General features: G+C 47.5%; 3 protein-coding genes and 1 non-coding gene across 6 annotated transcripts in view; 1 reads left to right on the top strand and 3 right to left on the bottom strand.

Moving 5' to 3' along the window:
- The window catches only part of FAM178B (family with sequence similarity 178 member B), a 106,891-nt gene extending 93,662 nt beyond the window's left edge, over positions 1-13,229 (bottom strand). Inside the window, exons 1-4 of the mRNA XM_068967376.1 lie at positions 13,136-13,229; positions 12,589-12,666; positions 2,159-2,580; positions 1,122-1,183 (exon numbers count right to left, since the gene is read on the bottom strand). Of these exons, the coding sequence (XP_068823477.1) occupies positions 1,122-1,183; positions 2,159-2,580; positions 12,589-12,666; positions 13,136-13,229 (656 nt within the window). The remainder of the gene's footprint in view (positions 1-1,121; positions 1,184-2,158; positions 2,581-12,588; positions 12,667-13,135) is intronic.
- Positions 3,229-3,335, top strand: LOC138093289 (U6 spliceosomal RNA). Its single transcript, XR_011146034.1, has one exon. It is a non-coding gene; the product is annotated as a U6 spliceosomal RNA (small nuclear RNA).
- Positions 13,230-23,898: 10,669 nt separating the features above from the next.
- Positions 23,899-26,910, bottom strand: COX5B (cytochrome c oxidase subunit 5B). Its single transcript, XM_068977580.1, has 4 exons — positions 26,766-26,910; positions 26,152-26,225; positions 25,876-25,975; positions 23,899-24,993 (listed from the first exon to the last, which is right to left on the bottom strand). Exons 1-4 carry the CDS (start codon positions 26,866-26,868, stop codon positions 24,881-24,883), a joined length of 390 nt encoding a protein of 129 aa, XP_068833681.1. The 5' UTR covers positions 26,869-26,910; the 3' UTR covers positions 23,899-24,880.
- A 14,493-nt stretch (positions 26,911-41,403) lies between these two features.
- On the bottom strand, positions 41,404-51,148 carry ACTR1B (actin related protein 1B). 3 transcript variants are annotated; one of them, XM_068989720.1, is made up of 11 exons: positions 50,897-51,148; positions 48,349-48,413; positions 47,165-47,240; positions 46,036-46,161; positions 45,265-45,389; positions 44,823-45,039; positions 44,614-44,706; positions 44,361-44,535; positions 42,878-42,939; positions 42,606-42,646; positions 41,404-42,411 (listed from the first exon to the last, which is right to left on the bottom strand). In XM_068989720.1, exons 1-11 carry the CDS (start codon positions 50,942-50,944, stop codon positions 42,309-42,311), a joined length of 1,131 nt encoding a protein of 376 aa, XP_068845821.1. In that variant the 5' UTR covers positions 50,945-51,148; the 3' UTR covers positions 41,404-42,308. The 3 variants fall into 3 exon arrangements, with proteins under 3 accessions (XP_068845821.1, XP_068845983.1, XP_068845900.1); XM_068989882.1 differs by having other exon boundaries at positions 44,650-44,706; XM_068989799.1 differs by having other exon boundaries at positions 44,614-44,676.
- Between the last annotated feature and the right edge of the window lie 19,404 nt (positions 51,149-70,552).

Here is a 70,552-nt window from a genome sequence, read left to right as displayed (position 1 = left end):
AGTGCAAGCCAACCTCGTCATCTGCTTCCCAGGGGAGAAACAGCACTTGTACTGGTTTCCATCCCCCCACTGTGCCTCCCTAAGGGACTTCCGGTTCTGATCCCCTGTGACTTTCGCTTTAAGAAGCCAACTTCAGGCTTCCCTGGCGGATCAGTGATAAAGAATCCACCTGCCATGCAGGGCACAGGGGTTCGATCCCTGGCCCAGGAAGATCCCACAGGTTGCAAGACAACTAAGCCCAGCCACAACTCCTGAGCCTGTGCTCGAGAGCCTGGGAACCGCGACTACGGATGCCTGAGTGCCCTAGAGCCCTTACTCTGCAACAGAAGCCACCGCAACTAGAGGCCAGCTCGCGGAGACTCTCACCTCAACGGGAGAAAGCCCGTGAGCAGCAGCGGAGACTCTCACCTCAACGGGAGAAAGCCCGTGAGCAGCAGCGGAGACTCTCACCTCAACGGGAGAAAGCCCGTGAGCAGCAGCGGAGACTCTCACCTCAATGGGAGAAAGCCCGCGAGCAGCAGTGAAGACCCAGCACAGCCATAGCTAAACAAATCTTTTGTAAAAGGAAGGGAAAAAGAAACCGACTTCTACGTGAGGACAGGCTCACTGTAATCCCAGGGGGAGGGCAGGTGACCTAGACCAAGCGCTACAGGAAAACTGCTCAGGGGCTGGCCTGGGCCAGGGCGCAGGGAAGGCCAGCTCCTTATGCTTGTCCCCGACCCCCCAGGACTGTCAGAGCCATTGTCAGGCTGCACGCCTCAGTGTCAAAGCCGCCTGTTTGCTCCACTTCCCTCGAGCCCTTGGATGGGAGCTGAGTGAGCCCTAGACTGGCAGGAACTGGGCAGAAGGGGGCTCAGGTGAGGAGAGAACCGGGAGCGAGGTCTCTGGACGAGGTCTGGAGCGGCGCTGTCCACCTTGCAGATGCTGTCCTCTGACCCCCTGCCACTCCAAGCGCTGGTTATTCACCAGGGCACACGGGGCACTCACTCGGGAGGCCCGCTGAGGCGGGGAGGGGAGTAGGCTGCTTTATCCTGGGAGGAATTTGCCCTGAGTCTTTGAGTACAAACGAACGCTGTAAAATTACCGCTAACCTCAAAGAAATGAAGACCCTTTCCGCTTACCTCTTCTCTTGCAATAAGTAATCCAAGCTGTTGACATAGCACCCTGAGCTCCCAGAGGCGAGCTGGCGAAACCATACAGGAATGGGCACCAAAGACAAAGACAGAGGGAGAAAAAAAACTGATCAATGTTAAGCCCTCTGTTTAGTTTACTTTCCTGAACAGGCAGTACATTCACTCAATTAAAACAATAGGAAGGCATAACGGCACACAGCCCAAGGACTTCACCGCCACCCCTGGCCCCTTGGGCCCCTCCCCACAGGTGGCCTCAGTGTCCACTGCTGGAGACCCTGTTCACACAGAGAAGCAATCAGGAATACATCAGACTCTCCTTCAACACAAACGGTAGTGTAGTACACCCGCTATTCTGTACTGAGCTCTGATTTTCAATTAACAATACGTAATCAGGGTCATTCCATATCAATACTAAAGAGATGATTTTTAAAAAACCACCACTTCCATGATATTCTGAAGTATGATAATGACGTAATTTACTAGTTCCCTAGTGACAGGCATTTTGGTTACTGGCAATCTTGGGCTATTACAAATAAATAGGTCCTGTTCTTAGAATACATTTCCTGGCTCTATGGGCGCTCAAATGTCCCCATAGTCTTCCCAGCAACCACAGTTTATTCCCAGTAATGAAGTTCATCACTGAAGTTTCCACTTTGGAATTCCCAAGTCGCTGGACCACAGTTAGCCTGAGCCTTTGTGCCTGACCTAGCCCAGATCCATGACCTCAACCTGGGCTGCGAAAGCCTTGAGGGGCCCCGCACCACCCTAAGCATTTCTTTTAGGAGTTAGGGGCAGAAATAAAGGGGGAGACAGCCCAGCCTCGGGGGCCCAAGCTCCCAGTCATGAGGGCCCAGGGCCTGGGGTGAGGCCAGAGGGTGTGGAGAAAAAGCTATGCTCAGGGGGAGGGGGCCGAAGGAGGGCAGTTGGGGTGTGGCTGAAGACGACTGGCCACAAAGAGATGGCCTGGCGATGACTCTGGAGAAGCGGCCAGAGAGGGGTGGTAAGGAGGGGAGGCCCCGGCTTACCGAGGTGTGGGCACCCATCCCAGCAGTTGCAGCCTCTGGGCTGGTCCCTGCCACGTTCCAGAACGGCTGCCCCAGTGAGACCAGGCCTCTTCGTTGATCCAGGTCCTGGGGCTCCTGCTCTGACACCTCAGGGCGCTGGTAAGCTAGCCTCCTCAGGGCCCGAGGACCTGGGGCTGGGTCCCCCCTGTTGGCCTGTGGGATGCTCAGGTTCAGGAACTCCACAGGTGGCGGGCTCCAGTCATTGGAGAACGTGTTCCCGGCGGCCTGCATCTTGGGCTTTTTTGACGACTTGGAGGCTGGAGCAGAGGTGGGACTGCAGAGGCGCCGGGTGGGGTGCGGGAGCCCCTGGTACAGGCAATGGTCGAAGCAGCTGCCCTTCAGGGTGGGCAGGAGGATGGGCCTGGTGGTGGCGGCCTGGTCATCTGTGGATGGGACACAGAGCTGCGGTGTCCCCAGTGGCTCACCACCATCCCAGCCCCTGGGCCACTCTGATGGAGGAAGGGGCAGCAAGCAAGGGGAGACTATCAACTGGGTTTTCCACTCCCTCGTGGCCCCAAACCTGTACAGGTGGGAAACACCTACCTTCTCTCCAAGGAGGGTCTAGTGCCGCCTCCCCGGGCCTGGCCTTCGTCAAGCCCCTCGGAGTTTTCTCCTGGAAGGAACCACCTGTCAGGCGAGGCTAGCCTTTGAAAGGGCGGAGCGCTTGAGAGGAGGGCCCTGGGCCCCTGGGTGCCTGGGAAGGAACTGCCCTCCTCCAGCTCCACGCCAAGGACCCAGCACGTGCTCCGTGAACAGCAAGCTGCTAAGGTCAAGCAGGCGCCATCTGACCTCTCATTTCAAGGATGTGATGTGCAAGTGCACAGACATCAGCATTTAAAAACCTGTATGAAATGAAAACAAGCACAGCCCAGACGAAAGGCCACATTCTGAAACAATACCCTGGGACTTCCCTGATGCTCCACTGGTTAAGACTGTGCTTCCAATGCAGGGGGTGTGGGTTCGATCCCTGGCTGGGGAACTAAGATCCCATATGCCACGCAGCACGGCCAAAAAATAAAAAATAAAAATGAGTGCTCGCTTCGGCAGCACGTATACTAAAATTGGAACGATACAGAGAAGATTAGCATGGCCCCTGCGCAAGGATTACACGCAAATTCATGAAGCGTTCCATATTTTTTTGTCATGGAACATGTTCTAATAAATCATTCTCCTGTTGTGTGGCAGCAAAAAAAAAAAAAAATTAATTAATAAATAAAAATGAAACGACATCCTGCGCATCTTGCTTGCTTGGTGTCGCCCCCGTGAGGCTGTTTGTTAATAAGGGGCTGGACAGGGCTGTCTGGTCCCTGTCATCTCCCCAGCATCAGCACAGACCTGGCACACGATAGGCTGGGTGCATTTCTGTTCAATGAATGAATGATTTCAAGAGACCCTGGGGCTCCAGTAAGCCTCCTCCTGTGTCAGCAGCTGCCTGTCCTCAGCTAAGGTGGACCCAGCCACATACACAGACATCTCTCATCACAGCAGGCCTGGGCTCAGACAGCCTGAAACGCAGATGAAAGGCTAATGTCTGAATGACTACTGATCAAAGGAAATGACAGTTTACAAAAAAAGCTCAAATACTCACTCAACAAGGGTTCAAACTCAACAATAATAACAGAAACCCAAATCAATATGACTATGAAGTATTAAATAAGAAAACAATAATAAGCTCAAAAATGTGTAACAACGAATGCTGGCATGGCTATGAAGACCTGCATGACCTGCATGACTGTCTAACTGGCATATTTTTTCCAGAGAGTAATTGAACAACACAAAAATCACTGCGAGATGTCCAAATCAGAGAGTCAGGAACCCCGGAAATTTATCCCTCCACAAATGCAATAATTAAGCTGGAAAAACCCGTCAGGACCAACACTTACGGAACTCTGAAATCTAATAAAAAACTAACAACAGTGAGGGGAGTGTTCAAAGAAGAAGGACCTGCTAGATGTCAGTAAGCCTGTGCTCTGCCTTTCGATCTGACCTTCGCAACACCCTCAGCTCCCAGCTCAAGGGCAGTGGTGGGGGCAGCATCAGTGGTGTGGCTTGCTGGTGCCAGCAAGGCAACAGAAACTTTGTTCTTGAAGAACTGTGGTTGTATGTGTTGACCTGTTTTGCAGCTCCCAAAAGAATCCACTCAGGGTCTTGCTTTGGTTTTACACCCACTCCCCGACTGGAACTTTCTTAGGGCTGGAGTGTCCTGGTGGCATTTGTTGAAATCATTTAAAGATAAACCTACCAGTCATAGCCACCTGGGGCAAGGAATTGACAGGTGGCACAAGCAGCCAGAGAGACCAAGTGGCCCAAAAAGGAAGGGGCTGAGGAAGCAGATGATGGAGAGAAAAAAAAGTTTTAAAAAGGTCCCATGGGACTTCCTAGGTGGTCCAGTGGTTAAGATGTCTCACTTCCGATGCAGGGGGGCATGGATTTGATCTCTGGTGTTGGAACTAAGATCCCACATGCCAGTGTGATATGGCCAAAAAAAACGGATTAATAACTAAACTATAAATAACAAAAAAAAAAAAGAGAGAGAGAAAATGAGAAAATTCTGGACTGAAAAATATTCCAAATTTCTAAAATAAATAAAGTGAGTGAAGTCGCTCAGTCGTGTCCGACTCTTTGCGACCCCATGGGCTATAGCCTATCAGGCTCCTCCGTCCATGGGATTTTCCAGGCAAGAGTGCTGGAGTGGGGTGCCATTTTCTCCTCCAGGGGAGCTTCCCGACCCAAGAATCGAACCCCGGTCTCACACAGTGCAGGCAGACGCTTTACTGTCTGAGCCACCAGGGAAGCCCCAAAATAAATAAATAGTTCCCATGTAGAGCAGAGTGTCTAGAAAGCCACACGCACACCCAGGACTAAGGCATGCCAATGAAAGACTTGGGAAACCCATAAGCTTTCTCCTCTGTTCATTGTTGTTATTGTTGCTTGGTCAACAACAACAACAAAAAAGTTGTGTCCGACTGTTTTGCAGCCCACGCGACTGTAGCCCACCAGGCTCCTCTAACCGTGGGATTTTCTAGGCAAGAATACTGGAGTGGGTTGCTATTTCCTTCAGGAGATCTTCCCGACCCAGGGATCGAACCTGTGTCTCCTACATCGGCAGGCGGATTCTTTACCACTGAGACTACTCATTAGGCTCCACATAATTTGGGAGTGAAGGGTAAGGCAGAGTTGCCACAGGCCTGGCTAAGTGTGGAAGGGAGACTCCAACTCAGAACCAACCTGCAGACCCTGGAAGAGTTTCGTCATTGTTTGGGCTCTAGGCATTTCAGGAAATCTATAAAATCGCCAGCTGGCCATAAAGCTAAAGGAACAGTGACTTTGTTGACCACATACAACAAAATAATTGTCTTTTGGGCTTCCCTGATGGCTCAGATGGTAAAGAACCTGCCTGCAATGCAGGAGACCTGGGTTCAATCACTGGCTTGGGAAGAGCCCCTAGAGAAGGGAAAGGCTACCCACTCCAGTATTCTTGTCTGGAGAATTCCATGGACTATATAGTGCATGGGGCCACAAAGAATCGGACGTGACTGGGCAACTTTCACTTACAAAAATAGTTTTGAAAAGTCATTACATGAACACTATCACTCACAGCCAGTGGCAACAGTGAACTCTTATTTCCAGAGTTACTGCATTATAATATCTAAAGACAAGAAAACTGCCCCAAACCAAGCAAATGCTTTGGTGCTCAGAAGTCCATGGAGATGATAAGATAAAATATAGAAAGAATCAGAAACTGCTGATACAAGGAGACCAATTCCATGTAAAAAGCTGTGTGCAATGAGGGGATGGGGGATGAGGGGGTGGGAGGGGGAGGCTATGTTCTCTCTTTCAAATCAGTTTCTTTTCTGAGCACAAGTGCTTTCTGTGTCTTCCTAACAATGCGGAGCTCACTAAGTTTAGGAGACACAGCAAAGCCTTTGTTCCAGTCCAGAGTTGCTGGCTTTTGCCATTCCACTTTCAAGATCATGACAAGCAGCTCACTCTGGTCCCTGAGAGCTCAGCAGATGGGAGGATGATGGGGTTGCCAAGGGGTGGGCCATCCTGATGAGTGAGGAAGCTGCACTTTCATCCCCACACTGAGCCGGGGTGGGGTGGGGGTGTTTGCTCTTCCTGCATCACTCAAGTGCACAGTATCTCCATGCTCCAGTGTCAAACCCAGAAGGAAGCTCAGAAAACCAGGCGGACTTCCCTGGTGGTCCTGTGGTTCAGCATCTCCCTTCCAATGCAGGGGATGTGGGTTCGATCCCTGGTCAGGGAGCTAAGATTCCCACGTGCCTTGGGGCAACTAAGCCTATATGTTGCAACTAGAGTCCACACATCACAATTAGAGAATGAGTGCCACAACTGCTGAGCCCGCGTGCAACAAGAGAAGCCAGGCACCACAACAAAGACGCAGTGCAGCCAAAAGAAAAAAAAACTAGGTTGTCGACGCTATCGTACATTTATGTGTCAGCTTGGGCGGCCTTAACAAAATACCATAGGCTGGGGCCTTGCTTAAACCACAGATTTATTTCTCACAGCTCTGGAGGCTGGAAGTGGCAGATCCAGGTGCTGGCAAGGCAGCTTGCATTCTGAGGGCTTTTGTGCTTTGTGGCGGGACTGCCCTCTCTCTTGACCTCTCTTTTATGGACTCATGGGACAGGGAGTGGGACGGGGCAGGGAGAGGGAGAGAAAGGGAACCTAAGTGTGGGTGCTGGTCTCTTCCTTTGCTAAGGTCACTAATTGCAGTATGGGGTCCCACCCTCATGACCTAATCTAACCCTAATTTCCTCCCAAAAGCCGCATTTCCAAATAATATCACATTGGGGGTGAAGGCTTCAGTGCAAGCATTTGGGGGGAGATGGACACAGTTCAGTCCATCGTGATATGCAATATATCAAACATTACTAGGCTAGGTACCAATCAAATGAATCAACTTGAATGGACAATACACACGCAGAAAAGGGAACCACAGTGAAACACAGCTCGATGAACTTTCACCAAGTCAACACGCCCAGGTAACCACGCTGTTGTCGCTGTTGTTTAGTTGCTAAGTCATGTCCAGCTCTTTCGAGACCTCATGGACTACGGCCCACCAGGCTCCTCTGTCCGTGGGATTTCCCAGGTGAGAATACCAGAGAATTCCTTCTCCAGGGGATCTTGCCGACCCAGGGATCAAACCTATGTCTCCTGCATTGGCAGGCGGATTCTTTACCAATGAGCCACCAGATAAGCCCAGGTAACCATGAAGCAGGTCCAACAAATAGCATCCAGCAGCACCCAGAGTCCTCCTCACACTCCCTCCCAGTCAGGCCTCCAGCCTCCGCTCGAAAGGCAGGGCTTAACCCCGCAGGCCTGCCTGCCCGTTTCTGAGTAACGCGTGAACGAGCCACGCAGTGTGGACTCCTCTGTGTCCGGCTTCTTTCGCTCAGGCCCATGTCTTCACGGCTCTGCAGGGTTTCATTGTGTGGATACAGGCTCAACTCTTCTACTCCAGATGGACGTAGCCATTGATTTCGGGTTTTGACTACTATGAATAATGCTTCCATGAACACTGTTACACCTGCATTTTGTATACACATAGCCACATACCCACACACCCAGCCACATGCACTTCTGTTGAGAATGCACCTAGGTGTCAAATTGATGGGTCACAGGAACAGTTATGTTCATGTGTGGTAGAAAAGGTCACAGGATTACAAAGAGGTAGAAGGGGTGGGACCTCCCTGATGGTCCAGTGGTTAAGAATCCACCTGCCAATGCCAGGGACACATGTTTGACCCCTAGGCTGGGAAGATTCCGCAGGCCTCAGGGCAACTAAGCCCGCGCACCGCAGCCACTGAAGCCCACATGCCTGAAGCCCCTGCTCTGCGACCCGAGAAGCCACCGTAAGGAGACGCCTGTGCACCACAACTCGAGAGCAGCCCCTGCTCATCGCAACTGAAGAAAGCCCGAGCGCAGCAGCGAAGACCCAGCGCAGCCAAAACTTAAATAAATAAGACAAGGCACTCCACAGGACCCGCACCCAAATCCCTCCAAGGTTAATATTTCACTATGTTTCCTTTATCGCTGCCTCTAACATTCGTGTGCGCACGTGTGTGTGTACATGCACAATCTCGACACTGCTGAAGAGTACTGGCTACTTTGTAGATTCTATACATTTGGGTTTATGTGATGCTTCCTCATGACTGGGTTCAGGTTATATGTCTGAGGCAGGAACATACAGATGCAGAGGTATGTCCTTTTCAGAGCCTCCTATCAGAACGCACAGATGTCAATTTGTTCCATTAATTATGTCACTATTAATAACTTTCATCTCCTGGCAAAGCTGATATCTGCCAGGTATCTCCACCAGCATATCACTATTTTCTTTTTGCTGTAATCAGTCAACACCTTATGAGAAGATCCTTTGAGACTATATAAACACCCTCTTTCTCATCATACTTTCATTTCCTAGTTTCAGCATCAATTGATGATTCTCATCTCAACTTTTACAGGAACGGTTGAAAACTCGTGTTTGTTTTTAATGACTTCACATTTTGCAAAGATCTTACAGTAATAACCTGTGCATGTGTGCTCAGGCCCTTCAGTCATGTCTGACTCTTTCTGACCCTATGGACTATAGCCTACCAGGATCCTCTGTCCATGGGATTCTCCAGGCAGAAATACTGGAGTGGGTTGCCATGCCCTCCTCCAGGGGATCTCCCCAACCCAGGGACTGAACCCAAGTCTCCTGTGTCTCCTGCATTGCAGGCAGATTCTTTTACCATTGAACCACCAGGGAAGCCCACAGTAATAACCAGTACTTCTCACAAATCAAATGGGAACTGGAAGATCATTAGACAGTTCAGTCATTCAGTCATGTCCAACTCTTTGCGACCCCATGGACTGTAGCACACCAGGCTTTCCTGTCCATCACCAACTCTGGGAGCTTACTCAAACTCATGTCCATAGAGTCGGTGATGCCATCCAACCATCTCATCCTCTGTCGTCCCCTTCTCCTCCTGCCTTCAATCTTTCCCAGCATCAGGGTCTTTTCCAAAGAGTCAGTTCTTCCATCATCAGACGTTTACCATTAAAACATTCTCAGAGTCCCCTTCAAAGATTAAAAACAAACAAACATACAAACAAAACACAGCAAACTGGTGGTGGCACTGGAGATGGCTGCATCCTCAGGCAAAGTATAACCCTCCCCTGAAGGCCCGAAAGGCGTCCAAAGAAGACAGAGGCCACCTCTCCTCAAAGTCTCCACTTCTGTACAAGCACCTGCAGACAGTCCTGGTGCAAGCTGAGGAAAGACGTCTGGCATGCTCAAAGCATCTCATTCTAGAAGCAGCACACAAGATCACCCAGGGCAGGGGTGGGGGCAGGATCAAGGGTGGCAGATCTGGAGGGCTCTGGGGTCAGCTCGTGTCTCCTCTGAAGACAAAGAAGAAAATGAACTTTGGTCCATGTCTCCAGGACAGTCTCATTCCTGTCTTTAGTTCTCCCCAGGCTGGGACCTGCTCATCTGCTCAAACACCAAACCCAGCACAGACAACCTGCTACACCAGCTGCAGTCCTGCTCTCCTACGGCTTAACTAGCCAGGCTCTCTGGGGGCAAAGTCACCAAGCGAACTGACATAGAAGCAGGTTCTAAAATTTGTAAGCAGGCTTTCATTGTGTTGTTTAGTCGCTAAGTCTTGTCTGACACTTTTTGCGACCCACGGACTGTAGCCCACCAGGCCCCTCTGTCCGTGCGGTTCTCCAGGCAAGAATACAGGAGTGGGTTGCCATTTCCTTCTCCAGGGATCTTGCTGACCCAGGGATCCAGCCCGAGTCTTCTGTATTGGCAGGCAGGGGTGTTTTTCTTTTTCTTTTCTTTTACTGCTGCGTCACTAGGGAAGCCCGTAAGTGGACTAAGAAGTCCCAAAAGCTCATTCTGAAAGCTGAGGATTAGAAATAACAAAGATGAGGGCCGGAGAGAAAGACAGCCTCCAGGTTAGCTCACAAACTCAGCAACCCAGCAAGCAGCTGCACAGAGGACTGAGGACCGTGAACGGAGTCACTATGGGATGCAGACTGACCTGGGCACTGGAAGACAACTCGCCCCAACGTGCCCAGTACAGTCCCACTCAGCAAACCCAATTTAGCAGGTCTGATGCATCAGGCCTTGCGTTGAGCCCTCAGACACCAAGGAAGGGGAAGAGCAGGTCTCTGCCCTTGAACTTGCAGCAGTGGGAGGTGTCTGCCAAGAGACAGACCCAGGGTCACCAAGACTCCAGCAGATGATGGAGTCTGGGCCCCACTGCCCCCAAGAGGTGTATTCAGATTGGCTGGCTGTGAGCAGCTCGTGGGCTAGGGCCACCTGCCCAGGGGCCAGCTAAGCCTGGTTGCCGCAAAACACCTGTCCCGCAAAGCTACTGCACTGCCAGTGGTTGTACAGCAGCCCAACTTTCCCTATAAAGGAACACAGCCACCAGCTGTTTCTTTCCTCTCCAACCCACAAAGGAATACGTTTTCATGCTTGTACCTGTCGCTCCTGGCTTTTACCAGCCCCCTCCCTCCAGTTCCTTAAAAACATTAGCATCTTCAATGAAAAAATGAGCCATGATGCTGTTAAGTCTTTTCAGTCGTGTCCGACTCTGTGCAACCCCATAGACGGCAGCCCACCAGGCTCCCCCGTCCCTGGGATTCTCCAGGCAAGAACACTGGAGTGGGTTGCCATTTCCTTCTCCAATGCATGAAAGTGAAAAGTGAAAGTGAAGGCGCTCAGTCGTGTCCAACTGTTAACAACCCCATGGACTGCAGCCTACCAGGCTCCTCCGTCCATGGGGTTTTCCAGGCAAAAGTACTGGAGTGGGCTCCCATTGCCTTCTCCAGAAATGAGCCATGGTACAGTCTAATAAGGGGTCATCTTTCCTGCCTGAATCGCCAACTCTGAAAACTGCAACTCATCGGAGCTAAGATAATTCTGATTTTAAAAGTACTGTGGGGACTTCCCTGGTGGTCTGGTGGTTAAGACAAACCAGGGGCACTGGTTTGATCCCTGGTCTCCCTGATCAGGGAACTAAGATCTCACGTGTTGCTCCGTGTGCAAACAAACAAACAAACAGAAAAGCACCGTGACTTTCTGTTCAACGAAGAAACATAAAAAGCTGCCAAGTGAACGACAGCACAAAGGAAGTCACCATCCAGCATGGGACCCAGCTCAACATCGAGCTGTGAAAATGTGAGCAAAGATGCATTCCAGAATCAATGAAAGCGATAATTACGGTTAGTCAACAGGGTCCAAGCACTGCATACAAGGTGTCAAGACAGGAACGCACCGGGGAACAAAAGCGATGCTGCCAGGGCCCTGCGCCAGCCACACAGGGAGACACACTCATCGTCCAAACTTTACTTCTGTGGCCTCCTTCCCCAGCTCCCACCACCCGACATCCAGGGCCTGTTCCTCCTCGTTCTCACACATATTCTTTCCAGGTTAAGAAAACCATCTTAGGGACTTCCCTGGTAGTCCAGTGGCTAAGACTCCAGGTTCCCAAGGCAGGGGGCTTGGGTTCAATCCCTGGTAAGGTAACAAGCTCCCACGTGCCGCAACTAAAGACAGTGCATGCTACAACGAATATCGAAGACCCTGCACGCCGCAACTAAGACCTGACACGGCCAAATACATAAATATTTTTTAAAGGAAACCATCTCTGAGCATGGGCCTCTGGTCCAGCCATGCTCCCTCCTCCCCAGTCCAGCTCAGGAACTGGGTTCCATCTTCCAAACACACCCCACTGCAGGATTAGTGCTTCCCCAAGTCCCTCAAACCCCAGCCCAAAGCTGTTAATGCTTGGCCTCTGTTCCCAGCCTCTCCCACTCTTCAGCACGCTCTCACATGTGATTTCAGCACATCACCTCACTTTTTTTGTTCTTTTACCTTCCAGGCTACAAGAAAAATAAAACAATCTGTCTTAAAACGTGACTACCAGGCCAAATAATTATAGGTACCAAAGTGTTTTGAGCCTTTGGTATATAAAGAGATCCAAGATTAACTCAGAATATAACTGTGCTTCTTATGAAGATCACTTCTTCAAGATGCCATATTCCTAACACCATGCTTTGTATCTGTCCTTTTAAACAAATATTTAATAGCTCAGGAATGTTAGGGCAGAGGCCGCCATCAGCAAGGACTCAGCTCACAATGTGAAAGATGAAGCGAGATGAGTTTTACCCACAAAGAAAAGCCAAACAGTCTCCAGCATCATAAACCACACATCCATCAAACTGGGAACAGGCTGGGAAGTTCTAGCCTTTCTGGGAAGAAAAACAGCAGTGACCCTTTGTGCCCTGGGAAACATGAACAACAAGCAAACAACAACAAACCATCAAATCAAAACATAAACTGATTCCAAATCAGTCTAAAGAAATTTCACCCAGCAAAGCAAACCGTGGCTTGGCGACTGCGCCACCGGGGGAGACGCGGGCCTGGCCCATCTTGGTCGAGGCAATCCCTATAACCAGATCAGAGTCAAACGCAAACACGCAAACACACCCGTGGAACAAAGGAATCCATGAAAATACAAGACAGGAGGAGAGCTGACCAGCGCTGGGCTTGGGACCTACTACGGTTGGGCAGGGGCGGGGGGGGGGGGGGGCGGCGAAGTGGGGGGGCGGGGGGGCGGGGGGAAGGAGAGGAGGGAGGAGAGGGGGGAGGAGAGGGGGGAGGGGCGGGGGTTGGGTACTGTGGCTGCCATGCCGCTTGAGGATCTTTAGCCTCAGTCTCCTCACCTGTAAAATGGAGCTGACCAGCCTACCCCCCGAGTCACAGGACCGAAGGCCACACAGGGAGCCCACACCACGGAGGCCTGGTAAGCGGGCCTCGGGAGGGCCTGGTTGGTGGCAGGGGCCCCGGCCAGCTACTGGGGAAAGGGAGTGGGTAGAGGCCTCTAGGGTGCTGGGGGTGGAGGGCGGGGGACCGGCGGGCCGGGTGGGGACAGGCGCGGGCCTCCAGGGCCTCCCCGCGCCCAACGCTGACCTGGACACAGCAACAGTCCCTCGGCACACGCTCCGCCATGGCTGCTCTCGGCGACCCCTCACCCCGCCACTGGCAACGCACATGCGCAGTCCCGCCACGTGTGCGCCACATGCACGCCCTCTAGGGTGCGCGCCTGCCCTGGTGGCTCCTCGCAACAGCCTGCTTCGCTCCCGCTACTACTCAGACCCCACCCCCTCGGGCAAATCCCGGAGGAAGTCGCCAAATCCTAGGCTCGATGGCTTCCATTTTACGGTTGAGAACACCAAGGCCCAGGGGGAGAGGGCCACTTTGCCAAAGGCACACAAACAGAAGGAGGTGGCTTCAAGATTTCATTCCAGAACAGACCTGCCCTTCCCACCTCCTTGGTCCTTTTTAAACTGTGAGACCCTACAGGCCTGGTGTGTTGAGAACATTCTGCTCATAACCAACAACCACATTATGATTCCTCACATGTATCTGAGTGTGTATGAATATCCGTGTGCACTTTGGAGAATGCTGGCCCTCAGATTTACACTCAACAATGGATTGAGCCCCAACCCAGTGCCTGGCACTGAGCTGGGCCATTTACACATTATTCCTCTTTATCCTCTGCCAGTTCTGTCATCAGTTAAAACCCGCATCCTGCTCTTCTGCGGGACTCAGTCAGGCATCACAAATAACTTATTAAAATGATCCTCTGGCATGGTTTTTAAAACAGGTTAGTGGTAGAGCTGCTGCTGGAACTCTGGGGAAGCCCATACTCTGCGGGAGCCCCTGTTCTGGGGCCAGGGTGTGATGGGTGGGGAGACAGCAGCCCCACTGTGCTGAGAGGCCCTCCCAGCAACATTGCTTCTTGATTTTCTTTGATTAATACCTCTAGGAGTTTGGACCCTTTAAGTCACCTTACTTCCAGTTGTCAAAAGGGATAATGTGGAGCTTCAAAGGATCCTATCTGAATTCCTTACTGTTTTTTTTTTTTCAGAATTCCTGCTATTTTAAATGTTTTAAACATATATAGTTTAGACCCATTTTAATGAACATCATTTCTAAGTTTAAGATAGACAGGCAAAATTGAAAATAACTTACACAAGAATAATGCTTTTCAGTATATAAATGCTTCCTCCAATTTTACCTCTTCACAGCAGGCTGGAGGGCATTATTATTACTTTCATTATTCAAATGGAGAAACTGAGGCTTGGAGGCCACCAACTTGGCTCAGGGCCGTAAGTGGGGTCATAAGAGGCAGCACTGAAGCCCAGGACGCTCCGTGCTTCTGGTCGATCTTCCTCCACATTTCCTAGGGTTTTGCCTTTGTTTTAGGGGCCTGTTGGCCTTCTTCTTTGTTTGCACTCAGGCTCCGTGTCCTTGAGGCCATCTGCAATCTTCCCAGAGGATCCTGAGAGAGAAAAGGAGGTTTGACCAACAAGGATGCTTCAATGGCTCAGGGACTACAGGAGAGGACCTCTGCAGAACCCGGCCATGTGCCAGCTGAGGACCTGCCCAGTGGCCCCCTCCCTGTCTACCTCCTCCTCCTCCTCCATCTCCTCTCCCTGAAATCTCTGTTCCCTTAGGTCCTACCCCATGGGACCACCTGCTGTGCATGCCTCCTTCTAGTGGTTTGATCTCTTAACCCAGTTAAAAAACCGTGTTCCTAAGAGTCCTTTGAATAGTGACCCTAGTAAAGGGACTGACTCAGGGAAGCTGGCCTTGCTTCTTTCCAAGTTATGCCATGTGAGTAGCTGCTTAGTCTTTCAAAGGCCAGCCTGGAGTGACACTTTCAATTATTTTATTCCTCCACGGCTTCTACTTCATGTAATTATCATTTATTGATCCTCTAGGAGGTGCTGCATATATGATATGGATTGTAATTTAATCCTTTTTAAAGATCCTGCAAAAGGGGATTTGGAAGTTTCAAAAGGTTAAGTGAGTTGCCCAAGTTTTATACAGCTGCTAGTTACTATGTGTGTCCGTCGTGTCCAACTCTTTGTGACCGCATGGATTGTAGCCAGCCAGGCTCCTCTCTGTCCATGGGATTCTCCAGGCAAGAATATTGGAGTGAGTTGCCATTTCCTTCTCCAGGGGATCTTCCCTACCTAGGGATCGAACCTGGGTCTCCTGCATTGCAGGTGGATGCTTTACTGTCTGACCTACTAGGGAAGCCCTAGTAGATCAGACTCCATCGCCTGTACCTCTTCCTCCACACGACACTGGCTGATTTCAAAATTATTACAGAAGAGATTAAAAATCAAAACCACAAAGAGGAGGAAGACCCAAATGTGGCCAAGGGGACTAATGAGATTATGTGAATGACTATTAAATCTGTCTTTCAGCTCCTTGGAAGCAAGAAGAAAAGTGTGGGGACATGAAGGGCTACATGCTTCTCTATATAATACAGAGTCTCTGTGGTCACAGGAAATAAATCTTTTCTCTTATTTTCCATCCCAGGAGTAATTTCTCATGTGGGGTTTTATACAGGGACATGGCATAACAAATTGAATAAAGTTTTCAAAAACCAGCTGCAGCAAAAGATAGATAAATAATTGTCCTGTGTAATGTGTTAGTCCATTCAGCAATCATTCAATAAACCCTGAGCACCCACCATGCCTTGGCTGCCGAGATGCAAAACACATGCAAAAAAGATAATTATCCTGCAGTGTGATCAACTGTAATGGAGGTATCCTCGATGCTTCGGGAGTACAACCGAATGGGATGATACCCTGCCTTGGGGCAAGGTTCACAGGCAAGGTAGCATTTGCCCATAGTCTTGAAGTCTGTGTTAGATTAGCAACTTATTTCCAAAAGGAGGATAAGGCATTCAAGGAAAAGGGAACTGAATGTGCAAAGACATGAAGGCTAGTATTGCATCTGAATACTGAATTGTCACCTCTCAGCAGGGCAGGACAGGACTCTTGACAGGAACCTGGGGGGCCAGCAGGATTCGATTCAGTACTGAAGGAACAGAGGCCAAACAGAGATGGCAGGAGCTGGGAACAGGGTAGTTACAAGAGCACACACGGGAGTCAGTGGGCAGGCTCCAGTAGGGGCCATCCTGGGGCTATTGCTGAGGAAGAGCCACAGCCTGATGGGGGAGGGGGCAGAGGGAGAGACGAGAGGGGAACCCCAGTGAGTCAGCCCAGAGGACAGATCCCACTACCTGGATGAATGGACTCAAAACGAGTCCAGTTGGCAACCAGGTGAATTTTAAGGATCCACAGAGTATTCAGGGGGTGAAGTCTAATACAAAGTTATTCCTGTAGATGAACTGTATAATATCAAAACAAAAACTGGTGAGGGTGGCACTGTGCAGAATCTACTGATGGACCCATTTGGGGAACTCAAACACTCCCCAGACAGAACTGAGATTGGAGGACGAGGACTGAATAAATGGTGTATACCATGGGCTACCCTTGGTATGTCACTTTTCCACTTTATTTTTTAAATTCTTTAGACCTGTAAGTGTTTGTTGTTGGCTGTATGGCACGTAGGATCCTAGCTCCTGGACAAGCGACTGAATTGGAATCCCCTGCATTAGAAGCATGGAGTCCTAATCACTGGATGCCAGGGACTTCCCTTTAGACCTGTATTTAGAATATGATTTGGGCTCAGGCTCTCTGATGTCATTCTGGGAGGAGAAATTTTTTGAAGCTTCTTCACTGAATCTTCTGCTTACTCTGAGTGTTAGTCACTCAGTCATGTCTAACTCTGTGACCCCATGGACGTTAGCCTCCCAGGCTCCTCTGTCTGTGGGATTGTCCAGGCAAGAATACTGGAGTGGGTTGCCATTCCTTTCTCCAGGGGATCTTCCTGACCCAGGGATTGAACCCAGGTCTCCAGCATTGCAGGAAGATTACTGTGTGAGCCGCCAGGGAAGCCCTACTCTGAGCTGAACAAGTGTCCAGTTGAGTTGTCCCAGTTACCCTGAGGATTCATGAGCTTATTTTCTGACTGTGTTCACATACAGCTGTGCCTATATATGATGAAGTATTCCTTTGGCTTACAGAAACAGAGTAATTGTCTTTCATGGCAACAACTGGAATTTGTTGAATACTTACTACATGCTGGAATCTGGCACTTGGACAAAGAGAGGAACAAGTTGGATGTAGTCCAGGGGGCTTACCCTGGAGGAGTTCGTACTCCTGGGCTGAACTCCTGGGTTCAGTTTAATTTTCTTTACAATGGGACTTCCCTGACAGTCAGGCGGTTAAGACTTCGCCTTCCAGTGCAAGGGGTACAGGTTTGATCCCTGGTCTTGGAGCTAAGATCGCACATACTTTGCAGCCAAAAAACCGAAACATAAAACAGAAGTAATATTGTAACAAATTCAATGAAGACTTTAAAAATGGTCCACATCAAAAAGGAAATCTTAAAAAAATGGACACAGCACCTACCTCTGGAGCTGTTTTGAGAACAAAGTGCTCAGAACCATGCCTAATACACTGTAAGTGCTAGCATTAAAAAAAAAATGTCTATTCAGACCCACCCTATGACCCAGAAATTCCACTCCTGGGCATATATCAGAAAAAAGCACACTAATTCAAAAAGATACACCCCAGTGTTCGAAACAGCATGATTATTTACAATTGCCAAAACATGGAAGCAGCCTAAGCGCTCGTCAACAAATGAATGTGAAGTTGGAGGTAGATGCCCGCTCCTCCCAGGATGAGCAGTGGGAGTTCATTCCCTGTGGACAGAAACTCCAAAATATCAGCAGGACAATCCAGAGAGGAGGCTGAGCCCTGCCTAGGTCAGAGAGAAGAGATCACATATTTGTCTAAGTCAAGAAGAACTTCCTGACTAGAAAGCTTCTTGGAGGTCAAAGGGAAGTGATGCCAAACAACCCACAGGCCGCTTTGCTGGACTCTATCTTGGCTGAGAGTTGCACGCGCACGCGTGGAAGGATTCTGTGCTGTCCTTAGTCGCTCAGTTGTGTCCGACTCTTTGTGACCCCATGGACTGTTGCCGGCTCCTAGAGGATCCTGAGATACACCAAATACAGACTCAGAACGAGGCAAATTGAAATGACTGGCCCAAGGAAACCTGGAAGAAATGCCCCATAAAAGCTATTTAAACTGCTGCAAGAGAGTGACTCTCTCTGAGGCTGGCCATGTCTATCCACACACACCGTACTCGTTTTCCTCCTAATAAACACTTTGCATGTTTCACTACTTTCCATCTTTGTGGGAATTCTTTTCTGCAAAGCTGAAGGGCCAGGGCCTTGTCACTGACTACTGGTCTAGTAGCTAGTGCTCAGGATTAGATCCCAATCTAGTGGCTAGGATTTGGTGCTCTCACTGTCACGGCCCCACCTCAACCTCTGGCCAGGAACTGAACCCCACTTCAAGCCCCTGCAGGCTGAGGCCACCCGAGATCATATTGATTAAGAAAATGAGGTCCATTGTAATAGATGTAAATACCCACAATGGAATATGACTCAGCCATAAAAAAAGAACAAAAATTTGCCATTTAAAGCAATAAGGATGGACAAATACTGTATGATACCACTTACATGTTGGAATCTAAAAAATAGAACAAACTAGTGAATATAACAAAAAAGAAGCAGACACAGATATACAGAAAAAACTAGTGATTACCAGTGGTGGGGGGAGAGGGAGGGGCAAGATGGGGGAGGAGATTATACATAATAACATATAAGGATATACTGTACAACAATATAGCCAGTATTTTATAATAACTGTAAATGGTGCATGTGCACTAAATAGTTTCAGTCATGTCTGACTTTTTATGACCCTATGGTCTGTAGCCCACCAGGCTCCTCTGTCCATGGGATTCTTCTGGAGTGGGTTGCCATGCCCTCCTCCAGGGGATCTTCCCGACCAGGGATCAAACCAGCCGCTCTTTATGTCTCCTGCATTGGCAGGCGGGTTCTTTACCACTGGCGCCACCTGGGAAGCCCAAGTAAATGGAATATAACCTTTAAAAATTGTGAATCACTATATTGTATACATCTATAGCTTGTATAATATTGTACAGCAACTATATTTCAATTAAAATTTTCATCATTAATCAGTATTTTAAATTAGTATTCATAGTTGTTTATATTTACCTAAAGGAACTTTTTTTTTTTTTTTGGGTGTTAGAATGCAAAAGTAGGAAGTCAAGAAACACCTGGAGTAACAGGAAAATTTGGCCTTGGAATGCAGAATGAAGCAGGGCAAAGACTAATAGAGTTTTGCCAAGAAAATGCACTGGTCATAGCAAACACCCTCTTCCAGCAACACAAGAGAAGACTCTACACATGGACATCACCAGATGGTCAACACCAAAATCAGATTGATTATATTCTTTGCAGCCAAAGATGGAGAAGCTCTATACAGTCAGCAAAAACAAGACCAGGAGCTGACTGTGGCTCAGATCATGAACTCCTTATTGCCAAATTCAGACTTAAATTGAAGAAAGTAGGGAAAATCGCTAGACCATTCAGGTATGACCTAAATCAAATCCCTTATGATTATACAGTGCAAGTGAGAAATTTAAGTGTCTAGATCTGATAGATAGAGTGCCTGATGAACTATGGAATGAGGTTTGTGACATTGTACAGGAGACAGGGATCAAGACCATCCCCATGGAAAAGAAATGCAAAAAAGCAAAATGGCTGTCTGGGGAGGCCTTACAAATAGGTGTGAAAAGAAGAGAAGTGAAAAGCAAAGGAGAAAAGGAAAGATATAAGCATCTGAATGCAGAGTTCCAAAGAATAGCAAGAAGAGATAAGAAAGCCTTCTTCAGCGATCAATGCAAAGAAATAGAGGAAAAGACAGAATGAGAAAGACTAGAGATCTCTTCAAGAAGATTAGAGATACCAAGGGAACATTTCATGTAAAGATGGGCTCGATAAAGGACAGAAATGGTATGGACCTAACAGAAGCAGAAGATATTAAGAGGTGGCAAGAATACATGAAAGAACTGTACAAAAAAGATCTGTGATCACTAATCTAGAGCCAGACATCTTGGAATGTGAAGTCAAGTGGGCCTTAGAAAGCATCACTGTGAACAAAGCTAGTGGAGGTGATGGAATTCCAGTTGAGCTGTTTCAAATCCTGAAAGATGATGCTGTGAGAGTGCCGCACTCAATATGCCAGCAAATCTGGAAAACTCAGCAGTGGCCACAGACTGGAAAAGATCAGTTTTCATTCCAATCCCAAAGAAAGGCAATGCCAAAGAATGCTCAAACTACCACACAATTGCACTCATCTCACATGCTAGTAAAGTAATCCTCAAAATTCTCCAGGCCAGGCTTCAGTAATACGTGAACTGTGAACTTCCTGATGTTCAAGCTGGTTTGAGAAAAGGCAGAGGAACCAGAGATCAAATTGCCAACATCCGCTGGATCATAGAAAAAGCAAGAGAGTTCCAGAAAAACATCTATTTCTGCTTTATTGACTATGCCAAAGCCTTTGACTGTGTGGATCACAATAAACTGTGGAAAATTCTAAAAGAGATGGGAATACCAGACCACCTGACCTGCCTCTTGAGAAATCTGTATGCAGGTCAGGAAGCAACAGTTAGAACTGGACATGGAACAACAAACTGGTTCCAAATAGGAAAAGGAGTATGTCAAGGCTGTATATTGTCACCCTGCTTATTTAACTTATATGCAGAGTACATCATGAGAAACGCTGGACTGGAAGAAACACAAGCTGGAATCAAGACTGCTGGGAGAAATATGAATAACCTCAGATATGCAGATGACACCACCCTTATGGCAGAAAGTGAAGAGGAATTAAAAAGCCTCTTGATGAAAGTGAAAGAGGAGAGTGAAAAAGTTGGCTTAAAGCTCAACATTCAGAAAATGAAGATCATGGCATCTGGTCCCATCACTTCATGGGAAATAGATGGGGAAACAGTGGAAACAGTGTCAGACTTTATTTTGGGGGGCTCCAAAATCACTGCAGATGGTGACTGCAGCCATGAAATTAAAAGACGCTTACTCCTTGGAAGAAAAGTTATGACAAACCTAGATAATATATTCAAAAGCAGAGACATTACTTTGCCGACTAAGGTCCATCTAGTCAAGGCTATGGTTCTTCCTGTGGTCATGTATGGATGTGAGAGTTGGACTGTGAAGAAGGCTGAGTGCCGAAGAATTGATGCTCCTGAACTGTGGTGTTGGAGAAGACTCTTGAGGGTTCCTTGGACTGCAAGGAGATCCAACCAGTCCATTCTGAAGGTGATCAACCCTGGGATTTGTTTGGAAGGAATAATGCTAAAGCTGAAACTCCAGTACTTTGGCCACCTCATGCGGAGTTGACTCATTGGAAAAGACTCTGATGCTGGGAGGGATTGGGGGCAGGAGGAGAAGGGGACGACAGAGAATGAGATGGCTGGATGGCATCACGGACTGGATGGACGTGAGTCTGAGTGAACTCCGGGAGATGGTGATGGACAGGGAGGCCTGGAGTGCTGCGATTCATGGGGTCGCAAAGAGTCGGACACGACTGAGCGACTGAACTGAACTGAACTGAACTGAAAGGAACTTTGGACGGATACACAGGAAACCAATACAAGCAGTTGCCTCTGGGTACGTGTTGGGGGAGGGGGAAGTGGAATGTGGCCTCTGCCTTGAATCCATCTCAAGAAAGTAGAAGAGAGGGGGTTGTTCTTCACTTGGACCAAGTTCACACAAGCTTGAAGGAATGGGGTCATAAAGGACTTAATCTGCCTTTCTATCACCAGAAAGAGCAGCTCTGACTGGACCACAGGGGCCCTGACCTCTTACAAAAGCAGAGGCAGGGCTAGTTTTTAATTATCCCAGGAGTGGGAGAGACAGTTGCTGTTGAGGGCTCGCCCCATCCTGCACCAGACAGCTCAGAGCCCTGGAGCCCTCAGGGGGCCTGAGGACCATGTGACAAAGTGGCTGGACCTCTGGTAGGCTGTGGGGGCCAGGGCCCTTCTGGAGGAAGAGCCAGGTCTGACAAATGTTTTTGTGTAGATGCTGCAAACCCAAAAGGGGGTCGCCTGGAACCGCTGTCAGCATGAGCCCTGGCTGCGACTGCCGCTCAGAGGGATCAGAGGAGGCTTCTTATTTAGTGTGTGTGTAAGAGACAAAAGCAGGAGGCATAGGACAGCTCGCACAGGAGAAAAGTGAATTACTGCCCTTCCTTTTCCCAGGACCCTTCTCTCACCCACTGATTCCCCTGCCAACTCCATGGAGCTCTGTTTATTCAGGAACCTGACCCCGGCAGGGAAGTCCTAGTATTCCTCTCTTCTCCACCCATCTCTTCCTTCCCTCTCCATCTCCCACCCTCCTGCCAGGCCTGCCCACAGGATCTGCCAGTGTGTAGACGGAGCTCAGGGTTTAGGGAGCCCCAGGGGATGGTGAGCACCAGGGCTGGCTTCGGTGGGATGTTCTGACCAGCTGGGCTGGGTGGTACTGGCACCTGTGAGGCTGTAGCAGCAGGGGGCGCTGTGCCACTGACCAGAACCAGGCAGAAGGGGTGGGGTGGAGGAGTTTTCTTGCCCAATCTCTCTCCCCTTCCATCCTCCTCCCTGCCCCGCTGGCAACCAGAGGGTAAGAGCTATGAAGGTCAGTTCCCCAGGCAGAGAGAGGGGTGGAGGGTGGATCTGGAGGATCACGTAGAGAGCGACCAGCCTGTTTCTCCGGCTGGGACAGCTTGGTCAGATGGTTCCGCCACAGTCACTGACATCCTGTTTCTTTCTCCCTTGCCCAACGTCTTCTATTTTCCTGCTTCCAAGGTGGCTGGAGAATGTCATACACTTGGACAGGCTTGTGGCAGTTGCCCTTGGCTGAGCCGCTGGTGTTGGGAGCTTGGCAGTTCTTTCGCTCATTACCCTGAAGCCCCAGCCCTGCCTACTTGTATTTCTCTCAGGCTCCCTTCCCTCCTCTTTGACCCTCCCTTCTCCCCTTCCCTCTGGTCTTGGAGAAACTGGGTCTCTCCTCTCCAGGGCTGTTCCTCCACTCTGCATCAGGCACCCTCGGCTGGCCCTCAAGGATGCTGAGACAGGAGTCTGCTTCTCACACGGTGCCTCTGTGCCCTCAATCTGTCTTCTCGGTCCAGACTGCTTGGGCAAGCTGCCTCTTCCCTTTGTCTGCATCATCAACCACTTGCACCGTGCCCTGAAACTGTCATCCTGTAGGCCTCCTATGTGCCAAGCCCCAGCCTCTCTTTACAACCTTGTTTTGATAAGACACCTTCCTGTTGTTAACCCTTCTCCTTGCCTCCCCAAATTAAGCTTCCTCGACCTTGCCTTTCAGCCTCTTCTTGGCTTTTCTCCCTCTGCTGGGAGTTGGATCTCAGCTCCATTTCCACCACTCAGGTCCCACTGGAGCCTTTCTGCTTCCAGCCCACTCTTCCCAGCTAATCTGTCCATCCCCATCTGCACCTCATGATTCTTTAGGGCCTGCAAAATCAAGTTATCCAGACTCACCTTTCTCCTCCAAGCGTCCCCTTCCTCTCCTTGTCTTCCCTCCTAACAAACCTTCAGGGACTCCCCTTCTCCCAGATAAATGAATGCCAAATACCCTTGCAAGTCTTTGGCATTCCAACCACAACTTATTCTTTGCTGTTTTCCCAAAGCCCTCTCTGCTTTTTCCCTTCGGAGATTTTAGGACCAGTCCTGACACCTGCCTCCTGGGGTGGGAAGTTAATCATTCTCCCCATCACGTATTCTCACAGCACTTTACACAAATTCTAAGGAGCTGGGTTTGGATCTAGTGTTTTTATTTGCTAGCTCTGAGACCTTGGCCAATTAGCTTAACCTCTCTGAACCTCTGCAAGGTGATAATCTGAGGCCAGAAATAACCCTACAAATTAGTGGTCAATATTCAACAGGGCACAAAGACAACGGGAAAAATAGTTTTTCAACAAATAGGAAATGTCCAGAATAGGGAAATTCATAGACAGAAAGTAGATTAGCGGTTGTCAGGAGCTGGGGGTGGGGGGGGTGAGTAGTAATGGGCACTGACTTTAAATGTTCTGTAGTGATAATGATTTCAAAACTTTGTGCATTTACTAGAAACCACTGAACTGTAGACTTTGAGAATGAATTTTACGGTATATGAATTATATCTGAATTTTTAGAAATTAAGTACACAAAGAAAGAGAAAAGGTCCATTTCACAGGGTAGTTGTGAGGGTCAACTGATGCCAAGTATGGGAGTGGCTGTGCTGCCTTTGATGCTGAAAGGGTGGCTGTGGATTCACCTTTCTCTCCCACTAGAGTGTCAGCTAGATCCCCAGGTGGCTCAGTGGTAAAGAATCTGTCTGCAATGCAGGCAACCTGGGTTTGATCCCTGGGTCGGGAAGATCCCCTGGAGAAGGAAATGGCAACCCATTCCAGTATTCTTGCCTGGAGAATTCCATAGATAGAGGAGCCTGATAGGTTACAGTCCATGGGGTCACAAAGAAGATACAACTTAGCTACTAAACAACCACCCACCCTCAGAGAACATGATACCAGCGACAAAGCTAGATGATGAAGCCAACATTGCAAGTTCAGTCAGCCTGACTCCGTTTTTCCCATACTGACTGTCACCATCAATGCATTAGGGATCGACAATCTCAGTGTACAAAAGCAAGGGGATGGGAAGCTAATATTAACAGACAGCTATTTCTGACATAAACACAGGAAAGAAATAAGACCAGCCAACTATGGGAGGAGACGCCAACGTCATGGCTAGTCTTTACTGGAAAGAAGAAATTCTGCATCATATTCTGAGTGCATTAGTGCAACAGCTCAGTGGGCCAGCTGGTGCGGCACCAGCTTGTAATGGGTTCCACAGCTGGGGCATCGCTGGGCCTCGCCTTTGTGCAGCCAGAACCAGATGACAGTACTGTTGTCTTCTTCACCTGAAAGAAAAAAGGTAGCTGAAGGCCATGCAGCCTAGAAGAAGGACTTTCACCGTTAAGCTACTGCCCTCAGACACCTCTGAGATGCAAACAAATTTATGGCTGACACCTTACGGTCAGTTCAAGCTGATCCCATTTTTCAGATGAAGGAACTGAGGCCAAGTTTACCTGTGAGTAAACTGACCTCTAATCAGTTCCTATTAGGTTCTCATAGTTCCCTGCCTGTGTAGAATCCCAAAGCTGGGTCCATTTTGGCATGTACACCTAGTGCCTGATGCGGTGTTTGGCAAAGAGAAAGTACAGTATTTCCTAGATGAGTATTTCTGCACGCCACCTCTCCACTGAGGCAGTATTATTGATGTTCCAGGCCTCTTTACAGTAAGGGTGACCTACTTTGGCAAAGGGGCCTGAGGGTCAAAACCTTTAAAACGTTTATCCATATACCTTTACACATATACACTCACAGACAACAAATGTGAAGAAACTAGTAGACATCCTCCTTACAAAACACATATTAAACAAATGGGTGAGACTTCCTGGTGGTCTAGTGATTAAGACTCCGTGCTCCCAAAGCAGGGGGCCTGGGTTCCATCCTTGGTCAGGAAACTAGATCCTGTATGCTGCAACTAAAAGATTTCACATGCAGTAACAAAGATCCTGAAGGTCACAACTAAGACCTGGCAGAGCCAAATAAGTAAACATTAAAAATAAGCAAATAAATAGAGACTTTTCAGGCGGTTCAATGGTTAAGATTCTGTGCTTCCAATGAAGGGGGTGTGGATTCCATCCCTGGTTGGGGAACTATGATCCCACATTCTGCACAGTCAAAAAATAAGTCAGCAAACAAACAAAAGGGTAAGAAAATAGTGGAGAAGCACTTACAGATGCAGCCTACTATCCGCTTGTTGCTGATGGAGGGGACTAAATTAGGGTCTTCCTTGGTACCTGAGGTTGCCTTTGGGGCAAGTATATTGTATGGGTCCTGAAAAAAAACAAAATAAAGGGTCTATTATGCCAAATGATCTCTACCCTCTAGGGACTACCAATACTGTTCCCAGAAACCATGTTTCCTGGAGGGAAGGCTTCCCATAGAGGAGGCTGTTCTGATCCCATCCATGGCAATGAACTCTCCCAGAACGCACGGAACATTCGTCTCACCTGTCCCTTGCGAGCAGCCAGCATGACCTCCCTCTCTAGCCCAGTCGCCTGCTCTTCATCAGTAGGAACACCACCTAAAAGAAAATAAAATGATGATGTCGGCTGAAATGATCAAGAAGGAAAGCGCACAGAAGTCAATTTTTGCTTACAGTTTTAGCGGGCCCACAGGCTCCCACAGTCTACTCATACCCACTGTCCCTTAAGAACCAGTCACGTTACCCAAAAGTGGAACATGGGGTGATCTTTTCGTCCCTCAACCACGGAGGCCGATTTTTCTGCCCCTCCCCCCTATTTTCTTTTCCTAAAAGCAGGTTAATCAGAGTCCTAGTGGGGTGCATCCAACTGGAGACGGGCGCAAGTCTGAAGGGCGGCTTGGCCCCTCCATGCCCGGGTTGCAAACCCTGCCCACCAAGGTCACCCGGCAACTCCGTTTAGGAATTTTTCGCAGCCGGGTCATTTGGTGATCAGCAGCAGATGCGGTCGAGAATAACAGGGAGAGGTCCGCAGAGCCTAGGCCTTTGGGGCCCAGAGGAGATGAAAGGCCTCCCCCACCCCAGCCTTTGCTGACCTAACACCACCGCGGGAGGGCAACGGCGCACGATGCCGGCGAGTACCTCCAGACGCCATAGAGCGCACCACGGAGACTCCATTTGGACCCCGGGCCCTCAGGGCCTGGGAGGCCAAAGCTCCAGCTCCACGGAGTAACCTTGACGCCATCACGCCCGCTACAAACACCAGCACTTCCGGGAGCAGGCTCCTGAAACAGAAATGATTTCCGGGGGAGGGCTTCTTTCCCTTCCGCTTCCTTCCGGCCCAGAGTCCGCCTTACTCACGTGGCCTTTCCGGGGCGGGACATCAGGGAAGGCTGCGCCGGCGCAACTCTGCCTCATTGCCCGCTCCGTGCAGCCGGCTAGGGGCGGGGCTAGTAACGGTTTCAATTGTAGGCTTCTGGACACCTGCCGTTTGCTAACGCTGAGGTTGGGTAGAACTTGTTTTGCGCCTGTGAGACTCAGTGTCGTCGTCCGAATGGGGCAACCCCACTGTAGTTCATATGCTTTTTGGCTGACAATTGTGCTCGGGCGACGTGGAGGCTGCTGATGGAAGACGTGAATCCAGTGCCTGTCAGGATACTTGCCACACATCAAGTGGTCCCCATTTAGCAGTAGCGTCCCAAAGGCCACAGCATTAATTGTGATGGGGGCAAATTTTGATGCTGGGTCTCCTGGCAGTGTGACAGCCACTGTGAAAGTGGGGCTCAACCTGTAAGAACTTGGACAGAATCTGCTCGCAGACCTAGCATCATTTTCCTGTAGCTGTGGCTTTGAGGTGATGAGATCCAGGTCTGAGGCGAGGCTGAGGAAGGGGAAGAAGGTAGGGCCATGTTGTGGGCCTCTTCCAGAACCAACCCTGGAGGAGGGCACGGCAACCCACTCCAGTATTTCTTGCCAGGAGAATCCCATGGACAGAGGAACCTGGTGGGTGGCAGTCCATAGGATCGCACAGTCGGACACGACTGAAGCGACTTAGCATACCCAGAACCAAAGCCCTTGGTGATGTGGGGTAAAGGGCTGGCTACCTCCGGAAGCTGTTGGCTAAGAAGATAAACAAGATTCCTCCGCGGGAAGCCGAGTTGTTACTGGTAATGGAGTCCCAGAATGTACTAGGACGGGAGTTCTCTGTTGAAAACTGGAAACATCTTCCATAGCTTCCCCCCTACCACCCCCACCACTTGCCCACGAGCTCGGGTGTGCAAGCTTCTTCGGGTGGGCTTTGTAAACACTGCTCTTCATGGGTTCCTAGGCCCTAATTCCCATGGTCAGTATAGCCCTGTAAGTCTGGCTACATGCAGTGTCTGTTTCCCTACCTGATTTAAAAAACAAAACAACCCTTTAGAGCAGAAATTATGTTCTATTCATCTTTGAATTCTCAGTGTCTTGCAGAGGCCCAGCATGTAGGGGATCGAGGAAACTTTAGTAAATTTATTTCTTGGAGAGAATCTGCAGAATCAGTTTTGTAGGGTTTCCCCTGGCCCAAGGAGATAAACTTGAGGTAAATTGGGGAGGGTTGAAGTCGCAGGTGTTCCCACCTGCCCTGTTCAGGTTATATTTTCAAAAGGATCAGGTGGAGCATCCCTTCACATGAGCACAGTCTTCATGGGTGCCTCTCCATCAAGGAGAAAAAAACATCTCTAAGACCAAAGATGTCTTGATTCTATTGAAAGGTGAGTTTTGCTTTGAATGGCTTCCATCATTCTTTCTCCCTTGGAAATTAAATTGGAAAAAAAAATCCCTTAAGTCCTAGGGATGTTCCCCAAGAATCTACAGTTGATCTGTAACTATAGTGAGATGTTTAATGCTGGGGTGGGGAGAAGCAGTGGTCTGGAAAACAACTGTTCTGAGTGAAACCCACCAGCCAACTCAGTCACTTTTTGTTTTGCCCACCATTTGCTAATCTGTAAAACTATCATTAGACTAGGTTAGTATTTCCTGAAGTGTATTCCATGGATTCCTGGTTTCAAAAGATGCTCTCAGTTTAAAAGACTTGGTTAAGATAGGGAGGGCTTCCCAGATGGCTCAGTGGTAAAACAATCTGCCTGCCGATGCAGGAGATGCAGGAAACTAGGGTTGATCCCTAGGTTGGGAAGATCTCCTGGAAGAGGAAATGGCAACCCACTTCAGTATCCTTGCCTGAAAAATTCTGTGGACAGAGGAACCTTGTGGCTATAGTCCATGGGGTCTCACAGAGTCGGACACGACTTCGAGACTGAGCACACACTTTTGTGTGAAAGATAGGGAAGTTCCGCATTTGATAAGTGCCCTTCGGGGGATGAACACACTAGTATGTCAAAGACTCTGCTTAGACCTGCAGCAGAGAACGCTATTTTCGTTTTCCCACCTTAATTGACCATTCTTTGCCAAGAAATACCTGCTAATTCAACTCTCAGCAGACCAGGGAGAAATTCCCTTCTGATGTGTTACAGTTCTTAATCATAAAATGGTTTATTCAAGCCTATAAAATGGAAATAGAGTTGAGGCTTGTTTCTCCCTCTCACAGTAGGCTTTCCTAATCATAGGGCATTTTTTGCAGGTCCTTGTTTAACTCACAAAAGCACTGGGATTGTTCACTCTAAGCTGGTGAGCTCCAGTGTCAGGGCCAGGTTCCAGGGCATCCCCATCCATCCCCTCCTGCCTCCAGCTCTCATTACCCTCAGTTTACACTCCTGCCCCTAGATCTCTTCGTGAGAAACAGCTTGGCTTGGGCAACAATCTCCCACTCCTTCCTGCTCCACTGTCTTTGCCATAAGAATAAACTTTTATTGAGTATTATTTTTTGTCTTTATAGGATAATTCTTAGAGGTCAAAATAAATGCTCATTGTAATAAACCAAACAACATATATGTTTTAAGAAACAAGTTGATTTTTAATAGTTTCGTGTTTATCCTTTTTTTCCATTCTCTATGCCAGGGTTTCTCAACTTTTGTGTTGTTGACATTTTGGACTGGAAAATTCTTTGCAGGGTGTTGAGAGGGGAGGTGCTTTCCTGTGTGCATTGCAGGATGTTCAGCATCTACACCATTAGCACTCCCCAGTGGTGACAACCAAAAATGCCTTCATAGTTCATAGTGAAGTTGCTCAGTTGTGTCCAACTCTTTGCGACCCCATGGACTGTAACCTACCAGGCTCCTCTGTCCATGGGACTTTCCAGGCAAGCGTACTGGAGTGGGTTGCCATTTCCAAAAATGCCTTCAGCCATTACCTTATGTCCCCTGGAGGGCAACGTTGCCCCTGATTGAGAATCTCTACTCTGTGCTCCTATGGTCATACTCAAGCAAATGCACATATTGAGACATTTCTTAAAAACGTACAGACATGTAAATGAATATAAAATAGAAAAATCACTACTATACAAATTATAAGTTGCTTTTTATTTTGTGGGCATCACAGATCAATACATAGAGACCTAACTCATTTTATGTAATTACTGCATAGTAGTCCCTACTATGAAAGTAATACCTATGAATTTACCTAATCATTTTCTGCTTGATGGATATTCAGATGGTTTATACATTTTTGCCTCTCAAGCAATGCTGCACTGCACATCTCTAGTACATGCAAAGTTGCTTCAGTCATGTCCAACTCTTTTCAACCTTATGGACTGTAGCCCACCAGGCTCCTCAGTCCATGGGGATTCTCCAGGCAAGAATACAAGAGTGGGTTGCCATGCCCTCCTCCAGGGGATCTTCCCAGTCCAGAGATCAAACAAAAATCTCTTATTCTCCTGCATTGGCAGGTAGGTTCTTTACCACTGCTGCCACCTGAGAAGCCCAATTACATAGCCATAAATTCTGGAGCCTTCATTTCTGAGGAATAGGGTCAGAATTCCGAGGAATTGTGTGCATCAAGTATAACAATAAGTTCTGTCAAAATTTTAAAAAATTACTGCAAAATATAATATAAAAAACAGTACAAACATTTCTGTACAGGGTAACAAATCTATGTGTTTCCAACCAGGTCAAGAGCTTTGATAGTATCTGTACAGCTTTTTTTTTAAAGAAAGCTTTGAAGAAAATATGACAGAATATTAATAACTTAAAAATCTACATGGTGATTAAAAAAAAATTCTGCCAGACCGTGTTCCCAAGAGTTTGGAGCAGTTCTTGCTCCTGCCAGCTGGGAACGTGAGTCCTAGTGCCCAATGCCACACGTGAGGGTTGCCCATGCTGTGCCCTGCTGTGTTGTCACTTCAGTCGTGTCAGACTCTTTTCAGTGGTAGCCTGCCAGGCTCGAGGCAAGAACCCTGGAGCGGGTTGCCATGCCCTCCTCCACGTGTGAGGGGCACCTGCCTTTTGCTAAATCTGTCCACTGTTGGATGAAAACTGAGGTGCTGCTGGAGTCTGCATTTCAGTTCCCTGACCTCTAAGAGAGCTGGACTTATTTTCATAAGTTTAGTGAGTATTTGCATTTCCTCCACATCTTTGTCAAACTAGTTATTTGTTGCCTTTTTGATGACAGCCATTCTGACATGTGTGAGGTGATATCTCACTGTGGTTTTGATTTGCATTTCCCTGATGATTAGTGATGCTGAGCATCTTTTCATTCATCTGTAGGCCATCTATATGTCTTTGGGAAAATGTCTGTTAAGGTCCTCTGCCCATTTTTTAATTGAGTTTTTTATTTTTAAATGTTGAGTTGTATGATTTCTTCAAGTACCTTGGATATTAACCCCTTATTGGATATGTCTTTTGCAAATATCTCCTCCCATTCAGTGGGCTGCTTTTATTTTATTGATACAAACCTGTTTCATTGATGTATATGTCTGTTTTTGTGCCAGTACAATACTGTTATGATTACTATATCTTTGAAGTATAGATTAAAATCAGGGAGCATGATACCTCTGTCTTTGTTCTTTCCATGATTGTTTTGGCTATCAGGGTCTTTTGTGGTTCCATAAAAATTCTGGAATTATTTGTTCTAGTTCTGTGAAAAATGCCTCTGGTATTTTGATAGGGATTGCAGTAAGTCTGTAGATTTTAGTACCCCTTCTTTTTCTCTGTCTTTTAAAAATTTTAACCAGTTTTCCGCTAAGAAGAATCTCTATATATTTCCAGACTGCAGTAGCTGAATACTGGTCCCCCAAGGATGTCCAGTACTTTGTCCATGTGTTGCAAAGAGCCGACGCATTGGAAAAGACCCTGATCCTGGGAAAGATTGAAGGCAGAAGGAGAAGGAGGCGGCGGAGGATGAGATGGTTAAATAGCATCACCTACTCAATGGACAGGAATTTGAGCAAACTCTGGGAGATGGTGAAGGACAAGGGAAGCCTTGTGTGCTGCAGACCATGGGGTTTCAAAGAGTCAGACGGGACTTAGCAACTGAACAACAACAACAAAAACAACAAAGGATGTCCATATCCTAATTCCAGAATCTGTGAATATGTTAAGTTGAACAGTAAAAGGTTATTAAGGTTGCAGATGCTTAATTCCAATTAAGGTTGCTAATCAACTGACCCGAAAATAGGGAGAGTATCCTGGATTATCTAGGTGGGCTCAGTAATCACAAGGGAGGCAGAAGAGTGTCAGAAGGAGATGTGACTGTGGAGGAATGTTAAGAGAGATGCAGTGTTACTGGTTTAAAGATGGAGGAAGGGGATCACAGGTCAAGGAATGCAATTAACCTCTAGAAGCAGGGAAAAGCAAGGAAAAGATTCTCCCCCAGTCTCCAGGAAGAAACACAAACCTGGCTGTCATAGTGATTTCAGCCCATGAGACCCAGGTCAGACTTCTATAGAACTGTAATGCTTTCATGGCATCAGTAGATCAGTTAACTCCTGTATCCTGGGTTAGCAGGTCTCAAATTTAGCTGCACATTAATTAGAATCACCTAGACCTCTTTCTGTTCCCAATACCCAGATCGTATCCAGACCATCCAAGCAGAATTTCCGGGGGTGAGATCCAGGCATTATTACTTTAAAGTTTCCCAGGTATTTTCAACATGCAGCCAAGGCAGAGACCCTCCACCTCAGGCTAGCCCCAAAAGCATGGAGAAGCTCTTTTTCTTCCCTCTTGGTAACTGGGACCCTGGGGTCAGAGAGGAAGTGTAAAACTACCCCCCACCCCCCACCCCAACTAAGAACACCAAACCTATGCTTTTGGATAGAAATGGGCTCCATTTGAACCCTTGGCCATTTAGCAGCTTAGAAATTGGATCCCATCTCTCCTCCCTAGGCAAGAATGCAGATAGCTCTCTCGTTTCATATTTATTATTCATTTTTGGCTGCACTGGGTCATCATGGCTGCACACAGGCGTTCTCTAGTTGCAGTGTGACGGCTTCTCATTACAGTGTCTTCTCTTGTGGAGCATGGGCTGTAGGCACACGGGCTTCAATAGTTGCAGCATGCGGGCTCAGTAGTCAGAGCACTCTGGCTTAGTTTCTCCGTGCCACGTGGAGTCTTCCTGGACCAAGAATCGAACCCATGTCTTCCAATCCACATTGGAAGGCAGATTCTTAACTACTGGACCTCCAGGGAAGTCCACAGGCAGCTTTCTAATAGTATTTATTAAACAATCTGCAAAGACAGAACAAAGATTTTTTTTTTTTTTTCTGGAACCATTTGAGGAAGTTACTGATTGGATGCCCCATCACAGGAGAGTGGGTGTTTCCTACAGATGTTCTCTTCTGTAACTCCAGTATGACTATCAAAATCAGGATATTACAACTTGTACTTTTTTACCATTTAATCCTCAGACTCTATTCAAGTTGTGCTAAATGTTCCAAGAATGTCTTTTATAGCAAAGAATCCATTTCGTGGTGCCTTTAGTTGTCATGTCCCTTTAACCTCCTCCACACTGGAACACTTCAGCCTTTCCTTGATTCTTATGACCTTGACACTTTTAAGGTCTTCCCTTGTGGCTCAGCTGGTAAAGAATTCGCCTGCAATGCGGGAGACCTGGATTTAATCCCTGGGAAGATGCTCTGAAGAAGGGGAAAGCTACCCACTCCAGGATTCTGGCGTGGAGAATTTCATGGCCTGTATAGGAGATACCCCACGTCCAAGGTCAGGAGCGGCAGTGGTGAGGAGATACCCCATATCCAGCATAAGAGAAACCCCACTAAGATGGTAGGCACTGAGAGGGCATCAGAGGGTAGACAGACTGAAACCACAATCACAGAAAACTAGCCACTCTGATCACATGGACCACAGCCTTGTCTAACTCAACGAAACTAAGCCATGCCTTATAGGGCCACCCAAGAAGGTCAGGTCATGGTGGAGAGTTCTGACAAAATGTGGTCCACTGGAGATGAGAATGGCAAACCACTTCAGTATTCTAGCCTTGAGAACCCCATGAACAGTATGAAAAGGCAAAAAGATAGGACACTGAAAGATGAACTCCCCAGGTGGGTGGGTGCCCAGTATGCTACTGGAGGTCAGTGGAGAAATAACTCCAGAAAGAATGAAGGGATGGAGCCAAAGCAAAAACAACACCTGGTTGTGGATGGGACTGGTGAGAGAAGCAAGGTCCGATGCTGTAAAGAGCAATACTGGATAGGGGCCTGGAATGTTATGTCTGTGAATCAAGGCAAATTGGAAGTGGTCAAAACAAGCGATGGTAAGAAAGAACGTCGACATTCTAGGAATCAGCAAACTAAAATGGACTGGAATGGGTGAATTTAACTCAGATGACCATTATATCTACTACTGTGGGCAAGAATCCCTTAGAAGAAATGGAGTAGCCATCATAGTCAACAAAAGAGTCCGAAATGCAGTACTTGGATGCAGTCTCAAAAATGACAGAATGATCTCTGTTTCCAAAGCAAACCATTCAATATGGTTTGTAATCCAAGTCTATGCCCTGACCAATAATGCTGAAGAAGCTGAAGTTGAACGGTTCTATGAAGACCTACACTACCTTTTAGAACTAACACCAAAAAAAGATGTCCTTTCCATTATAGGTGACTGGAAGTCAACACACACCTAGAGTAACAAGCAAATTTGGCCTTGGAGTACGGAATGAAGCAGGGCAAAGGCTAATAGAGTTTTGCCAAGAGAATGCACGGATCATAGCAAACACTTTCTTCCAACAACACAAGACTCTACACATGGACATCACCAGATGGCCAACACTAAAATCAGACTGATTCTATTCTTTGCAGCCAAAGATGGAGAAGCTCTATACAGTCAGCAAAAACAAGACCGGGAGCTGACTGTGCCTCAGATCGTGAACTCCTTATTGCCAAATTCAGACTTAAATGGAAGAAAGTGGGAAAAACCACTAGACCATTCAGGTATGACCTAAATCAAATCCCTTATGATTATACCGTGGAAGTGAGAAATAGATTTAAGGGACTAGATCTGATTGATTGACAGAGTGCCTGATGAACTATGGACGGAGGTTCGTGACATTGTACAGGAGGCAGGGATCAAGACTATCCTCAAGAAAAAGAAACGCAAAAAAGCAAAATGGCTGTCTGAGGAGGCCTTACAAATAGCTGTGAAAGAAGAGAAGCAAAAAGCAAAGGAGAGAAGGAAAGATATACCCATTTGAATGCAGAGTTCCAAAGAATATCAAGGAGAGATAAGAAAGCCTTCCTCAGTGATCAATGCAAAGAAATAGAGGAAAATAATAGAATGGGAAAGACTAGAGATCTCTTCAAGATGATTAGAGATACCAAGGGAACACTTCATGCAAAGAGGGGAACAGTGAAGGACAGAAATGGTATGGACTTAAAGGAAGCAGAAGATATTAAGAAGAGGTGGCAAAAATATACAGAACTGTACAAAAAAGATCTTCACGACCCAGATAATCACGATGGTATGATAACTCACCTAGACCAGACATCCTGGAATGTAAAGTCAAGTGGACCTTAGGAAGCATCACTACAAAGCTAGTGGAGGTGATGGAATTCCCAGTTGAGCTATTTCAAATCCTAAAAGATGATGCTGTGAAAGTGCTGCACTCAATATACCAACAAATTCAGAAAACTCAGCAGTGGCCACAGGACTGGAAAAGGTCAGTTTTCATTCTAATCCCAAAGAGAGGCAATGCCAAAGAATGCTCAAGTGACCACACAATTGCACTTATCTCACATGCTGGTAAAGTAATGCTCAAAATTCTCCAAGCCAGGTTTCAGCAATATGTGAACTTGAACTTCCAGATGTTCAAGCTGTTTTTAGAAAAGGCAGAGGAACCAGAGATCAAATGGCCAACATCCACTGGATCATGGAAAAAGCAAGAGAGTTCCAGAAAAACATCTGTTTCTGCCTTATTGACTATGCCAAAGCCTTTGACTGTGTGGCTCACAATAAACTGTGGAAAAGTCTGAAAGAGATGGGAATACCAGACCACCTGACCTGCCTCTTGAGAAATCTGTATGCAGGTCAAGAAACAACAGTTAGAACTGGACATGGAACAACAGACTGGCTCCAAATAGGAAAAGGAGTACATCAAGGCTGTGTATTGTCACCATGCTTATTTAACTTATATGCAGAGTACATCATGAGAAAGCCTGGACTGGAAGAAGCACAAGCTGGAATCAAGATTGCTGGGAGAAATATCAATAACCTCAGATACGCACATGACACCACTCTTGTGGTAGAAAGTGAAGAACTAAAGAGCCTCTTGGTGAAAGTGAAAGAGGAGAGTGAAAAGTTGGCTTAAAGCTCAACATTCGGAAAACTAAGATCATGGTATCTGGTCCCATCACTTCATGGCAAATTGGTGGGGAAATAGTGGAAACAGTGGCTGACTTTATTTTGGGGGGCTCCAAAATCACTACAGATAGTGACTGCAGGCATGAAATTAAAAGACGCATACTCCTTGGAAGAAAAGTTATGACGAACCTAGATAGCATACTAAAAAGCAGAGACATTACTTTGTTAACAAAGATCTGTCTAGTCAAGGCTGTGGTTCTTCCAGTAGTCATGTATGGATGTGAGAGTTGGACTCTATAAAGAAAGCTGAGCGCTGAAGAATTGATGCTTTTGAACTGTGGTGTTGGAGAAGACTCTTGAGAGTCTCTTGGACTGCAAGGAGGTCCAACCAGTCCATCCTAAATGAGATCAGTCCTGAGTGTTCATTGTAAGGACTGATGTGGAAGCTGAAACTCCAGTACTTTGGCCACTTGATGTGAAGAGCTGACTCATTTGAAAAGACCCTGATTGAGGGGAGGAGGTGAAGGGGACTTCAGAGGATGAGACGGTTGGATGGCATCACCAACTCGATGGACATGAGTTTGGGTAAACTCTGGGAGTTGGTGATGGACAGGGAGGCCTGGCGTGCTGTGGTCCTCGGGGTCGCCAAGAGTTGGACATGACTGGGCGACTGAACTGAACTGACAGTCCATGGGATAGCAGAGAGTTGGACATGACTGAGCAACTTTCACTTTTTAAAAAATTATAACTTGGGTTTGTCTGCTGTTCCCTCATGATTGGATTCAGGTTATGTATCTTGGGCAGAAGTAATAAGAGGAGATACTGGACCTGTCTCAGTGGGCATGTGATGTTGATTTGTCCCACTGCTGATGAACGGGGCTTCCCTGGTAGCTCAGCTGGTAAAGAATCTGCCTGCAATGCAGGAAACCCCCATTCAATTCCTGGGTCAGGAAGATCCCCTGGGGAAGAGATAGGCTACCCACTCCAGTATTCTTGGGCTTCCCTGATGGCTCAGATGGTAAAGACTCTGCCTGCAATGAGGGAGACCTGGGTTCTATCCCTGGGTTCTATCCCTGGGTTGGGCAGATCCCCTGGAGGAGGGCATGGCAACCCACTCCAGTATTCTTGCCTGGAGAATCCCATGGACAGAGGAGGGTGGTGGGCTACCATCCAGGGGGTCGCAGAGAGTCAGACATAACTGAGCGACTAAGCACAGCATTTTGCTGATGAGGTGTTTCCTTTGGTCACTTGATTAAAGTAATGTCTGCCAGGTTTCCCCAGTGTGAAGTTGCCTTTTAACTATTATCAGAACTTAGGAAAACACTTATCTATCTGTTACCTATAAATAGTTATCTATTTATTTACATATACATATATCCACTTTTTAGATTCTTCCCCCACATACGCCATTACAGAGTATTAACTGGAGTTCCCTGTGCTGTATAGTAGGTCCTCACTAGTTAGGTCTTATCTGTAGTAGAGTGTATACGTCAGTCCTGATCTTCCAACTTATCCCTCCCCCATCCCAATAAACATGTTGGTTTTCTACATCTGACTCTACTTCTGTGTTGTAAATATTTTCACTGTAGCCTTTTTTAAGATTCCACATATAAGCAATATCTCATTTTGTCTTTCTGTGTCTTGACTTACTGCACTCAGTATGATAATCTCTAGGACCATCCAATTAAAAGACGCTTACTCCTTGGAAGAAAAGTTATGACAAACCTAGATAGCATACTCAAAAGCAGAGACATTACTTTGCCGACTAAGGTCCGTCTAGTCAAGGCTATGGTTTTTCCAGTAGTCATGTATGGATGTGAGAGTTGGACTGTGAAGGCTGAGCGCCAAAGAATTGATGCTTTTGAAATGTGGTGTTGGAGAAGACTCTTGAGAGTCCCTTGGACTGCAAGGAGATCCAACCAGTCCATTCTGAAGGAGATCAAGCCTGGGATTTCTTTGGAAGGAATGATGCTAAAGCTGAAACTCCAGTACTTTGGCCACCTCATGCAAAGAGTTGACTCATTGGAAAAGACTCTGATGCTGGGAGGGATTGGGAGCAGGAGGAGAAGGGGACAACAGAGGATGAGATGGCTGGATGGCATCACGGACTCGATGGACGTGAGTCTGCGTGAACTCCAGGAGTTGGTGATGGACAGGGAGGCCTGGTGTGCTGCAATCCATGGGGTTGCAAAGAGTCGGACACGACTGAGTGACTGAACTGAACTGAGGGCCGTCCATGTTGCTGCAAATGGCATTATTTTGTTCTTTTTTTATGGCTTGGTGATATTCCATTATCTATACATACCACACCTTTATCCGTTCCTCTGTTGATGGCCATCCAGGTTGCTTCCATGTTCTGGCTGTTGTAAATAGTGCTGCAGTGAACACTGGGGTACAGGTATCTTTTTTATTTATGGTTTTTCCTGCCCTTTAATTATTAATAAGTATCTAATTGGAAGAGACTCTGATGCTGGGAGGGATTGGGGGCAGGAGGAGAAGGGGACGACAGAGGATGAGACGGTTGGATGGCATCACGGACTCGATGGACGTGAGTCTGCGTGAACTCCGGGAGTTGGTGATGGACAGGGAGGCCTGGCGTGCTTCAATTCATGGGGTCGCAAAGAGTCGGACACGACTGAGCGACTGAACTGAACTGAACTGAATAGGTAATACTTTGAGATGTCAATACCCTGTTCCTCATCAAACTTTCAATTTATTAATCTATGTCAGTATAGACTCATGCTTTTACATTATATTCAATAAATTATACTTCATAACTGTCATTATTTTTTGAAGTTTAATTTGTTCCAGATTTGACCAGTGGAACCTCTTCAGGCTGGCTCCATGGTCTTTTGACAGGTCCCTGTCATTCTTGTAGCACTTCTATCCTCTGACACAGAATGTCCCAGGCTGTTAATAAACCCATGAGGTAGGTGCTATTATTATCATCCCCACATTAGAGATACAGAAACCTAGGAGCAGCTCAGGATTATGCAGCTAGTGAGTTATGGTAGCAGAATCATGAATCCAGACCATTTAGCTCAGGCCTGAGTTTTCCTCCCTAACTTTTTATTCTGAAATAATTTTAGACTTACAGAAAAGTTGCAAACATAGTACAGAGTTCCTGATTACCTTTCACCCAATTTCCCCTGACATTAACCTGTGACATTAACACACAGTGCTGTGACCAAAACCGGGAAATTCACGTTGATGCATTACTGTTAAGTGATTCTGCCAGCTTTCTCAGTAAGGTCCTTTCTGACCCACTGCATTCCATCATCACAGCCTCTTTAGTCTTCTCCAACCTGTGACAATTCCTTTGTCTTTATATCCTGTCACTTTTGAACAAGACACCTGATCCATTCATTTGTAGAATGCCCTCAGTTTGGGTTTGCCTGCTGTTTGTTCCTGGTTAGACTGAGGGTATCCAAGAACACACAAGTGGCATTGCAGCCTCTTAATGCATCACATCGAGAGTGACTCATTACCTGGGATGTAAACTTGGATAATTGGATTAAACTTGGATGATTTGATATTTACTAGGTTCCTCCCCTGTATAGTTACTATTTTTTCCTTCTTAAACTAGTAAGTACCTCATGGGTATATACTTTGAGATAATGCAAATGTCCTTACTTTTGCTTACTAGTTTTTGGAACCATTTCTGCCTGCACCAGTGGTGACTGGGATGTTTGCCTAAGGGTGATTTTCTTTTTCTACTATTCCTTCTACATTCATTAACTGTAATTCAGTAAGAAAGAACTGCCCCTGCTCCCCTGTGTATGTATTTATTCAGTGATTTTTCTCAGACTGGACTCATGATTAATTAATCACTTACAATCCATTACAGACCTGACTACTGGTTGCTCCTTCAAGTTGGTTCCTGAGTCCTTTAGACAAGCCCCGTCTTTTCTGAGCACTTTGCTTCTACAAGATATCCCAGGTTCAGATTTCTGCCCCAGATCTGCAATTTCTCCAAGGAGCTCTGACTCCTTCCTTTGAAGAATTGTATTTAGAAACCAAGATCTGGGTATTTTATGTGCTTACTCCTACTGGGGTGTCACTGCCTTCAACATACAGCTATGGTAACCGTGCACCCCCAGCTGACTGCCCATCACCCAAGACACTGCGAAAAGCCCTCCCAAGAGCCCCTACATGCTCGCTCCAACCTACCCCTTTGGTTTACCTCACATCATAGCCAGAGGCCACTCACCCTGCCCTGCTGCTCTGGCATCACGCTGGTCCATGTCTTTTTTTCTAGCCCCATGGGTCCCAGGCATCTCTTTGAACTCTCACCTCTCCCGGGAACATGCCCTATTTACCTGGCTAACCCGTCCTGGACAAAAGCAAGTCAGCCTGCCCCACCTCCTGGCTTAGACAGCAATTCTGTCTTCAAACAGTCTGTTTACCTTTCTCCCGATATGTATGTTTTGGGGAGCAAAGACATGTCTTGTTTACCATTGGCTCCAAACATATAACACTTCCTGGACCTATCGTATGTGTTCAAGTGCTTGATGGAGGCGGGAGAGGGCAGTCACTCCAAACTCACTTCTCACGGCTCCCTCTCCCTCCACCGCCCTTCCTCTCCATGCCGCTCAGCTTCTCCCTTCAGAACCCAGCTCTTCGGTACAGCCTTCTACATGTCTCCCATCACCTGCCCTTCTTGTCTGAACTGGGAACTTGCATCAGTGTTGGTGTGTCGGCCTCAGCTTCATCGCAGCCAGGCAGCAGAGGTGCTCCAAACAGAACAGGTGAGAACACGGGCCCACCAAGCCCCACCTGCCACAGGGCCCCATCTGGGAATAAGGGGGAGGAGGGCAGCCTGCCACCTGCTTCTCCTGGTGCACCGCAGCAGGCGTGTAATGAGCCTGGGGAATTGTGCCACCAGGCTGAGAGCCCAACCTCCGGGGCCTCCCGTGCTGCGTCACCCCACTAACCGCTGAGACCGCAGGCTTCTGAGCCGCCACCAGAGCCCCACTGCTTTGGTCCCCAGGGGTGTGTGAGCAAACAGTGCAAAGAAACACATGAAAACAGAGCTGTGCGCTGGGCCTTTTCCATAATTATTACTATAATGACTTACAAAAAGTTTTTTCAGGCAACTGTGTTAAGTTATTGTACGTATGTGGGAGAGGGAATGGGGGTCCTGGCCATAGGGTAAATGAAGACCTCTCTCGTGGGAGAAGTGGGAGGAGGAAATGTGCCTCCCCTCTCCCCCACTAGGTCTGACTCCTGATTAAGTGGCTTCCCCACAACAAATGAAGACCATTAACCCTTCCTGTCCCAGGTACTGGGGTAAAGGAGAGGGAGCAGCAAGTCCATGAAGTGCTTTGACGGGGAGAACGCACAACCCACTGTGGCTGCCCAAACCCCGTGCATCCTGTCCTGGTTCCACGGGGTTGGACCCTGGCCCAGACCCCCTCACTGGGGTCGGAAGACTGCCCAGCACTCAGTCTACACCAAAGCGCCCACGTGGGAAGACGAGAGGACAGAGCGTGAGGGGGTCAGGGATGCCAAGGTGTGGCCTTCTGGGCTGCCCGGCTGGGTCAGGACAAGAATGTGGCACAAGGAGCGGTCACACGGCAAAGGGAACTGCTGGAGCCCCCACTCCCCAGGGCTAGTCACGCAGGCATCCAGGCACTCGGAGGGGTTCTGTCAGAGGCGATGGGGGCGTTCCGGTGTCTGGCCTTGGAGCTTGGGGACGCAGAGAACCACGGGCCTAACTGGCTCTGCCACGGGGGACACCCAGAACCATCCGAAGCTGGGCCCCTCAATTCCTACCTTCCAGCTCCAGCCTCCCATCCATGCAGCTAACTGTGACCGTGTGTGCGTGTGTGTTATGTGTGCGCGTGTGCACATGTGTATAGGGGAGGCTTCAGGGAAGCGCTGTTGCACCACTTGCCCAGGGTTCAGGGCGTGCAGGGGGTCCAGGCCTCGTCTGTGAACCCAACCACAGAGGGTTAAGGACTCTGGTTCCCCCTTCCTCCCAGAGCTACGCCTTCCTCCTTGGCCACTAGAAGGTTTTTCGATGAATAGCCCGGGAGCCGTCCTCTTCATACTCCTTTTTGGATACCCACATCTTCTTAAAAGTGTCCAGTGAGGCCAGGATAGAGCCCCTGTGAGGAGGGAGGGACAGCATTCCTGGGGACCTGAGGGCTGAGCCAGCCGCCCGCCCTGGCCGCCCAGGACTCCACTTCTCTAACCTGCGGGGGACATCCGCCCGCCTCCACCCAGCCTGGACCAGCCCAGGAAAAAGTGTCCAGAGCACAGTGGCCTCCTCCCAGGGCCCTGGCTCTGGGCCCCGCCTTACCCGATCCACGTGGAGTATAGCCGTTCCTGAGGGGCCGAGATCTGGAGGCAACAAGCACAGTGTCACTGCCCTGCCCTCCCAGCACCCCCATCCCAGCCTTGGGGGCATTTCCCCCAGTGCCTGCGGCCCGGCGTCAGCCAGGAGCAGGAAGGGCAGCAGGGCCAGGCTGGGTGTGAAGGCAGAGGACATCTGAAGGGGCTTCTTGCCCTTCCCTCCCCAGGTCAAGGTTGCCCAGCACCCCCATGCCCTACAGGGACTCCCCACAACCTCACCTTGATTTTGACGTCCTTTGGGGCAAGCTTCTTTACTTCACTTAGTAATCGATCGCCAAAGCCTGTGAACACAAGGCTGGCTGAACCCAGGGTCCACATCTGACCCCTCATCACTAGCTCCCTCACATCCACTTTTTTTATTTTGTAAGCTACTATTTTATTGTTTGGCCATGCCACGCAGCATGTGGGATCTTAGTTCTCTGACCAGGGATCGAACCCATGCTCCCTCAGTGGAAGTGTGCAGTCTTAACTACTGGACTGCCAGGGAAGTCCTTGTTTTAGTCATTCTTGCCAGGAGTAAGGGTGGAGAGAACCACACCAAATGCAGAAAAGATCCAGCAGTGTGCCTGCAGGTGGGCCCGCTTCCCTCTTCAGGAAGGAAGGAAGGTAGCAGAAGATGGAACCCCAAGTCACCCACCACTGCCTGACCCCTACCCTCTCCCCGTTGACACTCCAGAGCCAAAACCACCAGAAGCAGTCAAAGGCAAATGATGAGTCAGGAGAACAAGCAGTCGCTTCCATCCAATAGACAGGCAAACGTCTTGCACAGTGTTGGGACGGGGCTAGGGGACGGCCATAACTGGGGGAGCCTCTCAGGAGGGAAACTTGTGATATCTACCAGGTAATGCACACATGTGTACCCTCTGACTCAGCAATTCCATCCCTAGGATTTATCTTTCAGGTTTCTTCCCATTACGTGAAGTGATAGTGCATGCAATCACCCAGGGGAACATTTTTGTGATGAGAAAGAATTTCACCACCTCCAAGGCCATTGGCAGGTTTTTTTCCACCACCTCCAAGGCCATCAGCAGGTTAATGGTTCAATGGCACATCCAGCCCTCAGGGCCAGATAAAGAGAACCTACACAAACATCTGCTGTCTGTGGAGCAAAATCAGCAACACAGGGCGTGGAGCTGGAGAGTATGCTCGTGTTCCTGCTCTCTGTGTTCCCGCTCTGTCGCTAAGTCAGGTCTGACTCTTCCCAACCCCATGGACTGTGGCCCTCCCCAGGCTCCTCTGTCCATGGAATTCTCCAGGCTAGCATACTGGAGTGGGTTGCCATTTCCTTCTCCAAGGGATCTTCCTGAGCCATGGATTGAACCCATATCTCCCACATTGGCAAGCTGATTCGTTACTACTGAGCCACCTGGAAAGTCTAGAGAGTAAAGTCCAGGGCTGAGTAAAAAAGATGCTTTATCTAGGTACAGATGAGCAACTAACAATAACTGTGGGGAGGGAACCGGGTGCCCAGGTCAATAGAAGGCAGACTTCATCAAATACATTTTAGACCTCATTAAACTTACCATCTATTTGTAAACAAAATTTAATTTCAAATCTATCCCTTAAAAAAAAAAACAACTCACTGAAAACCAAAAAACCCACAGAAAATGGGCCATATCCCAGGCTTTCAGGAATTGGGGTGCAGTCTGAGGGCCCCACTACCTGTGGCCTCCAAGCCATACCATCCCGACCAACTAGGTACCTTTGAAAAGCGTGGAGCCACCGGAAAGCATGATGTTGGCGAACAGCGTGCGGCGCAGATCCATGTCAGACTTGTGGATGGCGAAGACCAGAACCTCGTGGAGTCCCTCACTCTCATCCCCTATCAGGTCTGGCTGGAACAGCAGCTCAGGGGCCCGGAACCGCGCTGGTCCCACCTTTGAAACACAAGATGAAGTCAGTCCCGCCTCCTCCAGTCCCGGCATCCCCGCCCGCCCGCGCCCGCCCGAGCTTACGTTGAGCGCGCTGCCGTCGGGCAGGGTGTACTGCACCTTCTCTGTCTCCAGAGCCTCATCCTTCTGCGGGTTGATGGACAGGTAGCAGGCCCGCTGCAGTGGGCAGAGACAGGGCCCTCAGGAGGTGGCCACGGGCACCCGCACACCCAGGGCTCAACCTCATGCTGGGTCCGACCACCCTCGTTTCCCCACTCCCTGGCCCATGTCACCTCTTTGATGGTCCGGACGACCTCAAACTCAGCCGAGGTGTGAAAGTCCGCCCCCTCCTTGCGCAGCAGCAGCCGGAGGTAGCGGGAGACGTCGCGGCCGGCGATGTCCACCCGCATGATGGAGTGCGGCATGGCGAAGCCCTCGTAGACGGGGACGGCGTGGGTGACCCCGTCCCCCGAGTCCAATACCACTCCCGTCGTGCGTCCTGTGGCGTACCTGTCACCAGGTCAGCATCCCTTCACCTCAGCCACTGAGGCACTGGGAGCTCCGCACCCCTGGAAGGGACCCCGGGGCGTGTGCATTATCTGGTCTGAGCAAGGGACCCACGGGCCCCGCTATAGGGATGGCCATGAGGAGGCTGTATGTTCAGGGAAGTCAGGCGCCGCAGCATCCCCATCAGGAGGCCAGAGACGCGAGGGCCAGGGCCGAGGGGGCACTCACAGGCTGAGCACGGCCTGCATGGAGATGAACAGGGCCGGCACGTTGAAGGTCTCGAAGAACACCTCCGCCGCCTTCTCCCGGTTCTTACTCGGGTTGAGTGGCGCTTCCGTAAGAAGAACAGGATGCTGCAGGAGACGGCAGAGTTCCGGGCAGGTGCAAAGGCAATGTGCAGGCCCCGCTGGGATCTTTCCAGAGAGCCACCTACCCCGGGAGCACACGAACCTGCCGTCTTCCATCCCTCCCGAGGGCGCCGGCACGTCATCTGCCAGCAGTGAGTCTTCCAAAGACCCAGCGCCCCCTGGAATATTCTACTTGGCTGCCGCTAGCTGTTTAGACCCACACCCACACAATGCAGGGCGGCAGGGATCCGCACCCACGCAACGCAGGGTGGCAGGGACCCAGACCCACACAATGCGGGGCGGAAGGGCGCAGGGACCCACACCCACATAATTCAGGGACGGCAGGGATCCACACCCACACAATGCAGGGCAGAGGGGCAGCAGGGACCCACACCCACACAATGCAGGGCAGAGGGGTAGCAGGGACCCACACCCACACAATGCGGGGCAGAGGGGCGCAGGGACCCACACCCACACAATGCGGGGCAGAGGGGAGGCAAGGACCCACACCCACATAATTCAGGGACAGCAGGGATCCACACCCACACAATGCAAGGTGGCAGGGGCTTCATGCCAGACAAGAGCCAGAGAAAGTGTGGAAGCCTGACGCAGACGCCGCAGGCGGGGCAGGGAGAGGGCGCCGCGGCCCCACCTCCTCGGAGAAGGTCTGCAGCTGGTCCTTAGAGTAGACGTACTGCCAGATCCGCTCCATGTCGTTCCAGTCCCTCACCACGCCGTGCTCCATGGGGTAGCGGATGGCCAGCAGCCCCCGGTGCTCCTGCAGACCGGGAGGCTGGAGGTGGCACCAGACACTCACCCAGCAGCTGTTCTCTGCCCTCAGGGGGGCCACCCCTTCATCCGCTCACCGGGGGTCCCTGTGCCCCTTAGATCATCCTTAACCCAGCATGGGTTCATCTGTCCAACTGTTTACCTGGCTCTGAAAGTCCAGCCTGTTTCGAAGACCGGGACCACAGGGGGTGGTGGCACGCTCCCCTGAACCCCACAGCTCCCCCATTCCTTCCCCCACGGCCCGTGTCCTCTACACTCACTACTAGCACATCCTTCCCTTCCAGCCTCACACATGGCCTGGCCACCAGCTCCACCACCACTCCAGTTCCCGTTCCCACCAGCGCCAGGAGCCTCTGTGACGGCCAACCCCACTAGAGCCGTCCTATATGGCCCCTCCTGCGGCCACGTGCTGCCACCTCTCCTCCCAGCACTTCAGCCAGGACAGGTGTGTCTTGCAGAGACCTGCCCTTCAGCTTCCCCCTACAACGCGGTCCTTCTGTCCAGCACCATTTGGCCTCTCACTCACGGCTGCGGCTCCTGCTGACCGCGTTTTCTGGGTCCTCAGCACCCCTTCCTGTCTTCCCCAGGTGGCTAAACTGCACTTGCTGGTTAGTCCCTGCCACCCCCACCCCCACTCGCTCCTCCTCCCAAGGGCCTCACCTGGCGGTGCAGTCCCTTCCACCCCCAATCCTCCAGCTGGAGCACAGAGCTGGCCTTCTCAATCAATCAGTCATCAGTCCAAGTGACTCAGACTTTAAAGTGACATTTTAACCAGTTCTTTCCCCTGTGGCTTCTAAAGGAAGGGCCAGGAAGTGGTCTTACTGTGTCACCATACACAAGAACCCTGGGCTATCTCACAGAGCAAATGGACCACAGTGCTTATGACACCCAGTAGGTGGTCCCAGAGAGGGCCCAGGGCCCTCTGACCACCAGTCAAGGCTCCTGGGACAGAAGACCTCAACCCAGGCAAAGACAGGCACCACAGATGTTACCTCTGCTTTTGGTCCGATAAAGAGGTCTCCTTCCAGGGCTCCAGCCATCACCCGCATGTGCTTGGGGCGCCCGACACTGCAGGGACAGAAAAGTCGGGGAGACGGGCAGGGGACATAGGCGAGCCTAGTCCAGGAAAACCAAAGTCCGACTCCAATGGTCAGAACCTAGGCCTAAACCACAGAGCAGGCCTTGGAAGGACAGAAGACTCAGGGCCAGAAGAAAAGGGGTTCCCGCCGTTTCCCACCAGCCCTCCCAGAGAGGGCCAAGAGGTCTGGAATGTCAGCCCTGGCAGAGGGTCTGCTTCTGCAGCCGTGATGACTCAGCCCTCACTGTGGATTTCACGGGGGTAGAACAAGGTGGGGTGGCCCCAGGAAGCAGGGCCAGGCTCCTTCCTTCACCCTTCTCTCACTCAGTCAATCCCGTCCTTCTCCCTGACAGGGCTTCTGAAACACAGATGCAGCTCTTGGCAGAGTGGATGAGCTACCATTCCAAAATCCTCTTCGCTGCACGTCAAGAGGAACCTTTAATTACACTCCAGGTGAGTTCAGAAAGGACAGCTGAGGCCTGGATACCCCATGCAGGCTTTGTCTTGACATGGCCAAGGGGGCCTGAGGACTCCCCTACCCTGGCTTCGGCCACTAAGCTCTAAGGCCTCCAGGATTTGAGACAAAACACCATCAAGGGAAAACTTCCCAATGGGCTTGAGCAGCCGGTGGAGTGCCCCCAAATTTCCCTGGGTTTCACTCCCCTCTCTTCTCTGCCACCACGGGCATCACGCAAGGAAGGATTCCCGCTGACCGCACAATGCATCTTCTAGAGCTTGAAAATAAATGAGCCCTGAAGAGAGCATTTCCTGGGAGGAAGGAGCGGCAGTAACTCCCCATTCTTTCTCCTCTGGGTTTAGGTCTCGCTTGTGTTCTTGCTGCTGCTACCATGCCTTGTTCCCAGGGGGATGCTCCTCCTTTCCCGCTCCAGGAGGGACCAAAACCAGACTCTGGAGGGGTGGGGGAAGCCCAGAGTGTCTTCTCCTTCCATAGCCCTTCATGACACCAGCTTCACAAATCTGGTGTTTTCCCCTACAGGCTGGGGCAAGAGTTAGCCTCAAAGAGAGTTGTGACACAGGACCCAAGTTCTCCCCAGAAGCAAACCAAAGGGTTAGGAATACTGCCTGATCAACACTTACTAGTTTGGAAAACAGTATTTGGGAATCTGGTCTCCTGCAAAGCCAGCCTTGATCACCCCGGAACCCTGCAAAAAAAAAAAACAGCAGCTAGATTCCAACATTCATCTCCAGATGAAGGTGGTGCCCTGCTGTGGAGAGTGCTGCCCCCGACAGTAGCCTGGGAAGGAAGCCTGAGATCCTGCCAAGAGGGCAAGGCCATTTACATGTACACCAGTGGTTCAAAACTAGGGGCAACTTTGCGTCTCATCCCCCTAATTTGAGGGCTTCCCAGGTGGCTCAGTGGTAAAGAATCTGCCTGCCAACATAGGAGATGTGAGGTCAGTCCTTGTGTTGGGAAGAACCGTGGAGAAGGAAATGGCAACCCACTCCAGTATTCTTGCCTGGGAAATCCCATGGACAGAGGAGCCTGGTGGGCTGCAGTCCATGGGGCTGTAAAGATTCAGACACAACTTAGCAATGGAGCATGCATGCAGCCCCAAATCTGATAATGTCTGAAGACTGGGGGGAGAGGCTGTTATTGCCATCTAGTGGGTAGAGGCTAGGGATGCTGCTAAACATCCTACAGCGCACAGGGCAGCCCCTCATCACCAAGAATTATGCAAGCCAGAATGTCACCAGTGTGGAAAAGGAGTACACCCTCCTAGGCACACTCGTGGCTCGGCTCCAGGCAGGAGGACTCCTTAGCAAGAAGCAACCCTTAAGGCTGGTTGCTTATGGCTTTTTTCAACATGCTTGAAAAAGCATGGGCCACTCCCCTCAGTAGCTATGGACCACATACAGGACTGGCTGGGAAAGATTACTGGGTGCATGGGGACCAACTAGCACTCCTCCTCAAGTGGCTTCCCCAGAGACAAGAAGAGGAGAGCTTGGTCCTTCCACTGCTCCAGCATGGAAGCTGGATGGAGACTTTTAAAGGGATCCTGGTATCTAGAAACCTCCCACCCACGGCAGGAATCAGCATCTCAACCTCTCTCCCCACCACCCATTACCACACTTGGGACCTGGAGAGCAGAAATAAACATCCCCTAGAGTTTGGGGGAGAATGGATACATGTGTACATATGGCCGAGTCCCTTTGCTGTTCACCTGAAACTATCAGAACATTGTTTTTTAACTGGCTATTCTCCAATACAAAATGGGCTTCTCGTGTGGTGTTCACGGTAAAGAACCCGCCTGCCAAAGCAGGAGACAGAAGAGATGTGGGTTTGATCCCTGGGTCAGGAAGAGCCCCTGGAGGAAGGTATGGCAACCCACTCCAGTATTCTTGCTTGGAGAATCCCATGGACAGAGGAGCCTGGTGGGCTATAGCCCATAGGGTTGCAAAGAGTCAGAAATGACTGAGTGACTGAGCACGCAGGCAATACAAAATAAAAAGTTTTTTAAAAAGAGAAAGAAACAGCCCAGTGGGACCAAGCAGGTTGTTCTTGAAACTCATAAACTTGTTGATTAGCCTGGCAAGAAATGAAGTGGCTGATCCTTCCTGAAGCCTGATGGAGAGCATCCCCAAGCCCAGCTTCAGCCATCTTATTAAACACCCCCTGCTGTGACAAAAGCCCTCACATGGTTACTCCAAAACAGACAGCCATTCAGAGATTACATGGGGGTCATGTGCAAGGGAGACAGATCCCAGAAAGAGCAGTGAGTCATTATTAAAAATTCCAAGGCCCACAGTTCAGAGGCAGACACTCAGCTAGAGGCAGATCCACTGATCCCTGCCCTACATCTTCTTCCTATAGACCACGCTGAGCTGAGCTACGGTGCTGAAGGACAAGACCACGATGGAGCCCGGCAACTTTCCTCTGAGGTTTCCAAGCAAGACCCCCAAACTGCTTACAGGTCCTGGGAAGAGTGGTCCTGAATTCTCTCCACTGCCCTCCCAGCTGTGGAACATCCGCTTGGCTCAGGGAGCACTTAAGGAAAGGGTCAAAGCAGGCGAGTGCCCAGCCAGGCAGCGGCGGGTATGTGGTTGGCAAAACTTAACGTGCATTTCCCCAGTCCCAGGAAAAGGGCATAGTGGGGCCTGCCTACCCTGGAGGTGCTGCCTGGGGGTGCAGCACTTGGGAAGAGCTGTTGTAGAGGCCCGCAGGTCAAGCGTCCTCAAAAGATGGGGCAAGCAGTGTGCAAAGGGGCAAACAGTGTCTTTCCTCCAGTAGGAGGGCAGCCAAAGCCTAAGGAGAGGTAAAGGGGCTGGGGTCGAAACTCATCCAGTGAGCCTACTCTCCACCGAGAAGGGTCCGGGGTGAGTCCCCGGGCCTGGCACATCGGTCGGTCGCCCGGCTGTACCCGACTCTCTAGATGCTGATCAAGGGCTGCCAGACATATGGGACCCCTTCCTCTCCTGACCTCCCCGCCTGCTTAGGGAGCGCTGGGGCTGGGGTTCTGCCACGCTTGCGGGGGGCTCGTCCCGCGGCCCGGGATACAGGGCCAAGTGGGGACAGCCCGCAGGAGTGGCGGGCCGGCAACGAGCCGAGGACCAGGCAAGACGGGCGGGAGTCCCTGCGGACCTCGCCGCGTCCACCCCCGCCCTCCCCCCGGTCGCCAAGCCTCACGTTGTCGATGACCACGGGCTGGTTGGCGATGATATCGTAGGACTCCATGGACGGGCCGTGCCGGCCCTGCCCAGCAGGCGGGCCTGCAGTAGCAACCAACGGCTGGCAGGCAGGCAGGCGGGCGGACCGGGACCACCGCGGCTCCAGACGCACTGCTGCGCCCCTCCCACCCCGAGCACGCAGCCTACGCGAGCCCGGCGGAGGCTTTCAAGAGGGCGGGCCCCACGGCCAGTCACCGCTCCCACCTAGGCAGATTGACGCCGGGCGCAGGGGACCCCCGGGGGCAAAGGGGCGGGGCCGCCGGGTGCTGGCCAGCCAATGGAGGCCGCCGGGAAGAACTGCCCGGGCGCCTCCAAGGTAGGCTGCAGCGCGTGCGGGTGACGTCATCGCCCTGCGCTTAAAGAAAGCGCGGTCGGAGCCGGCGGGGTGATAGTTCACTCGTCCTGGGCTGTTGTTTTCCACAGCGAGCAGTCCCCAAGGAGGCCGGCGGTGGATCTTTCACACAAAGCATTTCTTTATTGAGCGCTGAGGAAGATCCTTTTCCTTATAAAAATGATAGTTGCGTGATAACGGTAGCTGGAGTGAATGGAGCACCAGCTTAGTGCTTGCGCAGCACTTCTGCCCATTTTACATAGATGTTACATAGATATTACACCCTTGCAATTACTCGGGTATTATTTCCCGATTTTAGATACGGGAACCAAGGAGCCTCAACGCGTGTGTACCTTGCCCAACAGTTATCCTGTTGGCAGCAGCTGGGATGAGCACGCGAGGAGCCTGCAACCGCTCAGGGGTCCCCAGGGCAAGATACCCAGTCCTGAATTCATTGACCAGACTGAGCCATAGTTATTTGCCACTCTTTAGAACTTTCCCACTAGACTGTGAGATTAAATTTGGCCAAGTTGAAGCACAACATCATACAGGAAAGTGCAGAAGTCGTAAGTGTACATTTCAATAAATTATTAACTTGTGAATACTGAGCTTAAAAAACAGCATGAGCAGCACTCCACAAGCCTCCCACCCCTCTTGCTCACTGCCCTCTTCTTCCTCGAAAGGGACTACTATCCTCCAGTCTTCAGTCACCACAAGTTAGTTTAGCCTATTTTGGAGTTTTATGCAAATAGAATTATCTGGTGTCTGTGCGTTCATAAAATGGGTCAGCGTGCAACTGTTTAAAATAATGAAGGAGTTCTATATAATCTGATATGAAATACATCAGGACATATGGCTAAGTCAAAGCAAAGAAAGGCAGTCACAGTGTCCAGAATGTTTTATGTGTGAATGGCTCTGAGGAATGTCTGAGGAACCTTCAAGACTTTTTAATATGGGGAAGGGGGACCACTGGCAAAGGTGGGGGAATGAAGAGCAAATTTTTTGCACAATGTGAACTTTAATTTTTTAACTTGTTCATGTATTTGTGCATGGGTGCTGAGTTGCTCAGTTGTGTCCAGCTATTCTGTGACCCCACGGACTGTAGCCAGCCAGGCCCCTCTGTCCATGGAATTTCCCAGGCAAGAGTACTGGAGTGGATTGCCATTCTCTTCTCCAGGGGATCTTCCTGACTCGGGGACTGAACCCACATCTCCTGCGTCTTCTGCATTGGCAGGCAGATTCTTTACCACTGAGCTATCTGGGAAGGCCCTGTTCATGTATATATTACTTTCCCCTTATTTTTAAGTTGTGGTAAAATCCATGCATCATACAATTTACCATCATAACCCATTAAATTCTTTTAATTTGGGGTATAGTTGGTTTGTAATGTTCAGTTTCAGGTGTACAACAAAGTGAATCTGTTATACATATACATATATCCACTGTTTTTAAGATTCTTCTTAACTCATTTAAAAGTGTATGGTTCAGCAGTATTAAATACATTTGTAATATTATGCAACAATTATCACCATCTATCTCCATAACATTTTCCACCTTATAACACTGAAATGCTGTACTCATTAAACAGTAACTTCCCATTTCCCATGTGACAGAATTTCCTTCCTTTTTATGGCTGAAGTATATCCTATACTAATGTACATACTACATTTTGCTTATCCATTCATCTGTTGATGAATTCTTGGGTCTCTTCCACATTTTAGCTATTATAAGCAATACTGCTGTGAACACTGGTGTATAAATACCTCTTCAAGACTCTGCCTTCAATTCTCTGGGATGTATAGCAAGATATGGAATTGGACTGGATTAAAGATTAACTCAGCATGGCCCCGCCCATCAGAGCAAGACTCAGATTCCCACAACTAGTCCCTCCCATCAGGAGGCTCCCGCAAGCTTCTTACCCTTATCCATCAGAGGGAAGACAGAATGGAAACCACAGTTACAGAAAACAAACTAAACTGATCACTTGGATCACAGCCTTGTCTTAACTCAATGAAACTATGAGCCATGTTGGATAGGGCCACCCAAGATGGATGGATCATGGTGAAGAGTTTTGACAAAACATGGTATGCTGAAGAAGGGAATGGCAAGCCACTTCAGTATTCTTGCCTTGAGAACCCCATGAACTGTATGAAGAGGCAAAAAGATATGATACTGAAAGATGAACTCCCCAGGTTGGTAGGTGCCCAATATGCTACTGGAGAAGAGTGGAAAAATAGCTTCAGGAAGAATGAAGAGGCTGAGCCAAAGCAAAAAGAGCACCCATTTGTGGATGTGACTGGTGATGGAAATAAAGTCTGATGCTATAAAGAACAGTATTGCATAGGAATCTGGACTGTTAGGTCCATGAATCAAGGTAAATTGAAAGTGGTCAAACAGGAGCTGGCAAGAGTGAACATAGACATTTTAGGAATCAGTGAACTAAAATGGACTGGAATGGGCGAACTTAATTCAGATGACCATTATATCTACAAGTGTGGCCAAGAATCCCTTAGAAGAAATGGAGTAGCCCTCATAGTCAACAAAAGAGTCCAAAATGCAGTACTTGGATGCAATCTCAAAAACAACAGAATGATCTCTGTTTGTTTCCAAGGCAAACAATTCAGTATCACAGTAATCCAAGACTATGCCCCAACCAGTAACACTGAAGAAGCTGAAATTGAATGGTTCTATGAAGACCTACAAGACCTTCTAGAACTAACACCCCAACATATGTCCTTTTCATCACAGGGGACTGGGATGCAAAAGTAGGAAGTCAAGAGATACTTGGAGTAACAGGCAGATTTGGCCTTGGAGTACAGAATGAAGCAGGGCAAAGGCTAACAGGGTTTTGCAAAAGAACACACTGGTCATAGCAAACACCCTCTTCCAGCAACACAGGAGAAGACTCTACACATGGACATTACCAGATGGTTGATACGGAAATCAGATTGACTATATTCTTTGCAGCTGAAGATGGAGAAGCTCTATACAGTCAGCAAAAACAAGACTGGGAACTGACTGTGGCTCAGATCATGAACTCATTATTGCCAAATTCAGACTTAAATTGAAGAAAGTAGGGAAAACCACTAGACCATTCAGGTATGACCTAAATCAAACCCCGTATGATTATACAGTGGAAGTTTCAAAGAGATCCAAGGGATTATATCTGATAGATAGAGTGCCTGAAGAACTTTGGACAGAGGTTGGTAACATTGTACAGAAGGTGATGATCAAAACCATCCCCAAGAAGAAATGCAAAAAGGCAAAATAGTTGGCTGAGGAGTCCTTACAAATTGCTGAGAAAAGAACAGAAGCAAAAAGCAAAGGAGAAAAGGAAAGATATAAGCATCTGAATGCAGAGTTCCAAGAATATCAAGGAAAGATAAGAAAGCCTTCCTCGGTTATCAAGGCAAAGAAATAGAGGAAAACAACAGAATGGGAAAGACTAGAGAGCTCTTCAAGAAAATTAGAGATACTAAGGAAACATTCCATGCAAAGATGGGCACAATAAAGGACAGAAATGGTATGGACCTAACAGAAGCAGAAAAGGTGGCAAGAATACACAGAAAAACTGTACAAAAAAGATCTTCATGACCCAGATAACCATGATGGTGTTATCACTCACCTAGAGCCAGACATCCTGGACTGTGCAGTCAAGTGGGTCTTAGGAAGCATCACTACGAACAAAGCTAGTGGAGGTGATGGAATTCCAGCTGAGCTATTTCAAATCCTGAAAGATGATGCTGTAAAAGTGCTGCACTCAATATGCCAGCAAATTTGGATAACTCAGCAGTGGCCACAGGACTGGAAAAGGTCAGTTGTCATTCCAATCCCAAAGAAAGGCAACGCCAAAGAATTTTCAAACTACTGCACAATTGCACTCATCTCACATGCTGGTAAAGTAATGCTCAAAATTCTCCAAGCCAGGTTTCAGCAATATGTGAACTTGAACTTCCAGATGTTCAAGCTGGATTTAGAAAAGGCAGAGGAACCAGAGATCAAATTGCCAACATCCGTTGTTGGATCATAGAAAAAACAAGAGAATTCCAGAAAAACATCTGCTTCATTGACTATGGCAAAGGCTTTGACTGTGTGGATCACAACAAACTGTGGAAAATTCTTCAAGAGATGGGAATACCAGACCACTTTACCTGCCTCCTGAGAAGCAACAGTTAGAACTGGACATGGAACAACAGATTGGTTCCAAATAGGGGAAGGACTATGTCAAGGCTGTATATTGTCACCCTGATTATTTAACTTATATGCAGAGTACATCATGTGGAATGCCAGACTGGATGAAGCACAAGCTGGAATCAGGATTGCAGGGAGAAACATCAATAACCTCAGATATGCAGATGACACCACTCTTATGGCAGAAAGGGAAGAGGAATCAGTTCTGCTTTTGACTGCTTTCAGAACAGCCATACTCTTTTCCATAGTGGATGTGTTATTTTTCATTCACAACAATAGCCTCTTGAAGAAAGTGAAAGAGGAGAGTGAAAAGATGACTTAAAACTCAACATTCAGAAAACTAAGATCATGGCATCCTGTCCCATCACTTCACGGCAAAAAGATGGGAAAATAGTGGAAACAGTGACAGACTATATTTTTGGGTTCCAAAATCACTGCAGATGGTGACTGCAGCCATGAAATTAAAGGACGCCTGCTCCTCGAAAGAATAGCTATGACAAACCTAGACAACATATTAAAATGCAAAGACATTACTTTACCGACAAAGGTCCATCTAATCAAAGCTGTGGTTTTTTCCAGTAGTCATGTATAGATGTGAGAGTTGGACCATAAAGAAAGCTGAGTGCCGAAGAATTGATGCTTTCGAACTGTGGTGTTGGAGACAACTCTTGAAAGTCCCTTGGACTGCAAGGAGATCAAGCCAGCCAATCCGAAAGGAAATCAGTCCAGAATATTCATTGGAAGTACTCATGCTGAAGCTGAAAATCCATTTTGGCCACCAATACTTTGGTCAGTTTGTGAAAAACTGACCAATCAAGAAAGACCAAGACCGTGATGCTGGGAAAGACTGAAGGCAGGAGGAGAAGGGGATGTCAGAGGATGAGATGGCTGGATGACATCACCGACTAGATGGACATGAGTTTGAGCAAGCTCCAGGAATTAGTGATAGACAGGGAAGCCTGGCGTCCTGCAGTCCATGGAGTCGCAAAGAGTCGGATACGACTGAGCAACTGAACTGAACAGACTGATGGGGTTGCTGGATTATATTAAAATTCTGCTTTTGATTGCTTTAAGAACAGCCATACTCTTTTCCAAAGTGGATGTGTTATTTTTCATTCACAACAACAGTGCACAAGGATTCCAATTTCTCCACAGCTTCGCCCCAGTGGTTATATTCAGTTTTTGTTTTGTATTGTAGCCATCCTCATGACTATGAGATCGTAGCTCATTCTTGGTTTGATTTGCATTTCTGCAATGATTCATGGTGTTGCATAGCTTTTAATTTGCTTACTGGCCACTTGTATATCTTTGGGTAAATGTCTATTCCGTTCCTTTACCCATTTTTTTCAAGTTTCTTTTTAAAAATTGTTTACTTGTTTATTTATTATTTTTGACTGTGCTGGGTCTCTGTTGCTGTGTGCAGGCTTTCTCTATTTGCGGCAGGTGGGGGCTACTCTCGTTGCAGTGTGCAGGCTTCCCATTGTGGTGTCTTCTCTTCTTGGGGAGCACGGGCTCTAGGTGCTTGGGCTTCAGTAGCTGCAACGCAGGGGCTCACTAGTTGTGGATCGCAGGCCCTAGAGCGCAGGCTCAGTAGTTGTGGCACACCAGCTTAGGTGCTCTAAGGCATGTGGGATCTTCCTGGACAAGGGACTGAACCTGTGTCCCCTGCACTGGCGGAGATTCCTATCCACTGTGCCACCAGGGAAGTGCTTTTGATATGTTACTTTTTAAAATGAAATATGAAATGGAAATGAAAAAGTATTTGCATAACAAACCCTTGAGCTTAAGTGCCAGGGTCCAGCTTGTGAAGAGTCCTCAGAACTCTTGCCAGCAGGACAACAGTGTTGGAGAGAGAGTGCCTGAGGAAGGGCCCCCAAGGTACATTCTGTTAAAGGTCATTTGACACCTTTGTTAGTTATCAGTTGACCTCGTGCATATGAATTTATTTCTGGACCCTCTGTCCCATTGATCTATATGTCAGTACCACATGGTCTTATTCATTGTCGTTGTCTCTATCTTGAAATCAGATAATGTTAAGTCCTCTTTTGTTCTTTTTCAAATTGTTTTGAAAAATCTGGATCCTTTGACTTCCATACAATTTGGGGATCAGCTTCTCCATATATTCAAGGAAGCCTCTTGGAATTTTGATTGATTTTGCATTGAATCAAAGGTCAGTTTGAGGAGAGTTAACATCTTAACATAATGTCTTCTGATCCATAAGCGTGTCTCTCCTCATATTCAGTTCAGTCAGTTCAGTCGCTCAGTCGTGTCCGACTCTTTGCGACCCCATGAATCCCATCACGCCAGGCCTCCCTGTTCATGACCAACTCCCAGAGTTCACTCAGACTCACGTCCATCGAGTCCGTGATGCCATCCAGCCATCTCATCCTCGGTCGTCCTCTTCTCCTCCTGCCCACAATCCCTCCCAGCATCAGAATCTTTTCCAATGAGTCAACTCTTCGCATGAGGTGGCCAAAGTACTGGAGTTTCAGCTTTAGCATCATTCCTTCCAAAGAACACCCAGGACTGATCTCCTTTAGAATGGACTGGTTGGATCTCCTTGCAGTCCAAGGGACTCTCAAGAGTCTTCTCCAACACCACAGTTCAAAAGCATCAATTCTTTGGCACTCAGCCTTCTTCACAGTCCAACTCACATCCACACATGACTACGGGAAAAACCATAGCCTTGACTAGACGGACCTTTGTTGGCAAAGTAATGCCTCTGCTTTTGAATATGCTGTCTAGTTTGGTCATAACTTTTCTTCCAAGGAGCAAGCATCTTTTAATTTCATGGCTGCAATCACTATCTGCATTGATTTTGGAGCCCCCCAAAATAAAGTCTGACACTGTTTCCACTGTTTCCCCATCTATTTCCCATGAAGTGATGGGACCAGATGCCATGATCTTCGTTTTCTGAATGTTGAGCTTTAAGCCAACTTTTTCACTCTCCTCTTTCACTTTCATCAAGAGGCTTTTTAGTTCCTCTTCACTTTCTGCCATAAGGGTGGTGTCATCTGCATATCTGAGGTTATTGATATTTCTCCTGGCAAGTCTTTTAAATTTTGTTATTATTATTGAAATATGATTGGTTTACAGGGTTGTGTTAGTTTCTGGCGTACAGCAAAATGATTCAGTTGTATATACATATATGTACGTATGTATAAGTATATATTCTTTTCCAGATTCTTTTTTATTGCAGTTTATCACACGAGATTGAATATAGTTTCCTATGCTATATAGTACCACCTTGTTATTACTTTATAATAGCAGTTTATATTTGCCAGTCCCAAACTCCTAATTTATTTCCCCCTTTCCCCCTTTGGTAACCATAGGTTTGTTTTGTGTTTCTGTTTTGTAAATAAGTTACAAATAAGTTACTTTGTATTATATTTTAGATTCTACATATAAGTGATATCACATGATTTTGTCTTTGTCTGAATTACTTCACTTAATATGATAGTCTCTAGGTTCATCTGTGTTGCTGCATTATTTCATTCATTTTTATGGCTGAGTAGTATTCCATTGTGTGTGTGTGTGTGTGTGTGTGTGTGTGTGTGCGTGTGTGTGTGCTCAGACATGACTGACTCTTTGCAACCCCATGGACTGTGGCCCTCCAGCTCCTCTGTCCATGGGATTTCCCAGGGAAGAACACTGGAGTGGGTTGCCACTTCCAGCTCCAGGGGATCTTCCTGGTCCAGGAATCCAACCCGCATCTCCTGTGTCTTCTGCCTTGCAGGTGGATTCTCTACCACTAATGCCACCTGGGAAGCCAATATGAAGTGAAAGTGAAGGCCGCTCAGTCGTGTCCAACTCTGCAACCCCGTGGACTCCACAGTCCATGGACTTCTCCAGGCCAGAACACTGGAGTGGGTAGCCTTTCCCTTCTCCAGGGGATCTTCCCAACCCAGGGACTGAACCCAGGTCTCCTACTGTGCAGACAGATTCTTTACTAATGCCACCTGGGAAATCTATATATATAGGACCAAATCTAGATGGATATTTAGGCTGCTTCTGTGTCTTGCCTATTGTTAAGTAGTGCTGCTGTGAAGATTGGGATGCATGTTACAACATTATTTCTGTTTTATGTTTTTTGGTGTTTCGCCCATGAGGCATTTGGGATTTTAGCTTTCTGACTAGGGATCACACCCATATCCCCTGCCTTGGGAGGTGAAGTCTTAACCTTTGGATCACCAGGGAGGTCCCTGTGACGCATATATCTTTTCAAATTAGAGTTTTCTCTGGATGTATGCCCAGGAGTGAGATACATTTTATTACTTTTGAAAGTTTTTGGTGTATAGATTTTAGAGTCTTCCATCAGGTTTATCCCTAAATAATTCATATTTTTGATGCTAGAATCAATAGTATTGTTTCTCTAATTTAAAGTTTGATTATTCATTGTCAATAGGTAGAAATAAAATTGATAAAAAAACAATAGATTTTATAGTTACAGCAGATTTAGGTTTACAGAAAAATTGTGCAGAAAATACAAAGTTCCCCTATACCTCCATAAATGCCCACCCTTCCTTGCTGCAATTTCCTCAGTTCTTAACATTTTGCATTACTGTATGCATATGTTGCAACTGATGAACCAAAATTGATACATTATTATTAACTAAGGCCTATAGGTTACAGTGCTTCCCCTGTGGCTCAGCGGTCAAGAATCCTCCTGCCAATGCAGGACGTGCAGGAGACGAGGATTGGATCCCTGGGTTGGGAAGATCCTGGTGGAGGGTATGACAACCCACTCCAGTATTCTTGCCTGGAAAATTCCACGGGCTGAGGAGCCTGGTGTGCTACAGTCCATGGGGTCACAGAGAGTCAGACACGACTGAGCTACTGAGCACAGCATAGCACATGGGTTACATTAGGGTTCATGTTTCGTGTTTTACTTTCTGTGGGTTTTTGACAAATGCATAATGTACCCACCATTACAGTATCATTCAGAATAGTTTATGGCCTTAAACAAATTCCCTGTTTCCACATATTCACTCCTCCCTTCCTCCTTTTTTTTACCTGTCTGTATGATTTTGCCTTTATACCTAATGTCATACAGTTGGAATCATGCAGTGTGTAGTCTTTTCAGGTTGACTTCTCTCACTTGGAATAATGCATTTAAGGCTCCTCCATACCTTTTTGTAACTCGATAGACTCATTTCTTCTGTTGCTGAATAGAGTTCCATTGTCTGGATGTATTGCACTTTTTTTTCTTCGCTGCACCCCTTAGCACTCAAAACTTCTCCAATCCAGGATCGAACTTGTGCCCTTTGTATTGGGAGCACAGAGTCTTAACCCCTGGACCACCAGGGAAGTCCCTTGCAGTTTATCCATTCATCTATTGAAGGACATCTAAGTTGCTTCCAATTTTTGGCAATTATGAGTAAAGCTGTGGTAAACATCCATGTGCAGCTTTTTAGGTAGGCATACAATTTCAACTCATTTGTTTAAGTACCTCAGAATATAACTGATGGATGGTAAACCTATGTTTAGCTTTGTAAGAAACTGCTAAACTTTGTTGCAAAGTGGTTGTATCAATGTTATATTCCCATCAGTAATGAATGAGAGTTCCTGTTTCTCCACATCCTCTACAGCATTTGATGTTGTCAGTGTTTTGGACTGTAGCCATTCTAATAGATGTGTAGTGGCATCTCATTACTGTTTTAATTTGTAATTTCTTAATGACATATGAGGGAGAAAGCAATGGCACCCCACTCCAGTACTCTTGCCTGGAAAACCCCTGGACAGAGGAGCCTGGAAGGCTGCAGTCCATGGAGTCGCTGAGGGTCAGACATGACTGAGCGACTTCACTTTCACTTTTCGCTTTCATGCATTGGAGAAGGAAATGGCAACCCACTCCAGTACTCTTGCCTGGAGAATCCCAGGGACGGGGGAGCCTGGTGGGCTGCCGTCTATGGGGTTGCACAGAGTAGGACACGACTGAAGTGACTTAGCAGCAATGACATATGATGTTGTGCATCTTTCATATGAATATTTGCTACCTATATAGTGTAGCAAATATGGTGAGGTGTCTGTTCAGGTTTTGCCCATTTTTTAATTGAGTTGTTTTCTTGTTGAAAGAGGAGCTAAAAAGCCTCTTGATGAAAGTGAAAGAGAAGAGTGAAAAAGTTGGCTTAAAGCTCAACATTCAGAAAACGAAGATCATGGCATCTGGTCCCATCACTTCATGGGAAATAGATGGGGAAACAGTGGTAACAGTGTCAGACTTTATTTTGGGGAGCTCCAAAATCACTGCAGATGGTGACTGCAGCCATGAAATTAAATGACGCTTACTCCTTGGAAGAAAAGTTATGACCAGCCTAGATAGTATATTCAAAAGCAGAGACATTACTTTGCCGACTAAGGTCCGTCTAGTCAAGGCTATGGTTTTTCCTGTGGTCATGTATGGATGTGAGAGTTGGACTGTGAAGAAGGCTGAGCGCCGAAGAATTGATGCTTTTGAACTGTGGTGTTGGAGAAGACTCTTGAGAGTCCCTTGGACTGCAAGGAGATCCAACCAGTCCATTCTGAAGGAGATCAGCCCTGGGATTTCTTCGGAAGGAATGATGTTAAAGCTGAAACTCCAATACTTTGGCCACCTCATGTGAAGAGTTGACTCATTGGAAAAGACTCTGATGCTGGGAGGGTTTGGGGGCAGGAGGAGAAGGGGACAACAGAGGATGAGATGGCTGGATGGCATCACGGACTCGATGGACGTGAGTGAGTGAACTCTGGGAGATGGTGATGGACAGGGAGGCCTGGTGTGCTGTGATTCATGGGGTCGCAAAGAGTTGGACACGACTGAGCGACTGAACTGAACTAAACTCAACTGAACTTTCTTGTTAAGTTTTAAGAACTCTTTGTATATTTTAGATGCACATCCTTTATTACGTGTGTATTTGCAAATCTTTTCTCCTGGTCTGTAGCTTGTCTTTTCATTCTCTTAGTACAATTAGTTTTAAAAATGTGTCCTGCTGCCCTGCTAAACTCATTTATTTTTTTTTTAGGAATTCTTAGATTTTTTTACCTGGATAATCAAGTCAACTAAGAATAAAAACAGTTTTACTTCTTCCTTTCTAGTCTGTATGCCTTTTATTTCTTTTTATTGCCTTACTGCACGGGTAGACCCTTTAGGACAAAGTTGAATGGGAGTGGTAAGAGTGGACATCCTTGTTTTGGATCCTGAGATTAGGGAGAAAACATTCAATCAACATTTTGTTTGTGATGATGTTACTTTAGGTCTTTCATAGATTCTCTTTATCAAACTGAGAAAATTCTCTTTGTTTTCTAGTTAATGGGAGTTTTATCCTAAATGGATGTTGGTTGGTTTGGTTGGTTGGTTTAGTCACTAAGTTGTGTTTAGTTGCTAAGACTATTGCACCCCATGGACTGTAGCCTTCCAGGCTTCTCTGTCCATGGGATTCTCCAGGCAAGAGTACTAGAGTGGGTTGCTAGCTTTCATCAAGTGCTTTTTCTTTAATATGGAGCTTTTTTCTTTTTTAGAAAAGAAAAGTGCTTTCTGTCTTACATTAGTATTGAGGTTATCTTCTTCTTGAGGAGGCTCTATTAGTTTGTGTTAAGGAATCTCTACATTTTATCTAGTTGTTGAATCTATTGGCAGAAAGTTTTCAAAAATAATTGTACACTTATCTTCCTTTAAATCTGTAGTATCACTAGTAATGTCTACTTTCTCATTCCTGATATTGTTAATATGTTTTCTGTCTTTTTCTCTGATCATTCTGGCTACAGTTTTATATTTTATTGATTTTCTCAAAGAACTAGCTTTTTGTTTCATTGATTTCCCCCTCAGTGGTTTTTATGTTTTTAAAAGGTTATAAAAAACAACAGCAAAGAGAAAAGAAACATACATAGCCTGCAAAACTTGAAATATTTTCTATCTGGCTCTTTACAGAAAAGATTTATTGACTCTTACTCCATCCTTGGATGAGTATGTAAATATAGATGTTGTTGAACTGAAAGAAGTAGACTGCTGGTGATTTCTCCAGAAAAAAAGAAAAGGGGTTTATTTTGGGATCCACAGAGAGTTCCAGTTTGGGGTCTTCAATCGTGGTGTGCTACGGATAAGTCCCTGCACGGCAAGAGAGGGAGAACTCTTTTATAAAGGAGGGAAGCAAGTTGGGGGAGGCTATAGCAAACAAAGAATCCATGGCTTTTCACTGGCTGAGCCCTTGCCAGAAATGAAGAGGAACTGTTTCTTCTTCCTGTTGAGCTCTGAGAGTAAGAGCTCCCCCTTGTGGTCTCTCAACTCTAAATAGAGCTGAGGTTTCTGTTTATTAATTTCTTAACAATATTTTTCTGTCATACCTTGGTACTTAACACTTCTGCCTGGAAATAAGAGAATCAGGGAGGAGAAAGTCTGTTGATCATGTAAAGCACCTGGTAGAGCACACCTTGTGTCCTCAGGTTGCAAAGCAACCCATATTCTCTTCCTCCGGCGATGTGAGCAGATAGAAGGGAAATGAGGGATAAGTGGGAGAGGAGGTGGTGAGGATTTTGGTGGTGACTTGTTGGGATCAACAGTGGCCTCTCATTTCACCAGCACTCAAGTGAGGGAGGGCTGCTGCTGGCTGGTGTCTGCTGCGGCAGTCGAGGGGGACCAGCTGGCCAGGTTTGGGGATGTATTTGAGAATCAAACAGAGGACTTGCTCATGGATTGGATGCGTGGTGAAAGAGAAAGAGAAGAGTCTGGGCTGTACTCTGGATTTTGGCCTGAACAAGTAGAAGGATTGATTTGTTGCTGAGATGGGGGAAAGTGGCAGGAGTGGGCCATAGGACTTGAAAGACGGATACTTGTGCATCTTGAATTTGAAGCTAGCCATTGCTTTGGTTTTATTGACCCTCAGCATTGTGTGAAATCTCCTTGGTTACAGTCCCCCAGAGGACTCCATCTCCAACCCACGTGCAGCCCATGCCCAGGCCCTTCCAGGGTCTTGCTTGATTGAAGCCTCCCCAATCTCTTGCCCAGGTCTTTTCCACCTCTGGGTATTTATGCAAAGTCCAATTCTGTAAAAAGCAATATTGCATAAAAACCTGGAATGTTAAGTCCATGAATAAAGGCAAATTGGAAGTGGTCAAACAGGAGATGGCAAGACTGAAGATCAACATTTTAGGAATCAGTGAACTAAAATGGACTGGAATGGTTGAATTTAACTCAGTTCAGTTCAGTTCAGTCGCTCAGTCGTGTCCGACTCTTTGCGACCCCATGATCGCAGCATGCCAGGCCTCCCTGTCCATCACCAACTCCCGGAGTTCACTCAGACTCACGTCCATTGAGTCAGTGATGCCATCCAGCCGTCTCACCCTCTGTTGTCCCCTTCTCCTGCCCCTAATCCTTCCAAGCATCAGAGTCTTTTCCAATGAGTCAACTCTTCACATGAGGTGGCCAAAGTACTGGAGTTTCAGCTTTAGCATCATTCCTTCCAAAGAAATCCCAGGGCTGATCTCCTTCAGAATGGACTGGTTGGATCTCCTTGCAGTCCAAGGGACTCTCAAGAGTCTTCTCCAACACCACAGTTCAAAAGCATCAATTCTTCGGCGCTCAGCCTTCTTCACAGTCCAACTCTCACATCCATACATGACCACAGGAAAAACCATAGCCTTGACTAGACGGACCTTAGTCGGCAAAGTAATGTCTCTGCTTTCAAATATGCTATCTAGGTTGGTCATAACTTTTCTTCCAAGGAGTAAGCGTCATTTAATTTCATGGCTGCAATCACCATCTGCAGTGATTTTGGAGCCCCCCCAAAAAAACTCTGCCACTGTTTCCCCATCTATTTCCCATGAAGTGATGGGACCAGATGCCATGACCTTCGTTTTCTGAATGTTGAGCTTTAAGCCAACTTTTTCACTCTCCTCTTTCACTTTCATCAAGAGGCTTTTTAATTCCCCTTCACTTTCTACCATAAGGGTGGTGTCATCTGCATATCTGAGGTTATTGATATTTCTCCCGGTAATCTTGATTCCAGCTTGTGTTTCTTCCAGTCCAGCGTTTCTCATGATGTACTCTGCATAGAAGTTAAATAAGCAGGGTGACAATATACAGCCTCGACACACTCCTTTTCCTATTTGGAACCAGTCTGTTGTTCCATGTCTAGTTCTAACTGTTGCTTCTTGACCTGCATGCAGATTTCTCAAGAGGCAGGTCAGGTGGTCTGGTATTCCCATCTATTTCAGAATTTTCCACAGTTTGTTGTGATCCACACAGTCAAAGGCTTTGGCATAGTCAATAAAGCAGAAATAGATGTTTTTCTGGAATTCTCTTGCTTTTTCCATGATCCAGTGGATGTTGGCCATTTGATCTCTGGTTCCTCTGCCTTTTCTAAAACCAGCTTGAACATCAGGAAGTTCATGGTTCACGTATTGTGAAGCCTGGCTTGGAGAATTTTGAGCATTACTTTACTAGCATGTGAGATGAGTGCAATTGTGTGGTAGTTTGAGCATTCTTTGGCATTGCCTTTCTTTGGGATTGGAATGAAAACTGACCTTTTCCAGTCCTGTGGCCACTGCTGAGTTATCCAAATTTGCTGGCATATTGAGTGCAGCACTTTGACAACATCATCTTTCAGGATTTGAAATAGCTCCACTGGAATTCCATCACCTCCACTAGCTTTGTTCGTAGTGATGCTTTCTAAGGCCCACTTGACTTCACATTCCAGGATGTCTGGCTCTAGGTGAGTGATCACACCATTGTGATTATCTGGGTCATGAAGCTCTTTTTTGTACAGTTCTTCTGTGTATTTTTGCCACCTCTTCTTAATGTCTTCTGCTTCTGTTAGGTCCATACCATTTCTGTCCTTTATTGAGCCCATCTTTGCATGGGCTACAAAACCTTTTAGAACTAACACCCCAAAAAGATGTCCTTTTCATTATAGGGGACTGGAATGCAAAAGTAGGAAGTCAAGAAACACCTGGAGTAACAGGCAAATTTGGCCTTGGAATGTGGAATGAAGCAGGGCAAAGACTGATAGAGTTTTGCCAAAAAAATGCACTGGTCATAGCAAACACCCTCTTCCAGCAACACAAGAGAAGACTCTACACATGGACATCACCAGATGGTCAACATCAAAATCAGATTGATTATATTCTTTGCAGCCAAAGATGGAGAAGCTCTATCCAGTCAACAAAAAACAAGACCAGGAGCTGACTGTGGCTCAGATCATGAACTCCTTATTACCAAATTCAGACTCAAATTGAAGAAAGTAGGGGAAACCACTAGACCATTCAGGTATGACCTAAATCAAATCCCTTATGATTATACAGTGGAAGTGAGAAATAGATTTAAGGGCCTAGATCTGATAGATAGAGTGCCTGATGAACTATGGAATGAGGTTTGTGACATTGTACAGGAGACAGGGATCAAGACCATCCCCATGGAAAAGAAATGCAAAAAAGCAAAATGGCTGTCTGGGGAGGCCTTACAAATAGGTGTGAAAAGAAGAGAAGTGAAAAGCAAAGGAGAAAAGGAAAGATATAAGCATCTGAATGCAGAGTTCCAAAGAATAGCAAGAAGAGATAAGAAAGCCTTCTTCAGCGATCAATGCAAAGAAATAGAGGAAAAGAACAGAATGGGAAAGACTAGAGATCTCTTCAAGACAATTAGAGATACCAAGGGAACATTTCATGCAAAGATGGGCTCAATAAAGGAATTTAACTCAGATGACCATTATATCTACTACTGTGAGCAAGAATCCTTTAGAAGAAATGGAGTAGCCATCATAGTCAACCAAAGAGTCTGAAGTGCATTTCGGTTCAGTTCAGTTCACTCACTCAGTCGTGTCCGACTCTTTGCAACCCCATGAATCGCAGCACGCCAGGCCCCCCTGTCCATCACCATCTTCCGGAGTCCACCCAAACCCATGTCCATTGAGTCAGTGATGCCATCCAGCCATCTCATCCTCTGTTGTCCCCTTCTCCTCCTGCCCTCAATCTTTCCCAGCATCAGGGTCTTTTCAAATGACTCAGCTCTTTGCGTCAGGTGGCCAAAGGATTGGAGTTTCAGCTTCAACATCCGTCCTTCCTATGAACACCGAGGACTGATCTCCTTGAGGATGGACTGGTTGGATCTCCTTGCAGTCCAAGGGACTCTCAAGAGTCTTCTCCAACACCTATGACCTAAATCAAATCCCTTACGATTTTACAGTGGAAGTGACAAATAGATTCAAAGGATTAGATCTGATAGACAGAGTGCCTGAAGAACTATGGATGAAGATTCATGACATTGTATAGGAGGCAGGGATCAGGATCATCTCTAAGGAAAAGAAATGCAAAAAGGCAAAATGGGTCATCCCAGTGCACCAGGAGGGAGGTGAGAGGGGGGTTCAGGATTGGGAAATCATGTACACCCGTGGTGGATTCATGTTGATGTATGGCAAAACCAATACAGTACTGTAAAGTAAAATAAAATTAAATTTAAAAAAAAGGAAAAATGGTTGTCTGAGGAGGCCTTACAAATAGCTGTGACTAGAAGAGAAGCAAAAGACAAAGGAGAAAAAGAAAGATGCACCCATTTGAATGCAGAGTTCCAAAGAATAATAAGGAGAGATAAAAAAGCCTTCCTCAGCAATCAATGCAAAGAAATAAAGGAAAACAATAGAATGGGAAAGTCTAGAGATCTCTTCAAGAAAATTAGGAGATACCAAGGGAACATTTCAAGCAAAGATGGGCACAATAAAGGACAGAAATGGTTTGGCCCTAACAAAAGCAGAAGATATTAAGAAGAGGTGGCAAGAATACACAGAAGAACTGTACAAAAAAGATCTTTATGACCGAGATAATCACGATGGTGTGATCACTCACATAGAGCCAGACATCCTGGAATGTGAAGTCAGGTGGGGCTTAGGAAACATCACTACGAATAAAGCTGGTGGAGGTGATGGAATTCCAGGTGAGCTATTTCAAATCCTAAAAGACAATGCTTTGAAAGCGCTGCTATCAATATGTCACCAAATTTGGAAAACTCAGCAGTGGCCACAGGACTGGAAAAGGTCAGTTTTCATTCCAATCCCAAAGAAAGGCAATGCCAAAGAATGCTCAAACTACCACACAATTGCACTCATCTCACATGCTAGTAAAGTAATGCTCAAAATTCTCCAAGCCAGGTTTCAACAGTATGTGAACCGTAAACTTCCTGATGTTCAAGCTGGTTTTAGAAAAGGCAGAGGAACCAGAGATCAAATGGCCAACATCCTCTGGATCATGGAAAAAGCAAGAGAGTTCCAGAAAAACATCTATTTCTGCTTTATTGACTATGCCAAAGCCTTTGACTGTGTGGATCACAACAAACTGTGGAAAATTCTGAAATAGATGGGAATACCAGACCACCTGACCTGCCTCTTGAGAAATCTGTATGCAGGTCAAGAAACAACAGTTAGAACTGGACATGGAACAACAGACTGGTTCCAAATAGGAAAAGGAGTGCGTCGAGGCTGTATATTGTCACCCTGCTTATTTAACTTACATGCAGAGTACATCATGAGAAACGCTGAGCTGGAAGAAGCACAAGCTGGAATCAAGATTGACAGGAGAAATATCAATAACCTCAGATATGCAGATGACACCACTCTTATGGCAGAAAGCAAAGAAGAACTAAAGAGCCTCTTGATGAAAGTGAAAGAGGAGAGTGAAAAAGTTGGCTTAAAGCTCAACATCCAGAAAACTAAGATCATGGCATCTGGTCCCATCACTTCATGGGAAATAGATGGGGAAACAGTGCAAACAGTGACTGACTTTTTTGGGGGGTTCCAAAATCACTGCAGATAGTGACTGCAGCCATGAAATGAAAAGACTCTTGCTCCTTAGAAGAAAAGTTATGACCAAGCTAGACAGCATATTCAAAAGCAGAGACATTACTTTGCCAACAAAGGTCGGTCTAGTCAAAGCTATGTTTTTCTCCAGTAGTCATGTGTTGATGTGAGAGTTGGATTCTAAAGAAAGCTGAGCACAGAAGAATTGATGCTTTTGAACTGTGGTGTTGGAGAAGCCTCTTGAGACTCCCTTGGACTGCAAGGAGATCCAACTAGTCCATCCTAAAGGAAATCAGTCCTGAATATTCATTGTAAGGACTGATGTGGAAGCTGAAAATCCAATACTTTGGCCACCTGATGCAAAGAACTGACTCATGGGAAAAGACTCTGATTCTGGGAAAGATTGAGGGCAGGAGGAGTAGGGGACTTCAGGGAATGAGAGGGCTGGATGCCATCACCAACGTAATGGACAAGAGTTTGAGTAAACTCTGGGAGTTGGTGATGGAGAGGGGGCCTGGTGTGGTGCAGTCTGTGGGGTCACAGAGTCAGACATGACTGAGCGACTGAACTGAACCAGGACACACTTGCAGCATTTGTATTCATAGGGTGAGTGTTCTCTTTCTACAGGAGATTTGAGGTCATTTGGGGGCTGCTGTGTTTCCTCTCCACCAAGACAAGTGGCAGAAGCCAGAGAATCAGTGCCTGGGCTTAGGACTTCTTTTTACATTTACCGGACTTTGAAGTTGGACGTTTTCTGTCTTCCAGTTATGCTGAGGATGTGAGTTTTGTGTTGTGGTATATGTTCTTTTTGTTGTTTTTGTTTTCTTGAAGATATTGCAGGGAAGTAACATTTTTGCTGCTTCAATTACCTCCTTTTATGGGTTGAATTGTGTCCCCACCCCAGATGTACATATTGATGTCCTAACCACCAGTAATTCAGAAATGAGGTACATTAGGGTAGACTATAATTCAATATGACTGATGTCCTTATAAGAAGAGAAACTTTGGACACATGATTGTGGAGGGAAGTCACAAGGAGAAGACAGCTGCCTACAAGCCAGGTTGAGATGCCTCAGAAAGAACCAACTCTTGTCTCAGACTTCTGGTCCCTGGAACTGTTAGATAATAGACTGATGTATAACCTCGCCATTTTGTGGAACTTTGTTAGGGTAGCCCCAACAATCATCTGAGCTACTCAGAATTCAACTCTATAACTTTTTCTATAACTTCTCCCTCCTCAGATTTCTTCCATTCTATCACTGCATACAAAGCAGGACTGGCTACATAACTTGTAGGACACAGTGTATAATGAAAATGCAGGAAGAAAAGTACAGTT

Source organism: Capricornis sumatraensis, chromosome 1, assembly GCF_032405125.1.
Source record: "Capricornis sumatraensis isolate serow.1 chromosome 1, serow.2, whole genome shotgun sequence".
NCBI lineage: Eukaryota > Metazoa > Chordata > Mammalia > Artiodactyla > Bovidae > Capricornis > Capricornis sumatraensis.
This window is presented reverse-complemented; position numbering and strand designations above follow the sequence as displayed.

Bases quoted from the DNA above. Each gene is read 5' to 3' on its own strand.
- COX5B (XM_068977580.1), bottom strand. From the start codon at position 26,868: ATGGCGTCAAGGTTACTCCGTGGAGCTGGAGCTTTGGCCTCCCAGGCC. The intron at 26,226-26,765 runs GTACTCGCCGGC...ATTTTCTTTTAG, and splicing joins GCGCTCTATGGCGTCTGGAG to GTGGTGTTCCTACTGATGAA. The intron at 24,994-25,875 runs GTAAGTGCTTCT...TTTTTCTTTCAG, and splicing joins GCGGATAGTAGGCTGCATCT to GTGAAGAAGACAACAGTACT.
- ACTR1B (XM_068989720.1), bottom strand. From the start codon at position 50,944: ATGGAGTCCTACGATATCATCGCCAACCAGCCCGTGGTCATCGACAAC. The intron at 44,536-44,613 runs GTAAGCTCGGGC...TGTGTTTCAAAG, and splicing joins CCGACGGCAGCGCGCTCAAC to GTGGGACCAGCGCGGTTCCG. The intron at 42,647-42,877 runs GTGAGGTTGTGG...TGTTGCCTCCAG, and splicing joins CAAAGGACGTCAAAATCAAG to ATCTCGGCCCCTCAGGAACG.